Raw genomic sequence first — 57,727 nt, forward strand, 5'->3', positions numbered from 1 at the left:
AAACGAGAGCCAATACAAATTTTTCACGGTTATATTCGTGTTCGGCACACCAAAATACTACAGATTAGGGCCTTTTCAAGTCAGTAATGATTTCACTGTTGACCAGTGTTGTTTATTCATCACAAGCTTCTCACAAAAGCCGTCTGTCTTTGATCTCGGTAAGTTGAGGAAATAGCTTATTCCAGTATTATTTTTAAAGTGTGAACAGCTGTTTCCAAGCTTACCTTATAAAAGTTGGCTGACGAAAGAGCCAGTCCTCTGTTTTACATCCATATGTAAGATGTAAGCCAGGAGGGGCGCGTCCATTTAGTACGTACGCATGGAGGTAGGAGGGTGGTAGCCCAAATGCATAATGATAATGTACGTACGCACAGGAAATGAAGGGTGGGTGAAACATCGATAATAATTTGTCTAATACGTAACCTGGTCGACTCGTTCTGTCGGCGTTTGAATTTTAGAGGACACTAGACAAACTGTTTAAAGTTACGCAGCTTATTTCTTTGATGCAGCCAGACATTGACCGTCGGTGGACTATCTGTTTTATTAAACACGTTAATATTATTAATCCTTTATGATTTCTGCGTGGAATAAATATAGGCCGTTCTATAGAAATGGGGGTGTGGGGGTGCGTCAAGCGTACGTAAGCAGGTGTGTGTGTGTGTGTGTGTGTAAAAAATGTACGCATGTGTACAGGGAGGGGGATGGGTCAAGCTTTGCCAGAAAGGCCTTTCTATAGAAATGGGGGGGGGGGATCGTCAAGCGTTCTTACGCAGGTGGGGTGTGTGTAAAAAGTACGCAAGCGTATAGGGAGGGGGAGGGGTCAAGCTTTGCCAGACTTTTGCGTACGTACTAAATGGATGGCCCCTAGAGAAAATATTGTTTTGTCATGATGCACAAAGCAAACAGAGGACGGTGATTATTTTAAGTCAGTGATGATTTATATTATACGATGGACTAGAATGAACAGAATACAGTGATCTTGTGTGGAACAAATTTAGAAGAAAATTACATTAATGTGTAATTTATAATTCTGTTGAATAGTATACATAAACAATACTAATAGCGTAATGATGATGACGATAATGATGATGATACTACTACTACTAATAATAATAACAATAATAATAAGAATATTCTCTGCAAGGTATTTGTTCATAAACAAATGTTAAAAGGCGGAATTGTATGCAACGGCAGCTATTGACAGGTATGTATGTAAGTACGTATGTATGTGTGTGTGTGTTCTTTATTTGAACAGGACATTTTTACATGACCTGCGATGGCGCAGTGGTGGGCGTCTTGTGACCGAAAGGGACGCGTGTTTAACTCTTACGATTTCTTTTCGTATTTTGCCAGCAGATCGATCTTCATATCTACACCTCAAATTATAAACACTGAAAATAGCAAATCTTGAATGGACTTTTGTCATTTTCGACAATGAGGTGTTTTGTATATTTAAAATATTATATAGTATCTCATCAGAAAATGTTAGCTTGTGCAATACATTCCTACTGAGGAAAAAAAATCTCTTTATTATTGTCTCAAAGAACAAGGTCCGGAAACAAGGCTCCAAAAATATTCCATCTCCTTAGTTCATTCCTCATTTGTCGCTCATCATTTTTACAAATTCTGAAAAGAAGGAAAATTTGACGCATTTAGTATTCAGCAACTGGAAGACTATTCAAACTGATGCATCTCTCTCTCTCTGTCTCTCTCTCTCTCTCTCTCTCTCATTTTCTCGTGGTCTCATTCCATATCAAATATAAATTAGTTTTTCAGAAACTAAAGCTGAAACATTACATGTTGATAAGAACATAAGGGATTAATCAAGGTTCCTATGTGATCATAATACCAAAATTATCTTTCACGTTTCTCAAATATGGACCATTCTCACCTCATTTTGGAATTTTGCGCATACAGAACAAAATCTCAATCCTTACTGCTAAAGACTCTGATTAAACATTAACACGAAACTGTTTGTTAAAAGCAAGCACTACTACATCGATTTCGGATTTAGGAAGAAAGACTATGAGTGTTAAAAATAACGTTTGTGACTGTATCATTGAATGTAACCTGCGTGACTTTGAGTCAATGAATGTAACCTGCGTGACTTTGAGTCACTGAATGTAACCTGCGTGACTTTGAGTCAATGAATGTAACCTGAACACATTTTCAGTCTTTGTTATTCGATAACTGAACAAACACGAAAATTGTACATGAAGTTTCAAAACAGTCAAGGAAATATCTGAGTCTAAACTTTTGAAAATCTAGCGTATTTACTAGGTGCTTGGCATGCCAGAGGCACATGAAAAGTGTATGAACGGTATGAAAGGATCATCGAATGGTTCGTTGCATAACAAGGTTTGTACAGTATTCACTGTATTAATAATATACCACAGCTACATGAAATAATATTTTCTCAAAATACAAAGTTTAACCACATTAAACCTCGAGTTGTGTTTGCTTTTTAATTCATCTATTCCTTTATCTAATAAAGACCAATGTTTGTAACGATTCCCGACCTGATCAAAAGTAAAAAGAACCATGATGTAATTAGTGGAACTCATTTGCAACTTTGAGGTCAATCCTACGGATCATACCTTGAACGTATGTTGATAGTATCCACTCGGACCACTTTATCTATATAAGAAACAAGTACTGACTGAGAACTTACGTAAGATCTAACTATTTTTTTCATATGATCATTTCGGTTAATTCTACAGTCAATCAAAACGCTGAAATAGTTAAAAGTAGTCCGAATAGATTAAGGTTTCTTTTCTGGCGAAGATATTTCCGGCGAACAAAATGCATAAATCTTTTCTGTAAATTATAGCGCCAACATACAGCCCAGATTTTTAGAGTCGCAGAAATAGCCGAGGTAGTTCCGAATGTGGTGGGACTATCACTAATCTCATTCAACCAGAATCTCGCGTGGCACTATGGGGTATCTTCCATGCGAGAAAATGGAAAAAAAGGGTTAATTTGGTCAATGTTACCGATAGAAGGCACATAGGTCCAAATTGACCAAAGTGAAGCAAACAAAGACATTTCTTGCGTTCTTAAAATTATCAAAAATATATTCTTCATTCCTTAAAGCCGAACTTCATTGTTAGCTGGTAGTGTGAAGTCAGGTTTTGAGATTCTCTTAAGGATCTGGATTAACATCTTCATCACTCGATAATGTTACATTTGTTTTGCTAATGCGAGTGTAGCGCAATTGCATTCTTGTACATGACCGTCCGAGACAAATACGGGCCTGCGGGCGGTTATCGTCCATGATGGAGGGGGTGGGACTTTGCGCAAGAAATAATCCATGGGCGCCTACAGCTTACCGAACTTTAGGCGCTCGGTGGCATCCGCGACAATTTATTTGATTTTTACCTCATGCAAACCAACTGCTTGTTATGGTTAAACCCCGCGATTTCGTATTTGTTTGCGGATTGGTCGGAAGTTTTCCATTTCCGTCTAACTCGGCCGCGGTTGTTGTTTTTATTACATATAACCACTTTTGGACTTCCACTCCTTTCAGGAAATATATCTGCCCTTTGTTCTGTGATTCAAACCTATATTGACATATTTAGGCCTATTTTAATTTTCTTCTTCTGCTCCTTCTCTTTATTCATGCATTTCTTTCTCTACCTCTACACCAGGATGTACATATCTATCTTAAAATGTGTCAACTGTAGACCCTCTAGTACACATATACGGTCAATTAGGTGATATAAAGATATGCCTAAACACGAACTCCAAACAGCAAAAAGTAGACTTCAAGTATTACCTTTCTGATAATTACCTTTCTACATGAAAAAGGGAAACTGTTAGTGGGTCAACTTAAATTACCCATTGCAATGTGTCACCCATACAATATTGTATATCTATAATACTCTACGACAGACTGTACTCATTTAACAAAATATTAAAACTCTTGATTAAATATAGTAATTTTAACTCACATCGCAATCGTGGTTGTAAATAATCGATAAATCGTACGTTAATTAGTTGTGATTGTAAGCCAAAATTAAGTGACAATCGAAAATTGAATGCAACGTATGCTACCGAACTTTCTTGGCAAGGTCAAACAAAATTTCTCGTTTGAATGTAGAAATAAACAAAATTAAGGACGAAAATCTCTACAAGTAAACTCACAATCATTAAAATATGTCGTTCAAAGATGTTGCTCTTTTACGTCTGTCAGATAAAACCGCTCTGGGATGTTACAACATTTGGCCTACTCTCCCCAAAACAAAATAAAATATCAATCTGTGTATGAAATGTGTTAACGAAAAAACGGTAAACAAACAAAACAAATCTCTTCATTTTCGTTTAAATACATATTTTTTTTGACAAAATACACATGATGCATGCTGTGGAAACGCTAAATTTGTTTACGTCGCTCTCCCAAAATTATTGCACAATTTATGAACTTTTTTAATCGATTTAGTAACGCAGCTGTTAATCGTATTGGCACAGAATGGAGAAGATCAATACAAATCGACGGTTTTGCCTTTAAAATGATATAAAATAAAAAGTAGGTACACAGAAATATTTCACGACTGAAACGAAGCGTTTTGCGTTGTTACGAGTGTAAATGGATACACTTCACTCGTGAAATAATTCGGAATATCCGCGAAAAAAAGTAGATATGTTACATATCTTCAGTGACCATCGAGGAAACTTAGTAATTGTGCTGAGACGACTTTGTGCCGCCGAAAGAATTTCTGAATAAACAATGTAAACGAAATAAAATTATTTATACGGTACCAATAGTTACGCCAGTTGCTACAGATATAGCTTAGACAACAATTCTGATTGGCGTACTTCTGATAGTCGAGGTGCCGCGATTCCAACCACACCCAGAACAACGGTTACTGCCGCGGTAAGTTGAAAAAGCTCATCCTCAACAGCTCTTACGTGTTTATATTTCGCGAGTAAGACGGTCTTTTTGACGATTTCATCGCATAGCTGTTGTTTTGCTCCGATTTTTCTTGCATCGGTAGCTTTGACAGTTCATCATAGTTGTTCTATTAATAACGATATCACGAAGTATAATTTCTCTAAAGAGAGACCTTGTGCCGATGCATCGTGGCCGGGTGCAACAGGCAAAGCACTTCCAACCAAGTATTTTTGTTGTTGTTGTTGTAGGGTTTAACGCCATTTTTCAGCACAAGATAGGCTATACATGGCGGCCAGTATTAAAGGTGGAGGAAGAACCACCGACCCTCGAGAAGCTACTGGCAAGCTTTCTCACATACCCATATCGGCTGAATCCGAGACTCGAACCTACACAGTCAGAGGTGAGATGGCAGTGATCCGTAACGGAGAGCGCTTTAGACCACTCGGCCACTCGGGGCCCCTATTTTTTGTTAATGGTACTACTGCCAAAATATTTTCCTCGGGAATATTTATATCCCCGCAATCATTTGCATGCTTTGGTTCACAATTGACGATCTTGACTATGGTGCAGTTTGAGAGTTGTCCTATGTAACTGAAGACCTTTTCCGCTACTAAGCGTCCAGAGGAGCCGAAGATCTCCAACTTTTTCGAGACTTGGAAAATCCACCACCAAGCACCTTTTTCATAGTAATCCCAGATGCAGTTCCGACAGCCTCTAATAGTTACTTCTCCAATCGCAGGAGCCGTAGCCGCCAACAGCGTTGTAATCGACGCAAGAAATGGAGCTATAACTCCATCCTTTTGCATTTGTGTCATATCTGACTTAGAAATATTAATGTTACCAATGTGTTTTTTCTTAGGACGCATTACGCTGATTAAGTTGTTTCTAGGTTAGTCACAACCCGGTCAGGTTTGTCAGAGAAACGTTCAATGTGACACGTCACTCATTTCTTATGGCGCTCTTTATTAACGCACTGTGACCAATCACGGACCAAAGCCTATAGAAGAACATCGATACCGCATGTTACAAGCACGATCTCGCGTGCAAAGCATCCAACAATATCCGGTAAACATGCTGACGTATATTTCATCCGCGACTGGAAAAGGATTAATCCTACACTCGAAGAAAGAATCGCCAGATGGATCATGAAATGAGGCATGAAGGCTAAGATTGTATTTAGAGGAAAAGTCTCGAACTAACAAACATAACTTTCGAGCGGTCCATGTCCACGATATAATACAGTCTCCGCGGTTGTTTGAAGTTTGAAGCAGCTATTGGAAAGTTAGCGTGGAAAAAGTTACCAGTGGTGAAGAGGGGAAGACAAAACAAGAGTTTCCGACAGATTTACCTACCGACACCAATGATGCTTTCCCGTGGATATTTAGTTGTGAGGATGCCTAACAAAGATCAATAGGCGGATATCTTGTTTCTCCAATATGACCAGGTACGTGCACGGACGCGGTCATTGTCACACATACATAAACACGCTAACCGTCGTAGACTTTGCCAGTCGATACAAGAAAGCCGAGCCGCTGATATCCAAACAATAAACTACTGTGACACATTCAAACGTATCTATGCATATGGACCGCTAACAAGGCCGCGGTTTCTGGATCCAGGTAAAGATCTTTTCTAAGCCGTTGATATGCTGTTGGTGATGCACCATGGGCAGGTTCATCGTGGACGTGTTGACGTAAATTGCGATCAAGACATTGTGGAGCAATTGAACCGCACATTTAAGGAACGATTATTTGGGCACAAGTTAGCGTAGGAATTGTTGATAAATCGCGAAACGATTTACGATCGATTTGTGAATGGATGAATCGTCTTCGCTAGCATGTAGCCGCGTCCAACAATGAAATTACATGTATAATCGGGTTGAGTGTGCGTTTGTGATTTGGCTTTTTAACGTAACTTGAACAAATTTTCAGTTATATCGCTACGATGTCTGCAGTGTGGCAGTTTATAGTGATATTTAGCACTGGGACACCATGCCGCAGACATTTAGCATGATGTCCCACCCAGTCACATTATCCTGACACCAGGCCGACCAGTTCTAACACTAACCTCTTAACATAATCGAGTTGAGACCAGCTTCCGGATGTGAAACTATCCGTCCAAAGCCATCCGATTTAGACTTGGTCGGAGACAATCTGGATCGGTATCGTTATGACCTGGAGGAACTGGAGGGCGGAGACTTTGCGCTACTGACCTGTTTTGGTCCGCTGATGCATTCACGTGACTCGTTTATGCGCAGATTTAATACCCTACCTAATGATAAATAAGCCTTGCAAATTGGGAGAAAAGGACAGATTAAACCAAACATTCGACTAGCAACGAATTGAACGAAGGTAAAGAAAGACTAAAGGAATGTTATCAAACAAAACGATTACTATATATACAACTAATTCAAACAAAAACACATTATTGAAGTTAAAAAGGAAGAATGATCAGCAGGACGCAACAAATAAATATAAATGTGAGTAACATCATGACTAGATCTAACATAACGATTTAACAACTTATATGTCGCTGATTTAAGCGACAGCATGAACTTATAAAAAGATTAATTTTTACGAACTCACAAAATAAACTGATTGCTGTAATAGAGAACATGAAAGTCATATTCCAAAGAATACGTTGCTTAAGAAGTTATAAATAATGTCTGTGTGGTACATGCAAGTACTGACAAATTTGTCCAATGGTGAAACGATTAAAAAATTCGATGTAAAATATAAGACTTCGGATAAGCTAAAAAATGTATATATGTGTATAATATTTTGTTCACATAAGTGTCTATTGACAACTATAGTTAAATATATTAATTCATTTTAAATCTGTGTGAATTTGTATGTAAGTGACACTAAAAACAAAATTATAATATAACCTGTTCAAAAATTGAGGACACATAGCAGACCGATCTGGACCAAAATGCTATGTTCGATGAATAATAATAATAATCAGTTCTAATAATATTATAGATGTACTTTATTTTATTGCTGGTTTTTATTTATTAATCGAATACGTAGAAAATTATTCTATGTCGTTTTTCTCCAATAATTTCGTAACCTTTCCGTTTTAAAATGATTTTCGCTTAACAAAGTGTCTCTTTTCTGGTTTTCGCTCATTAAAGAGTTCTCTGAAAGCATTGCGTATGTCTTATCGCAAGGGCATTATGAGAAGACAACTGTTACTTTCAAAATATATTTGCATTCACTGTCATATTTTTTTAATATACTTCAATGTCATCAATGTCTTCCTGCCAGTAGCCTTCAGTGAATAATACAGACTATTCAAACAGAAAACTGTATCCGCTTGCTATGTAAAATAATGGTTTATAGTTCTTTTGGAGGATCATGTTTAATAAGTTCCAACAATTGATTGATTTATTTTATTTGCAAACAACTAGAGTTTAGGACCCTAGTAAATACAGCTTAAACACTATTGGTTGTCCTCTCCTTAATCAATTATTTGTTTTTAAAATATTTGCTCGCTTAAAACCGAGCTCACTTCAAAACAAGAAACTTTGCGTTTTTTCTTTATCTTCTATTTTCTTCTGTTTTTCACGAATATCACATTTTACAGTTTCACATTATTTGCTTAACTAAATTTACTATATCCGAATTAGTAGATATATAGTAAAAAGATAGCTATTGGTTTTGTCACTTTCTATTGACATGTCAGAGTGTATAGAACTTGCTCAAACGTGTACCCTATATTGGTAAGTGTGGGAAATTAATAACAACCTATAGTGGTGGTCGAGGCCACATATCCATGTTTCTGCTTACCTTCATAATCTATTTCTCCGTCTCCGTTCATGTCCGCTTCCCACACCATCTCATCCACCTCCTCATCAGTTAGTTTTTCTCCTAATTGTGTCATCACGTGGCGGAGTTCGGCTGCACTGATTTTGCCACTGCCATCTCTGTCAAATACTTTAAACGCTTCTCGGATTTCTTCCTCAGAATCTGCGTTATTCATTTTCTTCTCCATCATGGTGAGGAATTCTAGGAAATCTATTTCACCGTTACCTGTTAAGGGTTTGAGAGTAAGAAAACAGTTAATTATTTAATCAACTAAACAGCTAGTGTAGGTTTCTAATATATGTCGCCCTTATAACTGTTAGAGCTATTTGGTTTTAACATTATACAATGCTAATCAAGCCACAATCATTACAATAAGTACACAAAAATTGACTTTACCCTTAGCTGCTCTTTGTCCTTCAGAAAGGAGATTATAATAGCAAATGACATTAAAGTAGCGATTTCCAACGATTTTTGTCTGATTAATGATCAGTCATATTGCAATGTATGAAATGGGCAAAACATTAAGCAATCTAAACTTTCATCTTCATCACCAATGTCGTTAACAGCACCGTCGCGATCATCATTATCATTAGTATACGTCCAATGTATACAGCTAGCGCCTTGCTTGCTGTACCCAACATGTTCATAATTTTTATGCTTTAGGTCGAAAATTGTAACTTGGAAATTGTTTCTTTGCTTTCAATATAGCATTTATTTATTTCCATTATTTAGAACATGACATCATCCTTTTGGTTCCACTGGTCAACAAGGACAACAATGAGAAATACTATGACCTTCGCAGTGGAAATCACATTGCGAATTTCAAAGAGTACAATGCTGTAAAATGTAAATACAGCAAACAAATAGTTCGAAAAATAAGTTATTACATCCAAAACCTTAAATGAAATTGTGTCAGCTTTTAGGCTTAATTAAAATTCAGTTTCAAATTTTAAACGTATGCTTGAAGCCAAGCAAAGAAGCCAAAGGGTACTAACCTACTAACAATTAAAACCAAACTGTACATATATACTATTGTCGAAACCAAGACTAACCGTCTTTGTCCACTGCACTGATCATGTCGTGCAATGCTTCTTCGGTCAAACTCTGTCCTAAGGAGGCCATTACAGTTCCGAGTTCCTTGGTAGTAATCATTCCATCACCATCTCTGTCAAACAGGTTAAAAGCCTCTTTAAACTCTGCAAGAATGTCGAATTGCATGTCAAAAATACAAGGAGTTTGGGCACTTATATTTTTTTATGTAACCCTAATTATACTAACCCTCATTTTTTAAATAGACCCATCCATAACTTTCGATCAGCTACTAATAACATGTTATCCTATTTAGTTCCAAAGCAAGTTCATTATTTTCCGTGTGTGACTCGTTGTGGAAGAACACGTGTTGTTTACTGTTAACTATTGTAGCGACACAAATTTTCATCACTGTTATCGCAAACTTATTAGTGTATGGAGTACTTTTAAAGACTGTGGAAAGTTAAGCTAATAAATATATGGTTTTATATATTCTGAAATTGCTTTGTTAATAAGTGGAGAAGTGATGTGATTTTGATTTTTAACGTAGCTTTAACAATTTTTCAGTCATATCGCTACGATGTCTGCAATGTGGCAGTTTATAGTGATGTCTAGCACTGGGGCATCATGCCGCAGACATGTAGTATGATGTCCCACCCAGTCACATTATCCTGACACCAGGCCGACCAGTCCTAACACTAACCTCTTAATGCTGAGCGCGAAGCGAGGCAGCTGTTAGTACCATTTTTTAAGTCTCTGGTATGACTCGGCCGGGGATCGAACCCACGACCTCCCGCATCCGAGGCTGACGCTCTAACCACTAGGCCACCGGAACGGTAAAGTGGAGAAGTATATATTAAAGTGAAATCCATTTATAGACAAGCGTCAATGAATTACTGCTTTCCAGTCACATCAGTGGATCGCAGTATATCACTAACCGATCAGATAGTGAGGATTCTTTTTGTACATTGCAAGGTAGCGGTTGTGTGTCCAGGCCTCAGGAAAGATACTTCTAATTTCTGGTAGGTCTCATTTTAAAGCATGGATAATTCATCAAGTTGTTATTATTTAACCATTATTCCATTGATTTCTTCCATTCTGGTTAAACTTTAAAAATGTATATCTAGCTTTAATGTTTAACCAAATCAGTAGTATGTACCATGGATTGTTTTATGATAGATGTTTGTATTTTGTGTGGTTGTTAATGCCATGCGTGTAATAAATTCGAGATGACACTTCATATATTCCCGAGCAAGAATATGTACATGTAAAATGTCTGCTGCTTTCACGGCTAGCATAACATTTTTATCAGTGAGTGTTACAGACCTGCAAGGTTCAGCTTTTAAGCGAAGGGACATTTTCCATAGGTAAAACAGAAGAATATATCTATTGTTTGCATGCATGAAACTCGTGCTACAAAGACCGATGAAATGCACTGAGCTGCTGAATGGGGGGATACAATACAAATGTTTATTTAGCCATTATACTAGCAATAGGGCTGGGGTCTCAATATTCTTTAGAAATACTTTTGAATTTGTTATCCGTAGAGAGAGATGTGACATTCAATGGAGATTTAACATGTTAGATATTAAAATTACTGGAAATTGAATAACCCTCGTAACTTTTTATTGCTGTACTGATCATAATCATATCTTTTTTAGAAATCTAAAGGAAGAAATGTTAGTATTTGAGAACTTATCAGTTATGTGAGAAGACTGGACTATTGTTCAAGACCTAGATCTAGATACTTATAACATTTTACATTACAAACACCAACAGTCTAGAGCAGCAATCCAAGACCTCAATAATGAACTGGAATTAATCCATTCCTGGAGAAATCCCAATCAAGGCTTAAAGATATATCTCTGAAGGAAAAAGGCTAATTTTGAAACACACTTGATTAGATTACTTTATTGTAACTGATGATATCTATATAAATATAGCTGATGCACATATCTTACCAGGGTATAGGACTAATCATTCAGTTATTGTTTTGAGTCGGGCTTTTAAAAAAGTGTAAAAGCGGAAAAGGATATTGGAAATTTAATGTTCAACTATCGAGGGATAATAATGATACTGACTCGGTCAAAACGTATCTAGCTGTCTGACATTATAAATGAATAGTATGTATGGAAAAATAAAGAGGACTCTTTTTATGTCCTTCTTTTCTAAGATAATCAAATGTTCTTTGAAATTCTGAAAATACAAATAAGATCAGATATTACTCTATTAGGAAAACAAAAGAGAAACAGGACAAAATAAAGAAAATTGAATAGGAAATAGAAATTAATGGGGGACTGTCGGATAACATAAATGGGGAAACTCTGGAAAATTTAGAAGAAAAAATAAATAAAGCAGAACCAGAGGACTCTATGAAAAATATATAGAAGGTATTGTATTAAGATCCAAAGCTCGATGGTATGAACTGGGAGAAAAAGCACGGAATACTTTTTAAGTCCTGAAGAAAAAATGTATGTCAATAAGAAAACAAAGGAAATCATTTTAAATGATGGGATAAATCTATCGGACCATATATATATATATATATATATATATATATATATATATATATATATATATATATATATATATATGTGTGTGTGTGTGTGTATATATATGTATATATATGTGTGTATATATATATATATATATATATATATATATATATATATATATATATATATATATATATATATATATATATATATATATATATATATATATACATACGAGAAGCCTCCAAAATAGGTCAATATGGAATCACACAAAAGTAGAATTGCTCAGCTTAATGTTACCGATATTCAAGAAACTCAAAATAGATTTTTTAAATCGCAATATTAAAACCAGTCTAGAGGAAAGAAAATCATGCGAGGGTCTACTTACAATTATTGAATACAGAATATCTCTAAAACAGATGGAAATTAGGTAATGTACTGACTCAGATAGATTTACTGCAGAGTTCTATAAATTCTTTTGGAAGACACTGGGGTGGGGTGGTTCTATGCAGATCAATAAATTAAGGAGATACTATTGGAATATTTTCAGATTTTCAGACCCAAGGAGTCATCATCTGTCCAGCAAAGGAAGACAAGACAGAAGACATAAAAATTGTAGACCTAAATCACACCTAAATATTAACTATAAGAAAGCTTCAGAAGCTATTTGAGCTAGGATTCAAAACATTATTCTATCAATGATCAGTGATACTCAGAAAGGATTTATAAAACGTAATATACATTGACTAAATTAACTGGAAATTTGTGGAAAAATCTCTGCAAACTATAAATGATGAAAATATGGCATCATTTTTTAGACTAGAAAGAAGATATCGTCAAAGGACACTCTTGCTCCTTATTTGTTTATTATAGGTGTGGAGATTTTAGTTATAAGTTTAAAGCAAAATGTGGATGTACGGGGACTCACCATTGACGTCACTGAATATAAATTGGGTCAGTATGTCGATGACGCAATTAATGTTCTCGATTGATATCAACGTACTCTTAAAGCAACAAAAGAATATTTCGCAAGGTTTTTAATATTAACTGGACTTAAGTAGGGCATAACAAAAACAAAGGCTATTTGGATTAGAAACAATAAATTTTCCTATGAAAGAATATGTCCCGATATGGAACTAAACTGATCTTGTTCTAACTTGACACTCCTTGGCATCGATGTTCCTCTAGGCATACAACAATAGGTGGAAATCAATTATAGAAAGAAACTAACAAAGGCAAAAATAATTATGGCAAGTTGTATTCAAAGACATCTTTCATTAGTAGGTTAAATAATCATTGTAAAACTCTTTTCTGCCCATATCCATACATTTTTTTCAGCACTTCCAAATCCATCAGCACAAACTGAAGCAGAACTTAATCATACCGTATTTAAGTTTGTATTGGGTTGAAAAGTAGAGAGAGACAATGTGTGTGTGATTTGGATTTTTAACGTAACTTTAAAAAAAATTCAGTCATATCACTACGATATCTGCAGTGTGACAGTTTATGGAAATGTCTAGCACTGGGGCATCATGCCGCAGACATGTAGCATGATGTCGCACCCAGTCACATTATCCTGACACCAGGCCGACCAGTCCTAACAATCACCTCTTAATGCTGAGCGCGAAGCGAGGCAGCTGTTAGTACCATTTTTGTAAGTCTTTGATATGACTCGGCCGGGGATCAAACCTACGACCTCCCGCATCCGAGGTGGACGCTTTAACCACTAGGCCACCGGAGCGGTATGAAAAGTAGAGAGAATTAAACATGATATAATCGTATCCCCAGAGACTGAGGGAGGGCTAAACATCAACATCCATTCATTAGGTATATTAAGATAAGATGGGTTAAAATATTACTGGAAAACGAGGATGAAACGTGCAGGAAACTAGTTACTACAACTATATTCAGCAGTCTTTAGGATATTTGAAATTGAAGGACTAGAAAATTAGAAGAAATTGGCGAGCTCATAAAAAAACAGTTTTTTTTTAAAAGATGTATTGGAAAGAGGATTCGCGAAATCCAAATGAGTATTCATCTATCAGGATTTTTTAAAAAAAATTGTTCCACCTAGAAAAACCCATCAACACAAATTCTGGAAAGATGCATCCATTGAAGTTCTTAACAATTAGCTGATGATAACGGCAATTTAATACCTTTTAAAATGATAAAAAGAAAAACTGGATATGAAGACTTTTTAAAATACTTGTCATTAATATCCTAAATTCCAAAACCATGGATAGATGCAATCAAAAACCATCTGACTCACACGTCTGATAAGCAGGAGAATTAAATAGTCAATTTGCAAAAACAAAACTCACGGAAGTTTGTTTACAAATATTTTTTAAAGGAACAAAGAGGCACCACACTGCTAAGCAAGAAACGTGGATACAATTATTAAATCAAATATAAGTAGTGAGGAGTAGTCAAAGATTTATAGCTGGGCGAAACGTTGAACTAAGGATACAAAGTTGATCTCTTATAATTGGAAGTTAAGTCGTATAATAATTGTCAATAATAATTTTCAAAAAAGAATTAACATTTTAGACGAAGCCTAATGCGCTTTCTGAAAGATTGAGAACGAAATTATTGCACATCTGTTCTATGAATGCAATATTAGTTCAATGTTTTGGTACCGTTTTACTAAACGTTTTGCACTTTGTTGTCCAAATATTCTAAATTTGTCCAAAAATAAATATTTTTAGGAAGTAAACAATTAGATATTTTGTGTAATCTCTTGCTTTTTTGTGGCTAAATGTTATATTTACACTTGCAGATTCAACACGCAAAATTCTTCCATTTATGCTTTTAAACAAATTGAAAAATATACTGCTAAGTTAAATAAAAGAAAGGTCCAATTTCTTTAAAAAATGAGCCTCAATCATGAACATTAACGTATGCAATGTGGTAAACAGGAACCAATACTGTAATATCGCGAGGTCTATGTCACATATACACTGTACACTTGTGTCAGTCTATCAAATTTGTGTGTCAAAAGAGATTGCATGCTATATGCATGTGTGCATGGGTGTGTATGTGTGTGCCTATTTTTCTTTTTGTGTACATTATATTTATTGTACCAAGATTATTTGATAACCAGAAATGTTAATTTTTTTAGACAACCCTGGGATGGTTTTCCCAGATCCAGTGGTTAACTTACTACGGAGATAATAAAAATGAAAGAGTACTGAAAATTCTAAAAAGTAAAAAAAAAATTGGCTTAAATAAGTAGTATGCAAGTCGCTGCGACTTGTATTTCATGTATATATTCATAGCTACACTTTAATCATGCCTGTTTAGCATGGAAATAACCATTAAGATTTCATGTATATACTCACAGCTACACTTTAATCATGCCTGTTTGGCATAGAAATAACCATTAAGATTTCATGTATATACTCATAGCTATACTTTAATCATGCCTGTTTGGCATAGAAATAACCATTAAGATTTCATGTATATACTCATAGCTACACTTTAATCATGCCTGTTTTACATGGAAATAGCCATTAAGATTTCATGCATACAGCTATATAGCTACACTTTAATCATGCCTGTTTGGCATGGAAATAACCATTAAGATTTCATGCATATACTCATAGCTACACTTTAATCATGCCTGTTTGGCATAGAAATAACCATTAAGATTTCATGTATATACTCATAGCTACACTTTAATCATGCCTGTTTGGCATAGAAATAACCATTAAGATTTCATACATATACTCATAGCTACACTTTCATCATGCCTGTTTGGCATATAAATAACCATTAAGATTTCATGTATATACTCATAGCTACACTTTAATCATGCCTGTTTTACATGGAAATAGCCATTAAGATTTCATGTATACAGCTATATAGCTACACTTTAATCATGCCTGTTTGGCATGGAAATAACCATTAAGATTTCATGCATATACCCATAGCTACACTTTAATCATGCCTGTTTGGCATAGAAATAACCATTAAGATTTCATGTATATACTCATAGCTACACTTTAATCATGCCTGTTTGGCATAGAAATAACCATTAAGATTTCATACATATACTCATAGCTACACTTTCATCATGCCTGTTTGGCATATAAATAACCATTAAGATTTCATGTATATACTCATAGCTACACTTTAATCATGCCTGTTTGGCATAGAAATAACCATTAAGATTTCATGTATATACTCATAGCTACACTTTAATCATGCCTGTTTAGCTACACTTTAATCATGCCTGTTTGGCATAGAAATAACCATTAAGATTTCATGTATATACTCATAGCTACACTTTAATCATGCCTGTTTGACATAGAAATAACTATTAAGATTTCATGTATATACTCATAGCTACACTTTAATCATGCCTGTTTGGCATAGAAATAACCATTAAGATTTCATGTATATACTCATAGCTATACTTTAATCATGCCTGTTTGGCATGGAAATGACCATTAAGACTTCATGTATATACTCATAGCTACACTTTAATCATGCCTGTTTGGCATGGAAATGACCATTAAGATTTCATGTATATACTCATAGCTACACTTTAATCATGCCTGTTTGGCATGGAAATAACCATTAAGATTTCATGTACATACTCATAGCTACACTTTAATCATGCCTGTTTGGCATGGAAATGACCATTAAGATTTCATGTATATACTCATAGCTACACTTTCATCATGCCTGTTTGGCATGGAAATGACCATTAAGATTTCATGTATATACTCATAGCTACACTTTAATCATGCCTGTTTGGCATGGAAATGACCATTAAGATTTCATGTATATACTCATAGCTACACTTTAATCATGCCTGTTTGGCATAGAAATAACCATTAAGATTTCATGTATATACTCATAGCTACACTTTAATCATGCCTGTTTGGCATAGAAATAACCATTAAGATTTCATGTATATACTCATAGCTACACTTTAATCATGCCTGTTTTACATGGAAATAGCCATTAAGATTTCATGCATACAGCTATATAGCTACACTTTAATCATGCCTGTTTGGCATGGAAATAACCATTAAGATTTCATGCATATACTCATAGCTACACTTTAATCATGCCTGTTTGGCATAGAAATAACCATTAAGATTTCATGTATATACTCATAGCTACACTTTAATCATGCCTGTTTGGCATAAAAATGACCATTAAGATTTCATGTATATACTCATAGCTACACTTTCATCATGCCTGTTTGGCATATAAATAACCATTAAGATTTCATGTATATACTCATAGCTATACTTTAATCATGCCTGTTTGGCATAGAAATAACCATTAAGATTTCATGTATATACTCATAGCTACACTTTAATCATGCCTGTTTTACATGGAAATAGCCATTAAGATTTCATGCATACAGCTATATAGCTACACTTTAATCATGCCTGTTTGGCATGGAAATAACCATTAAGATTTCATGCATATACTCATAACTACACTTTAATCATGCCTGTTTGGCATAGAAATAACCATTAAGATTTCATGTATATACTCATAGCTACACTTTAATCATGCCTGTTTGGCATAGAAATAACCATTAAGATTTCATACATATACTCATAGCTACACTTTCATCATGCCTGTTTGGCATATAAATAACCATTAAGATTTCATGTATATACTCATAGCTACACTTTAATCATGCTGTTTGGCATAGAAATAACCATTAAGATTTCATGTATATACTCATAGCTACACTTTAATCATGCCTGTTTGGCATAGAAATAACCATTAAGATTTCATGTATATACTCATAGCTACACTTTAATCATGCCTGTTTGACATAGAAATAACTATTAAGATTTCATGTATATACTCATAGCTACACTTTAATCATGCCTGTTTGGCATAGAAATAACCATTAAGATTTCATGTATATACTCATAGCTACACTTTAATCATGCCTGTTTAGCTACACTTTAATCATGTCTGTTTGGCATAGAAATAACCATTAAGATTTCATGTATATACTCATAGCTACACTTAATCATGCCTGTTTGGCATAGAAATGACCATTAAGATTTCATGTATATACTCATAGCTACACTTTAATCATGCCTATTTGGCATGGAAATGACCATTAAGATTTCATGTATATACTCATAGCTACACTTTCATCATGCCTGTTTGGCATGGAAATAACCATTAAGATTTCATGTATATACTCATAGCTACACTTTAATCATGCCTGTTTTGCATAGAAATAACCATTAAGATTTCATACATATACTCATAGCTACACTTTCATCATGCCTGTTTAGCTACACTTTAATCATGCCTGTTTGGCATAGAAATAACCATTAAGATTTCATGTATATACTCATAGCTACACTTTAATCATGCCTGTTTGGCATAGAAATAACCATTAAGATTTCATACATATACTCATAGCTACACTTTCATCATGCCTGTTTAGCATGGAAATAACCATTAAGATTTCATGTATATACTCATAGCTACACTTTAATCATGCCTGTTTGGCATAGAAATAACCATTAAGATTTCATACATATACTCATAGCTACACTTTCAACATGCCTGTTTAGCATGGAAATAACCATTAAGATTTCATGTATATACTCATGGCTACACCTTAATCATGCCTGTTTGGCATGGAAATAACCATTAAGATTTCATGCATATGCTCATAGCTACACTTTAATCATACCTGTTATGCATGGAAATAACCATTAAGATTTCATGCATATACTCATAGCTACACTTTAATCATGCCTGTCTAGCATGGAAATGACCATTAAGATTTCATGTATATACTCATAGCTACACTTTAATCATGCCTGTTTGGCATGGAAATGACCATTAAGATTTCATGTATATACTCATAGCTACACTTTCATCATGCCTGTTTGGCATGGAAATAACCATTAAGATTTCATGTATATACTCATAGCTACACTTTCATCATGCCTGTTTGGCATGGAAATGACCATTAAGATTTCATGTATATACTCATAGCTACACTTTCATCATGCCTGTTTGGCATGGAAATAACCATTAAGATTTCATGTATATACTCATAGCTACACTTTAATCATGCCTGTTTGGCATAGAAATAACCATTAAGATTTCATGCATATACTCATAGCTACACTTTCATCATGCCTGTTTAGCATGGAAATGACCATTAAGATTTCATGTATATACTCATAGTTACACTTTAATCATGCCTGTTTGGCATGGTAATAACCATTAAGATTTCATGTATATACTCATAGCTACACTTTAATCATGCCTGTTTGGCATAGAAATAACCATTAAGATTTCATGTATATACTCATAGCTACACTTTAATCATGCCTGTTTTACATGGAAATAACCATTTTGATTTCGTGCATATACTCATAGCTACACTTTAAGCATGCCGGTTTTGCATGGAAAAAACCCATTTTGATTTCATGTATATACTCATAGCTACACTTTTATCATGCCTGATTTGCATGGAAATAACCATTTTGATTTCATGTAATAATACGTCGAGACCGTCCGACACGCACAAAAGAGTTATCCCCCCATGGAACAAAAATAGCAGCAGAAGACCAACAAAAACTACCAAAAAAAAAAAATGGAAAACACTTTTCCCAGACTCCAAAATCTACTGCATGAAGGAAATTCATGATATATTACGATTAAAAGTATATATAGGTTCTATGCGTAGCATCTAAACAGTATTATCGCCAGAACGGAAATAAAAATACTACTATGGTGTTATCGTCTCACTGAGACGCATATATATATATATATATATATATATATATATATATATATATATATATATATATATATATATATATATATATATATATATATATATTATTATTATTCATTAATCAAAACCGGTTGCCAAGTTCAAGTCCGCAACTATTTCCGTCAAAGTACGCCACGCATTAGTTTGAATGGAAATCACGAAAACATCATGTGATACTAGGAATACGTTTGTTCTGTAGAGATATCATGCACGTAGTTGTTGATTGGCTGAACAATTGGAGAAGCTCATACATGATTGTTAAGTTATTTCAAAACATAATGATTTAAATGTTCGAGAATATTGTATGTGATTCATGTTTTTTTTTTATTTGGTGCTCTCATGAATGGTGCCTATTTAAGAAAATTAAAGCACCACGTTTGTATTCTTCGTCTTATAGACACCTTTGTGTGTGTGTGTGTGTGTGTGTGTGTGTGTGAGAGAGAGAGAGAGAGAGAGAGAGAGAGAGAGAGAGAGAGATTAGGATTTTAACGTAGCTTTAACAATTTTTCAGTCATATCGCTACGATGTCTGCAGTGTGACAGTTTATAGTGATGTCTAGCACTGGAGCATCATGCCGCAGACAATTAGCATGATGTCCCACCCAGTCACATTATCCTGACACCAGACCGACCAGTCCTAACACTAACCTCTCAATGCTGAGCGTCAAGCGAGGCAGCTGTAAGTACCATTTTTAAAAGTCTTTGATATGACTCGGCCAGGGTTCGAACCCTCGACCTCCCGCTTCCGATGCGGACGCTCTAACCACTAGACCACCGGAGCGTCAGAGAGAGAGAGACAGAGAGACAGAAAGTCGTGATTTATTCATTATTTGTTCGTTGGACTAGCAGAGTAGACAACAGACAGTACATTGTAAATTATGTCAAATTATTAAATTACTTCAATATTTAAACAGTTCGGTCAGGTTATATGAAGCATTCAATGATTCTTGTGATATTCCACTTTCCTGAAATTTACACAGAAATAAATGCTTTTGGATTTAGTGATGTGATTCTTCAGCGGCGCTAGCATGTTAGCAAATTAGCACATTATAATCTTCGTTCCTAATACCTTTGGATAGCTTCCGGATTACTGTGAAATATGAAAGTATGTGCATGATATTCTTGGAATTTATACACTGTCAATTATATTTAATTCTTTCACTTTGTTTGATTTTATGTTTCGGAAATAAATTTATATTTTGGAAAATTGAATGCCTGTTGGGCATTTGCATTAATTTGTAGTGCTTCATGGTTTTTCTCCATGATTATATATATATATATATATATATATATATATATATATATATATATATATATATATATATATATATATATATATATATATATATATATATATATATATATATCTGTATTCTGTACTATACTATACCAAGTTAATGGTGTATATGACCAGTGACATATATTTTGTAAACAACATAAACACGTTTTGATTATTGTAAGAAGGAAACTTACCTACATCCTGGATTTATTTTTGTGTCCTTTACTGACACACGTGATACCTTGCTGGATCCAGTCCAGTGCACTGGAAAGGACTGTTATTTGTCATATGATTTGTATTCTTTATATATATATATATATATATATATATATATATATATATATATATATATATATATATATATATATATATATATATATATATGTGTGTGTGTGTGTGTGTGTGTGTGTGTGTGTGTGTGTTACAGAAACTGTCTTAAAACGCACAAAATAGCTGGTGAATCACTGTCATCGTATATTTAAGTTTTATCTTTTCACATGAATATTAGAAAGAATTCGTTTACTTAGTAAACAGTTAAGCCAGAGTGTGGGATATGTAAAGTTGTTGTTTTCGATGCAAACATGCAGACGGAACATCAAATGTAATACTAAATGGAAATATAAGTCATAATGGACACCATAATTGCTGTTTAGACTGTACATTCCCGAGGATCCCTCGTCTCTATTTGAATGTTTTCGTGCCTCATGATTAGTTCGGATAATTGAGTGTGTGTGTACGAATAGGAGGTATACGGTTAACATTTAGATGTACACTTGACATGGTAACCTTAGGATTTAGCACAAAACTAACTCGGATCACAGTCATGTCCAGAATTATCATCGGTGAGAGAACGTAAACTGAGCGGGCATAATTTTCGCCAGCATTAGCTTGCAATGCCCTCGACAATTAAGTCTTCAAATATCTGGTAGAGGGTGAGAATTTATATCCAAAGGTCGCGGGTTCTATAGAAATCACGGTACTAATTCAGTTCCCATAACCACCACGATATTAAAATTAAATAACTTAAAAATTTTGAGTGCTTTTGATCAAATCTATATTTATCAGTATAGATGAAACCTGGATGTCAGCTTCTGTGTAGAGGAAAGGATATGACCCGCTGCATTTTCTGGACCTGCATGTGTTTGAAGCATGTGCTTTCAATTCCGCACCAAAGAGTCAGGTGCTAATTTTAGTAATAAGCGTTCCAAACTCAAGACTGTTTAAGGACTGAAGTTCCATCGATAACAATGTCTCTTTTTTTCCACTTACAACTAAGACAAGCTCTCAAAATATTCTTTTTCCTAAAACATAACTTACATTATTAACCAATCCTGGTCAGCAAATCTATATATACTCTATTTTATGTTCACCCATTTCCAGGATGGTTCCCATTTTTCCATACCATTAGTACCGTGTGTTCTATATCCACCCTTGATTTTCTTGACAGCCCTAGGAATAGTAGTAGTTCAATGTATAAGTAAGTTCTGCTTGTCAAAGATTACAGTAGTGAATATTAAATTATATTGCAAGTTCATGTTCACCTAAAACCCAATGGTGTATTTCAGGGAACATTTAAATATTTGAGCTTTATTTAAGAAAATCAGAAAAATATTAAAATACATCTAACGAGAATCGTCTTTTTTAATATAACCATTTATCGCTCTTTCATTTAATGCTAAATATATTACCAGCCGTGTTCTATTACGTTGTTGTTCTAGGGTTTAACGCCATTTTCAACACAAGATAGGCTATACATGGCGGTCAGTATAACTGGTGGAGGAAGAACCCTGGAAAACCCAGGGAAGAACCACCGACCCACGAGAAGCTACTGACAGGCTTTCCCACATACCCACGCTAGCCGAGCCTTGGACTCGAACCCACGCAGACAGAGGTGAGATGGCAGTGATCCGGAACGGTGAGCGCTTTAGACCACTCGGCCACTCGGGGCCCCGTGTTCTATTACGTAATTACGTGTTATATTACGTAGTTAATGAATAAAAGGTTAAGGTGACCATCTATATGTACATGTATTATTACAGAAAAAGATATTTAAATGACAAAAAAATACCTAAAATTCCTCCCAGAAGACATATATTTTGAAACTAAAGTAAGGTAGACAAAGTCAATTAAAATGAAACAATATGAACTTTCAAAACATTCACTGAATGAAATTAGTGGGATGAAAAGTCAGGAGAGGTCATCACCATTAAGCATGGTGAAAGAGACTTAAGTGATCATATCTGAAGCATTATGTTTCAAAACACAATTTGGAAATATCATATTGCTTACTAAAATTACTCAATAAATAGTAAATTGCATAAATTTTATATATGTATTGCTTAGATATAAACCAAAGTGCAAAACACTCCACATAACATAGTCAAGTCTACACACTGTCCCCCTCCTCACTTTTTCGCAACAGATGATGTATCTGAAAATAGGTGTTTACTATTCCACTGAAAGTCAGTCTGTGGTTTACAAAATGTATTAATTTTACTTGTTATATGCAAATAGAACCATACGATTGCATTTATTGTAAAGTTAATTGCACTTGCCTGTATGGAGTCACTGTATTGATGTGGCTGACTATAGGACTGACGGTACTAATTCAGTTCCCATAGTAAACCTATGCAAACACCATGATATTACAAATTCAATAACTTAACATTTTGAGTGCTCATGATCAAACCTATATTTATCAGTATAGATGAAACCTGGATGCCAGCTTCTGTGTAGAGGAAGGATATGAGCCGCTGCATTTTCTGGACCTGCATGTGTTTGAAACATGTGCTTTCAACTCCGCACCAAAGAGTCAGGTGCTAATTTTAGTAATAAGCGTTCCAGACTCAAGACTGTTAAAGGACTGATATTCCATCAATAAAACAATGTCTCTAGTTTTTTTTTTAATTACAACTAGTATAAGCTCTCAAAAGATTCTTTTTCCCACAACATAACTTACATTATTAACCAATCCTGGTCAGCCAAACCCATATATACTCTATTTTAGGTTCACCCATTTTCAGGTTGGTCCTTATTTTTCCGTGTCATTAGTACCGTGTGTCCTATACCTGTCCTAGCTTTCCCAGGCCGGTTGACTCTTTGTGCCCTTGCAAAAGGCACATAACTCCCATTTCCAAGTCATTGATATAACCAATAATGTGCTCAAAGCGCCGTGAAAACAATCAACCAACCAACAACTTATCACGAATGAGAAATTGTCTAACCAATGTCATTCATAATTTTGAGGTATTGTTCCATATATCAGAATTAAAACACTGGTTTGAAAATAAAACATTATTCCTTGTTAGGTCTTTATTTGTTAGTCTCGTTAATCCGAAATATGTGTGTCCAAACATCCAGTTTAACACCAAAGTTACATTTACCTAATATATGGACATTCTCGAGTTTTATTAAATATGATCTCATGCAGATATGAAGTTAAATGTGGTCAAAATACTAGGTTTACTTAGTGGTTAATAATTTCGCCGTCGTAGGCAACAGGGTCTTTTAGACTATACTGTTTAATTCCGATGGGTACTGACAGATTCATTATAAAACCTTCCGAAGATACAATATTTTATTTGATTCCTTTATATTTACCATTTCCACCAAGCGAAATCCACATTTCATTAGTAATTTGCTCCATTTTTAAGCAAATGCAAAAGTATGTCGTTAAATCGATAGTTTTCAGTATTTGAATAGCTTCACGGTTCACTTACTTCAATGCATATGGTATATCTGAGCTAAAGTTTAATTTTTTTAGTCATAATTAGTTTTCTTTACATCATCCATTTGTTTAGGAGCTGCTAATTTTCCTTTTCATATTATTACACGTTTATCTACGATGACTCTGTTTTGCGAGTGGAACGTGTGTTACTCTCCCTACTAACTCTTCATTCTTAAACATACATAAATTACTGTGGAGCTTCTAATTTTTGTACCGCACTGAAATAGGGACTTTTTACCTTTTATCTGTTCTTCAGTTAGCTTCGTGTCGCCCATATTTGTTTTCCTGAAAAATAGCAATTTACAGTAAAGATATGTGCAATTTAATTAAGCATAACATCTTGAAATGATGAAATGATACTATTTCACGTCAGGTGTTTCACTATTGAGCGAATCAAGCATCTTCTGTTTGAACGTGGCATTGACAGTCTATGTTTTGCCGATTTTCCAAGGAACCCAAGTCAACAGTCGTGGGGCCTCGTGTGGCCGAGTGGTTTAAAACGCTCACCGTTACGTTGCGGATCCTTGTCATCTCACCTCTGCCTGCGTGGGTTCGAGTCTCGGGTTCGGCCAATGTGGGTTGGTAAGAAAGCTTGCCAGTGGCTTCTCGTGGGTCGTTGGTTCTTTCAGGGATTTTACCGGGTTCTTCCTCCACCATTTATACAGGCCGCCATGTATAGCCTATCTTGTACTGATAAATGGAGTTAAACGAAATAACAACAAAAACAACAACAGTCGTTTTCAATTGATAAGTTATTAAACACACAAGCACTACAGAAAATCATATATAATCACCTACTGACCACATATCACGAAACTCTAATAAATTCAACTTGCCTGCTTTTTCTTGTTTTACATGTGCGTGATTCCCGAGTAAGCCTTGCAAAACCGAATATTAGGACCTCACGGAATGCGATACAGAACGCGACCTAAACACCCAATACAGAGAATTATTTACATATCAAGTTACTAAACACGTACATTTAAGCATATCAAAATAATTCCCTATGCTAAGAATGAGGACAGGTCAGTTTTACGAAATTAATCCATGCTGTTTTAAAGCCTCGTAAATGTTGTATATTATGACGTCTGTTCCAAGAAATTTAGAAATAACCAATAGAATGTAAGAAAGCTGTAATCGAGACGTAAATGCAAATAGCACATTCACTAGGTTTGTTTACAATGTCTTTTGTCCTTAACAAAACCTATGAATAGTGAAGTGTATTTTTTTAATTAAAAAATGTAAATTGTCCCAAAGTTAAACAGCCATGATCACAAGTCGAATTAAAAATTAGTAATGTAAATATGTTAGGAATTAGACCATTCATATTCAAAATGACAGCTATGTTTGAAAAGAGTGACGGGTAGCGATACTAATAATACTAATAATAAAAATACAAATACAAATAATAACAATAATAATAATAATAATAATAATAATAATAAGGTACAGTTACAAACCTATAAAGTATATAAAATCCTTCTTAGCCTTGTCGTTTTCTTCCTCAAATGTTTCTAATACAGGCGTGGGCAACTTCATCTAGGGCGCGGACAGGATAACTGATTTTTAAAGCCACGCCCACTGATATAATTTAATAGATAAAGCCAGGTGATCCGGCCCGCGGGTTATAATTTACCCACCCCTGGTCCAACGTCTTATCATATCAAAAGCATCTTTATTTCAGCACTTGTCATAATAAATACTTAGTTTAGTAAACATCCATCTATTTCATAGATCGTTTGTTCCATTCATTGTATTTTGCTTGGCTAGTACACTGGTACTCAAGGCTAAGAAAGGATTAATTTAACAGTTGATCGGAAATCAATTAATTCGTGAACAAGATTCAGTCCATAACAATTGCTGGATTAGTTTTAGTTCAGATGTTAATGAGAGGAGCCATTCTGCCGCTGTTTTTAAATATAAAGAAAGATTGTTCAAAAGATATGCTGACCTTATCAGTAACATAATTTATTGCCTTACACTAGCATTGGAATCCAATGTCCCCTTGGAATTTTCTGGGCGATGGGGTAGAGGCAAAGCTAAATAAATAAATTATATATATATATATCTACATCATACATACATACACACATACACACACACACACACATATATATATATATATATATATATATATATATATATATATATATATATATATATATATATATATATATATATGCGCGAATAAGAATCCTCTCAAGTGCACTAGATCCAGCATGGGTTCACGTGTGTCAAGGATTGATTAAGATAAATGCAATAAACTGACAACGAACAGTGCAAAACTAGTACCTAACTAGCTTGAGCGCTTCGACTCTTTAATGAGTCTTTTTCAAAAGCAAATACAAAACATAAACAAGAAAAACGAATAAAACAGATAACACGGTTATGTTTGCGAAACTTTACATGGCTGTTAGGGAGGATTAACTTTAGTGCGTCCGACGATTCCACAATGGGCCAGTGACAGTGACTCCCGATGATTTTATCTACTTTTGTATCTGCTTTTGAAAAAGACTCATTAAAGAGTCGAAAGCGCCCAATCTAGTTAGATACTAGTTACGCACTGTTCGTTGTCAGTTTATTGCATATATATATATATATATCTCAAAGGATATTTGTCTTTACCAAATACAATGCACCATGGACGCCCATTCTGATGTCATCAGAGCCCACCTTTATACCACGGACTGCTTGATCTGTAAACTGTAAATTAACCCTTGCATTGAAATTTAAACAATTAAATACGGTTGTGTGTATGTAACTTGATATTGTGCTGAGTCTTAGCTGCAGGATACCTATGAAAACACGGTCTGTCTGTCTGGATTAAAAAGTACAGCTATTAAGCACGAATTGAGAAATTGTTCTTCGCGGCACCCAGCAATTTTAATTAAGTTGAAAGTTCCGATTCTTTTGGTCCAGGGCTATCGTACGTGGGTAGGGGGGATCTGAGTTCAGACATACTGTGTTATGTTACAGGGTACGACTCGTGCAACCAGGCAGATCTGACATTCCATCATATCTTTATCAACATGACGGGGAAATTTTGACCTTTTATTAGCATAGCTATAGGTCCTGATTTATCAGAGAAATATGTAGATCTGATTAGAATCGAGATCTCCTTATTAAAAGATCTGACAGGCACTGATAAAGGGTCATGTTCTGCTGACCTTAAAAGTCCAAAATATATTTGTTTTTCGTAACATATCAGATAAAACGTTGCATTTCGTGGCAGAAGACTGACCATTATAAAGATATGAACCGAATGAAATTTCGACTTTTGTAAACGCAAAAGTTGTTAAACGACTGGTGAATAAAAAGGTTAATACAACATAGCCTCGTACCGATGTCCTTCAGATTTCCGATGTGTGTGTGTGTATATATATATATATATATATATATATATATATATATATATATATATATATATATACACGCACACACACATATGGATGTTAACTAAGCATGTTTCGTGATGATGGAGATGACTAATCCTTCGGCAGCACAAGGGGTGAAAAGACGAATATGGCGGCCAGACCAGGTGAAAATGGCGGCAGACAAAGTTATCTGACCTAAAACAAAATAGCAAAATTAAGTGCCTGGGATCAAGTTGAATGGCGTTGGATATCTGTTGAATCTTGGGTAATTGTTATATTTTTGTTTTTCCACTGCAATTGTTGGATCGCTTAGTGTAAAATTTTAGAGATTCAGAGGATATTTTTGCCATTGCAATTGTAGGATCGCTAAGTGCAAAAGAGGATTTTTGGTTTGTTAATTTGTAATCAAGCAACCCCCAAGTGAACCGCAAGTGCTTTAGAAATAACACCGTTTTGTGTTCAGATGGCTTAAGCAACTTGCACCTGGGTTAGTTTTATTTATAGAAGTTTGTATTTACCCATTCAACGATATTTCGTTGTTTTTTTTTCATTGCATCGCCGGCTCCCTCCATACCCCAATAACAGGATCTGTCGCAAACTCTGACAATATGTCTCCCGCGTTTTTCGACTCTAACTCATGAAGTCGTTTTCACTGGTCGATCGAAAGTTTGTACGCTTTAACCACTTCGACCACTGTCTCAGGTAAGAATAGATGATAAAATAATTTATATGAGCATACGCGCTTACTGAACAGACAGACAAACAGACATTAAATATATACACGTATTTTTATAGTATAATTTATTTATCAAGTATTTATGTTTAATGTAACAGGTATATTGCTCCAGAGAGTGTACAATAATCAATTTCTACCTTGTAAATCTCAGCGAGTTAGTTCATTCAACCACGTGACCTCATGTGGGAAATCATGCGTGTTATTATTGGTGGCTATGTATTTTTAGCGCAGTCACCCACGAGACCAGGTCAATGTCTACATTTTTAGTATAATTGAGATTCCAGTAATTTGCTGTTGCTGAAAAAATGCGTTACTTTACAGTAATACAATAAAACCTTGTATATCTTCTCACTTAATTATCTTTAATTAAGTCGTTGTAATAATAATAATGAGTAATTCTGCGCTTACCATGGAATCTCATACAGCTAAATTAGCTCGACAACGACTAGATGCAATTAAGAAGCATCTTCCAGTCCGCGATTCTGTAAAACAACAGCTGCAAAAACGTCAGGAAACTCATGTGTAAGTTACAGAGGGTATATAGCAGTTATTTGAACTACTTGTCGAACCAATCACCAACATTTTTACAGCGACTAAAGCAACACAAAAAACTCTTGAGATATTACCATCTGATATTGCTTGCCTTCTTTAATCACCTTCACCACCAGCCCAGCCACCACCCGAAGTTAAACCGGCACCACCAAAGGGTAGAACTAATATAATATATCAATTTACTGAGGAAGGCATTATCGCTATTAGGAATACAGATCAAATACTTGAAATTGATGCGTTTGGATATAAACGTAAAGAATTAAACGTAAAATCCCAATATGGTAGCTCTAAAAGACGCCGATTGGGTTAATGGTGTATTTCGCGATGCTCTTAATATTTTGCAAATCACATGTAATGATGAGAAAAGAAAATTGAAAATCTTTAGCCGATCTGTAGAGGAATATATTGCAAATGAAGAAAAAAATGTTGGAATCGAAAGTCAACTTGAAAAACTAGTAGTAGTAGTAGTAGTAGTTGTTGTTGTTGTAGGGTTTAACGCCATTTTTCAGCACACGATAGGCTATACATGGCGGCCAGTATAATTGGTGGAGGAAGAACCCTGGAAAACCCCGGGAAGAACCACCGACCCACGAGAAGCTACTGGTAGACTTTCTCACGTACCAACGTTAGCCGAGGTTGAGACTCGAACTCGCGCAGACAGAGGTGAGATGGCAGTGATTCGTAACGGTGAGCGCTTTAGACCACTCGGCCACTCGGGGCCCCATTGAAAAAGTAGGAAAAGAAAGGAGAAAATTAGGAATACAAACTAGATCTGAAGCAGAGGGGGAGAAGAAACATCCGCGTGAAAGGCGCCCCCCCCCCCGGCAGAGCTCTCTAGAACCACAACCAGAACCACCTGAAGGAGCATCAGGAAGTGGCTTTGCCACTCGCGATCGACATCATAAGAAATAAGGCGGTAATGTGTTCGCTGACTCGCCAGTGATTCAGGATAATCTTTGTCCCAATAACATCCTTGCTGATGTTGATCGACTAGAAATTTTGATTTGAGGAAGACGAGTCGGTAAAAAAAATCAAAGGAAATCATCAATGAAGAAGCTGCTATTTGTCAGCGATTATTTAACTGTGTGGTCATGGACAGTGGCGTCTATCGGGAGCTGCTTGATGAAATTACCGACGATTACTACAGTAAGTGATCAGTTAGATTGGCGATAAGAAAACAACATGATTATACACAATTTAAAACGTGGACCTGAAAGCGTCAGAGTGAAAAATTCACGATTACCTATTTATAAAACGATATAGGGAGAGGGAGTCGTCGATGTTATTCGTGGTGCGTTTAGATTTATTGTCCCAATTGCTATGCCGATTGCAAAACAGTTAGGTTTGAAATCCGTCGAAGTTGTTCGTGATACCGTTATTAGCATTATCGGTGATGTTGATTGTAAAACATTCTCGGCAATCAGAGACAGATTCGCACGATTAGTACGACGAAAAACATAGCCAGTAAAACTGCTTAGCACCGAAGTGAGGCCACCAAGTGTTAGCAAAATAATAAATCATTGATCGGTTGAAAGAATAAAGCTGGAGTGCCATCGCCGACACAACAAGTATCCGTCGAGAGAGAAAAAATATAATAAGTTTAATAGGGGAAGTGGTCTGGTTCGAAGGTCGTTTTAGACAAGAACGAATATAAATAAAAATGTTCAAGTGTGTCCAGCATTTGACATGCACGCACCAGTCCTCAAAGATTGGTGCGTAATTATCAGTTTTATTCTTATAATGCACATGTACCTGACGCATGTGGACGAATTGAACTACAAGTGCAAGATACAAGCAGACATTTCCTGCCCGCCGAGATATTCATTGAAATCGAAGGTCAACTTTTCAAGGCAGATAATACAGTATACAGAAATATAGATCGAGCTGGTTTGTTAACAATTTTGTTATGGCTTTGTTTAACAGTGCCACATATATCACTGACGAAAAAAAACATTGAATTAGGTCTCGAAAACATTCACGTTACCACGACAATACTCGGCCTCGCATGATATTCCGATGATTATTCAAGGTACTCTGGTTCATCAATTATGTTTGCCCAAGATACCACTGATCACTCCGATGGCAATAACGTAAGAATGAATGCCTCTAAAACTGAAGTTGCATCGATGAATGAAGATTTCAACTTAGGATTTTCAGCACGTAGATCAATGTTAAATGATGAAGAAGAATTTTCTTGTGTAATTCAGCTGTCACATATCTCTAGATTCTGCAGACATGTTAGAAAAGTTATCTTTGGTGCCAAACACACAATAGTACTAGTTCGAAAAGCCTCCGACAACTACGCAATCTGGTAACAATAAATCGACGCTGGTAAAGTGGAAATGACTAAACTTTCATGGTGGATGCCAACGATAACGCCATCATTCGTTGCAGAACAACGGCTAATATCTTTCATGGACATCTGCGACAAGTAAACGCTGTCATGGTTGAATATGACCACAGACAGTGTCCAGAGTAACGTTGTTGGTTTTCTTACATGGCAGATAGCATCACAGCAGGGAGTGTCGGCGCCACGACATATATTTATAGTGTTTAGGAAAACGCCAGAGTAGACTCACAAGAGCGAAACCAATGGTGTTTGATACTCACGGAGTTAGAGAAGTTTCTCTGAGAATAAATGGACATCATGAACTATCCAAAAACGTGTTGAATTTTGAAAAACAAATCGTGTTGCACACGCGTACCATCGGTTGATGTCATGGGGGGTGGTGGTGATCAGAATGTTGATTCTGGTTTGTAGATATCAGAATGATTTCTTAACGCTGTATCCGATCTATCATTTCTCGCTGGAACACCTTGATTTGTTTAGACAATCTTTCGCAGACATACAATTTCTAGCTTTTTCGCACGATTTTCAGATGGTGGTTACAGTTCAATTGCTGTTATATTGTCAGACAAAACAATGCTGCTTAAAAATGTTGTTGGGCGAATGAGAGTGATTGATGAACCAGTTAAAAACATGTAAATGAAATGTTTTCCGAACATGTCAATGTTGTCCGAACATGTAAGTATTTCCGAACATGTAATTGGATCGCAAGCGATCTATAATTAGATCATTTATGATGTTATAATGTCATATCATCACGACAGTGTTACTCTAACACCTAGTAAGATTAAAAAACTACAATCCGCATCGAAGAATAATTATGGGGGAAAAACATCTTTGAAATCAGTGGTGTTGCAAGGCCCACATAAATTATCCTTGATTGAACGTCAGCTCATGCACTACAATAACGCCAAGAAATCAAGAACTGGCATTCGACTTAATTTTTCTGCGAATGCGATCAGCGACACAATAAAAACTTTAGGTATATTTCTGTTTCTAGCGGGGTTACCAGCGTTAATTTCATCAGCGGCTCCATGTTGGGACCGGTATCATTAATCTCGATGGACGTTCTGGTCCAGGTACTCAATGGGTTTCATACAAGGTTGATCCACGTGCATTTGTTTATTTTGATTCGTATGGATTGACGCCACCAAAAGAATATATACGATAAAGTGGGTTAGCCGGTGACATACCAGTCTGGTATTGAACATTACCAACACAGACTACAACCAGACTACAACATATAAACGAATATGCAGTCCAGAAGTACTTCTCGTACTTAATGCCTTGTCAAGGTCTTCAGTGCCGCCTCATAAAATTGTGCATGAGTATACCAACCATCGTTTTAAACAGGTTAATAGTCTATAATGGTAGATATTTACGGAAGATCTGTTAGCGGCAAGGCCCAGGGCGACATTGGTTTATCCAAATATGCAACACGAGATGAACTTGCTGAACCTTTGCGTCTCGCCGATGTTGACACAAATGCAGTTGTTGTTTTTCAGGATCAGCAAGAACTTTTAAAGACGAGCAATGTCCCGTTAACAGATATCATTGTGCGAATTTCTGGAGGAGACCGAAGATAACTTACTGGTGTTTACTAACACCGGTAAAATTAAAAACTCGGAGGAATCAATTTTAGCAATCATGTGAGGGATTACTGCGCGTATTGGAATAATTGGAGATATAATGTATCGCGATCTCAACGTGAGCAGAAATACAATTATCAATGCGAGAGAACCAAAATCAGGCGATGACGTGGCAAAAGAATACAAGGACAACAACAACAACGCCACGATCAGAACAAAGATCAGCAAATATATTGCTAAAGACGGCGATGCAATGACTGGTGATCTCAACATGAGCGGAAATAGCATTGCTCATTTGAGAGAAACTGAATCAAAAGATATCGCTGCAACTAATAAATACGTGGACAACAACAACATCTCGATGCTGACCTCGTTAATGACAATCAACGATGGAATGACCACGTTCAGATCTGAATATGCTAATCACGTAACAACGTGTGCAAATTTTCGTAGAAACATAAATAGAATCATGGATAATTGTTTTGAAATCCAACGGTTATCAACATCAATCTTTCTGAAATTCACACACAGCTTCTTGATCTAGTCAACATTAAAACAACAATCGAAATTATTAACAATGAGCTCGATAAAATCAAAATGATTACCGATGGTGTAGTTTACACAACTCATCAACATGGTATCACAGGAGCGTCTGAATCATCAGCATGGTCACAACAAAACAACTCTGTCAGATATACTGCTGTCGTTACAGGATTGTATAGGCTCTCCGTGATTGGCCCCGATACATCTGGGATACATGCATCAAATTCATTTGGTCCTTTTATCAATCGATTTTCCGGAACCGACTAAGTCGTGTTAGAAGAAAAAAGCAAGAAAACATTGACACTGGTTCCGGAAGAGAAAGCCCGAAGCTCACCGATATAACACTACAGTCTGGAATTCGTCGCGAAGACACATCAATTAGTAATTTAGAAGATACCATAATGAATCACACACAATCATTTCGATATAATCAAGCACGCGTGTGGAAGGCATTGCTGCAAGAAATCATCGACTAGCATATGACAAAACAAGAACAATATCGCAGACGAATCATCGTCATCGACAATGTTGTATATGCGGTTTCCTCGTTGGTCGTTGGAATAACGAAGTTAATCGTTTCATTGTCAGCCACGCACGTGATACCGCCTGTGATTGGAATCGGTGTCTCTATTGTTGTTGTTGATGATGGTATCCTCAATATTACCGCGAAAAAATATCTACATGTACCAGTAAAAATTGCTCGAGCACACATAAATAACTTACGCTGAGACATATGCGTGCATACATATATCATCGATATTATAAGCGGGGTTAAACGATAGTGCAACATCAGACAATGAATTTGATGCAATTAGGGATATTTATTATAGGTATCACAAGAACACCACCACACTTTTGCCGATGCTACCAACGCCACATTTAGAATCCGCCGTATAGATAATAATGACCGCAGAAATAACCACACGCCTAGAGCAGATCATCGCTAACACAACGCCGCCGACGACCACAATGATATCAGCAACACAGCCGAATTCGACATTGGTTTGCCAACTCCGATACAAGCTCCTAATTGTCAGTCCCTTAAAATCGCACTGGCACAATTACGACTTTATTATAGTTGGCCAAATATCAGAAAAATCATTTGGTGGATTAAACATTAATAATTCGCTGGTCAGGTTTGATATGATCATGCTGGGATGGTAACGACTTCCCAGCAGGATTATATCAAATCGAACAAATAAATGATGAAGTAAAAGTAGAATTAAATCTATAAAAGATCGCTATCAAGGTACACGAGGCAACTACTAATAGCCGCCATTGAAAAATCAACACCTATTTACGCCGTCGACATAAATAAGTCGTCGATGAGAACCATGCTGGGATGGCAGCTGAAAGTGTCAATTTATGTTGGACCACCACCACCACTCTATCTGATTATCAGAAAAACAAACATTAATGAAAAGTCCACAGTTTGATAATTAAAGAACAAATTTTTAATTGTATGTTAAAGTAGTGAGTACCGGAAAACAGAAAAAGGCCAGTTGGTAAAGAATACGTGGTATGGTTCCATGATGATATATATTTCAGGGGATGTTAAGACGTCCTGGAGTGATACACATATTAAATACCCTACATCTGTGTTAGTCGATTTATTAGTGGAGGAATATAGATCTGAACAAAGAAATCTAAGGGATCTGATGGAGAAATATATACTTTAGTACCTGTTATGTATATTTAATTAAATTGTTTATCTGTTGTTTTTTTTTCTTCATTGCATGCTATTGCATTGTAACATTGTTTACTGGATTGGACATTGTCCAGAATTAAAACATTGTCCCTAGTTGTTAACATTCAAAATCAGTGTCAGTTTTGGTAAATATTTTTTTTATATCTATCTCAGAGTAAGAATCATTATTTGAGTAAACAAGCTTCTATTTTTTCAGAAGGATGAGCTTTTGACTCCCATCTGGGAATCTGTTTTGCTTCTTAGTTAGCCTTATTACTGATGTTTTCAGAAGAATTCTATCAGTCGTGCTTTAACATCTGACACGTTAAATTGTATTATGTTGTGACCAGTTTGGGCTGAATTTTATTTTCTTCAAATTATTGAATTCTAGTGATTATTTTCTCTGTAAATAGAACATTGCTTTGATAATTCTTGGACAAAGACATTCGCTGAAATTTATATGGTATTCAAAACTAGAATAATATTTTCTGTGATTCAACAAAAGACTGTTGACACATCTGCACTTCGTAAGTTATTGCAGACGTCATCGCCTTCCATCTTAGATTTTCCTTGGGATTTGAACTGAAATTCACTTAGAATTTTTCATTGATAGGACTTGTGTTTTATAATTCTTGGATTATTTTTTGGATTTAATTCGTAAAACCGTAAGTTAATTTGTCTTTTTTCTCAATTTGTATTCAAGGGAGATAAATTATTTGTTAAATTTTACAAAGATTGTTGTCTTCACTTTCTTCTGTCACTTATTTTAAGAACATAGACTCGTAACAGTAACCAAATGATGATCTTAAACATAAAATCGTTATATGAGTTCAGCATCTGAATCAGATGAAATCTGACGCAAAACTCATTCAAACACCCATAATTGACACAGAAATTCAAAGAGTGATGTGATGGGTGTAAACGGCGTAAAATACAAAAGTCATTTCTTAATTATTTTAAGATCACTTACGACCAGCTGCCTACGTTCAAACTACCCGGGTCGGATTACGCTAAAATTGATGAAGTTCTCAATGCCGTTATTGAAGGATATTTTCCGAAGATATATTATAAATGGAAATTTTTTTATTAAAAAGTCCCGAAAGTATTCTCAATTATAACAGCGATCCAGCAGGTGGTGGTCGTCATTTTTCGCCGCGTATGGTAAAAATCACATCGATCATTTCTGTAAATCTGGTTTGTGACGCAGTCGACGGTAGCTATACTACGTCTGGGCGAGCATTACAAGGGCAGGCCCATCAAGGATATGTTCTTGTCAGCTTTTCTCTAGATGTCCCGCAAGGTCATTTGATTGAGTCGGTGCCCAATAATGATGTTTATTTACGATGTCATAATCCACCGCTGTCACGAATACGTTTTCGTTAGCAACCAAAACGGTAATTGATAGGACATACGCAGTGAAGAATTGACCGTTAGTTTGTATGAGCGTAACAGACACTGAACAGTTTCGGACAACATATGACCAAAAACAAACGCAGCAACAAAAATAACATTCTTTTGTTGTTACTTTTTTGTTGTTGTTTGGGCTATTCTACCCTGGGGAATGAATATAATTCTGCGGGCATCTTAGTGGATCCCAGTACAAGTGTTTTGGGCTGTCTCGCATGTGCACTTACAGCCGTTCGAGTTTCATGTTGTCGAGACAAATCTGATCGGATTTTCTCAATGGCGCTTGCCAATGGAACAAATTTAGCTATATCGTGTTGTTCGCCGATTCAGCAGGTGTCATACGAGCTGTAGCCGCAGATTAGTTGTTACGACAAAAATATGGCAAATTTATTTTCCACGTCCCAGAACGATTGAACATGGGCGGTTTGATGTCAGCACACCCAACGCAGTTCATCAGGTAGATCTCTTTTCTTTTACAACATGAGGTACTTAAACGTGCACATATGCACTGACTGTCGTAGTTGTTGCTAATGTTGTTGTTGTGGGGTTTAACGCCATTTTTCAGCATACGATAGGCTATTCATGGCGGCCAGTATTAATGGTGGAGGAAGAACCCAAGAAAACCCCGGAAAGAACCACCGACCCACGAGAAGCTACTGGCAAGCTTTCTCACATATCCACATTAGCCGAATCCGAGACTCGAACCCACGCAGACAGAGGTGAGATGGCAGTGATCCGTAAAGAGAGAACTTTAGACCACTCGGCCACCCTGGGCCCCCGTATATGTTGCAAGTAAATACAAAGAGGTTGAACCGATATAGTTTAAAACAGCAACTGAAGTTTCAGCTCCGTTTGAACGAATTTACTCGCGAGGGCCCAGGCCACATGGTGGCCTGCCATGGTCACAATTGCTTCAGGTTGATCCTGACAAAGAATTTATCGACGCAGTAACGACGCTTGCGTAACAACATAAGGTTAAAATCTGACATGGACACAGGGATACATTGCGATTAGGTATACGTGAAATGATTTATTAAACCCCTTGCACATCGACTCTTTGGGCATCAATATGCCCAATAATTACTGAGCGGAACGCTGAGCGTTCAGGACAGATCTCGTGAATGGGTTGCGAGACTACCTAATGTGGTGGCCTTGTTAAACAAGGATGTCACTAGTGGAATTAACATGAAACAAAAGATCTACTACGCAGCCACCAATCTATTGCATTAGATTCAATAGCTCCTCAACGTGGATTTGTCCGTGAAAAATTACAGATAATTCCTGACATCACCCAGCTACCACCATATTGGATACGTACCAACAAAAAAAAAAAAACGCTAAAAAGAGTCACACGCTCTAAGGAACGAAGCTCCTCTACGTGTGTTACATTCAAGACCTGTCAGGGAGATATTTTCGCGCGTGTGGCTGAGACTATTATTGATTCTGTCCACGGTATATTGTTTCACGTCATTAGGAAGATATGGTCACAGCGTTATTATATTACAGTGATCATTTAGTCGTTCTTCATCGTCATGTCAAATTCAACATCCAGATCAAATTACTGTTGTTGTTTTGTCATCTCGCGTTTAACCAGCTAAGTTTTCTTCACTATGTTGATAATTCCAGGTAACGCTGTTTTTGTTTGTGATGCTGTTGGCAGCTTCAGCACGTAGACAACCCTGTGTAACTGCGATATGTTTGTTACTCTAGACACATCCAGATAAACTAAATTTGACCATTCAGTGCGATCATCGACAATCTAGATATTGGTATCTGGTACCGTTAATGCCTGAGACGAATGAATTGTTATTGCATATCCCAGAATCCAGCATGATATCATTAAGAACGAGTTTATGGTGCGTCTCCGTTCCTGGAATATCAACAAGGATATTTTGTCTGCGTATATGTGTTCGTCGATAACATAATGAAACTGGTTGATCAGGAAATGTTTCCTTGTGAAGGTCAAATAAATTATGCTGAAGTGAATCATGGACGTTCCTGGATACAACTATTAGATCATTATGGCGCCATAAATTTGAGAAATCTGACATTGGAGTCTCTGACATTACGGTATACAGTATTACACACAGAACTGTGTCGGATTGTAATCTGATTAACGATTTCAGTTGTCGTAGTTGTTCATCATGTGATTGATAGTCGTACAAAACCTCTTCATTTTGGCTAACATAGTTGATCACCCATGCGTGTGGTGATGCTCCTGTAATGAGCGGAAGCTGTCCATGATTGCCACACGTGATAATTACAGTAGATTTTGTTAATAACAAATCAAGAAATGTCTAATGTTTCTTTGGATACTGTACAAATCTCATTTCAGATAATTATTCTCTGGATATATTTCTGACCCATTCGTTCGTAGGTCCAAGCAACACCTCGCCATCTGAAGAAATTATGATACGTGCATGAGCTGACACCACGTTGTCTCATCTCTCTTGCAAGCAGGTGTATTGACGTCAACACAATCAGGTGAGATTTTATAAATAATTCTATCGCACGTATTGTTTTACCAGAACTACCTAGACCATTCAGAGAGACTTTGCTATGTCTGTTGATTGGATTCTTTGCTGACGGTAATGATGATGGCTCTGATAAATTGACATTAAAGTAGTAAATATCTGGTGTTTTAACGCCAACGGACTCTGAATATTTACATATTTTCTCACATTTATTTGCCATAAACCCCAGTTGACTCCGCTGGTGTCTTCTTCGATAAATGGCTCAAGAATTCCCATTTTACAAAGAAAATATAAAAAGAACCCGATGGCGACTCTAACAGTGTCATTGAGAAATCTATTAATCATACATAATGGTTTATTGATGATAATTCTGCTGGATCCATAATTAATCTTGTAGAACACGTGATGAACATTGAGTAAGTTTACCAATAATTTTCCTGCAAATTTCTTTGCCATTTTGCGGCAACCAATCTTCTTGTTTGTTTGTTTGAAATTATCGCAGAGGTTACCGCTAACAATGATAAAATCTTAGTGTCTAACATATATCATAATAACACTAACATAGCCCAGCCACTCTGATTTTGTGTGCAGAAGTCGTTGAGATTGACATTGGTATCTGGTTTATTCAAGTGTCTACCAAACCAAATTATTATAATGGGATGAATACTCGCTGAAAACTCAAATGATTCAATCTCGGCAAATCCAGTAAGATCGATATTATGTAGTGGCCCATTTATTGCAACTCGTGTCATTTCGTGTGTTGGCTGCCCGAATCGTTTAAAATAACGATGACACTCGCTAAGTCCAAGAAAAGCCGCTGGGTAAGCAGCGATATTATCGACAGAAATCATATTGGAGGAATTATATTTTGTGTCCCAATGACCGCCATGACCAAACTTGACACAAAAGTGTGATACATCATCGAGAAATTCTTTGAAGCTGGTCGTCATGATTTTGTTTTGTTGGGTTATTTGAGCCACAACTGACGAAGTAGTAAAACAGTTAACGAGTAAATCATGGTTGTTATCGTCATATTTTACCGCAATCTGTTTGATAGCACGTTGGAGAGATTCCTTCCGATTTAGAATTCCAGATGGCAAAAGAAACTGATCAAATGATTCGTCGACCAAGCTATTTATGCAAGCGTCTTTGATGCCACCACTGTAAAATAACCAGCATAAGGTCGTTTGTACTTATGTTATTAATTTCCTCAAGCATATCTCCGGTATAAAATCTTATTGTTCTTTCTTGTGGAAATTTTGTTACTGCTTCTGTCCACGCATAACAATTATGATCAGTTAATGTTAATGTGGCACCACGCGTTGCATATTTGTTTGAGTTACATAAAACTTCATTTGTTACTGTTTTCACAATTATCGGAAACATTAGTAATTTTCCAGCTCAGCTATGTCACCTATGCAAGCTTCAGTCGCACTGATATGTTTTTCCCAATTATTTTCTTTGTTTAAAATTCTTGATTCTGTTAATTTGTTTTCACGTTTTGAGTTTACAAAATGCTCAGTGATACACTTAGTCAACAATTTAGCGAGCCTGTTTTGATCGGAGCAAGAGCAGCCATGTCTGGTTCATTCAGGTAATAAATTGCATAAATAGCATGGCAGAAGATAAGAGTTGTTTTAGTAGGTGTTGTTAATTCGGATAAATTGCGTTGTATTTTTGCCAAAGATGATTATTGATGCTTATCTTGATTGTTTTACCTGATCCAGTTTATCACGCATGATCCACTGTGATCCATCTGGTGTTTGTTGATCAGCTATAAGTTTTATCCTGAAAAAATACTTCTTGCCGAATCTATAAATATACCATCGCCATTCATTTTAAACGTCGACCAAAAATGAACATCACCATCGTTGTAAAACTCATTCTTTGCTTGCTTGATAAAGTCATGCAACGGTAACTCAGCTGGTATTTGTTTTCTATCATCATTCAGTCGGTCAAAAATCAGATCTTGATGTTGATGGCTCAATCGCAGACAACCTTATAAATTCATCTTGTGTTGCTTCCAGTGATCAGATGTATTTTTTTAATGAGATTTGAATCTGTTTTCGATTTTGATAATATGATATTTTTCCCAGTAAGATCTTGATAATGTTGCTGTAGTGATCTACCTTCATCTCACCGACCCATATGAGAATATATTGATATAATTATTTAAGTACCTTCCTTTAATTGAACTTTCACCCAATTAGACCTTTACTTTTATTAAAATAATAAGTAAATCATACAACAAATGTCGTTGGTTGATTGTAGGATCAGCTGTACAATGTGGTAAAAACTGTCGTGCTGATTATTGAAAGATTCACATACATTGTGCCAGAAAAGGAAGCATTGGACCATTGCCTTGTCTAAAATGTAGTGTTGGAGTTAAAGGTAGGATACACTTATGTGTCACTGGCGAACAAAAATGGCGTTCGTTAAAAAGATATTTTGAGATAACAAATGCTGACGATGATGTTAAAACAAAAAAAAAAATCAAGATTATATTGCCCGCTATATCAAAAATGACAAAACAGAGAAATAAAAAAATGAAACCACCAATGATGACAACAATATAATATCTGAAACAAAAAATTGAGAACACCTATGATGACAGCAACAATGCAATATCTGAAACAAAAATTTAGACCATGGATGATGTATTTAGAAAACGCTCGATCTATGTTAATTACGAAAGCAATCGTGCCGGTGTTATTCAAAATTGCGAAAATAAAATAAAAACAACTGGAAATATTAGTAATATTGGATATTACAGAATTGGTATTTATTTTAATGGTAAAAGGAAAAACCGTTGCTCCCACCAGTTTAATTATGAGTGTTTCAATGTAGTACATTGTAGACAGACTGTTTTTTTTTTTTTTTTTTTGATCACATTAATTCAAACAAGCAAGATAATGGATTGGAGAACCTACAAGCAATCACACAGAGCGAAAACTTAAAACGGGAAAACAGGTAAAAGTAAAATAAACACCTAGGCCAGTTATATCAACTAATGTAATTACAGGCGAAATAAAAGATTCTCCATCAATATATGCTGCTGGTACAATTTTAACATCAATCTAATTTCAGTACAATTTGCAGCAACCCCCCCCCCAATTAACTCTTCCTCATCAAATAATTTCAATAAAAAAAGATAAAATTCGAGTACATTAATCAATAACGCACAATTAAATTAACCCCTCGCAAGTTTTCGGACACAATTTGGTAAACCAGGACCACAAAATAAACCATGTCGACTTTATCAAAAAATATCAACGAAGCCTCAAAATTGACCAACAACAGCAAGTAACAGTTTTTCTTACTTCAATTGGTCAACGAAATGGAGCCATATATATTTTGTTACGATATTTTCACCCCTTTGCTATGTCAGGATTTATTCACATTGCAACTAAAAATCAAATAAAAATATTCTGATTTTATAGCACATAAAAAACATCACGATGTCTCACTTATAATTTATGTTAGCATTCGTTGATCTTTCCAACGGGTACATGTAAAATTTTATTAAGTACAATAAATTACCGGAATCTCAATTATACTCACAGTTTAGACACTGCCCTGGTCACGTATTTGCTCTAAAAATACATATTCGCTAATAATAAATCGCAGGGTTTCCCAAATGAGGTCATTTGGTTGAATGTACTATTAATAACTGGCTGGTATTTACAAAGTAAAAATTGATTATTGTACACTCTGTAGAGAAATCTACCTGTTACATTAAACATAAAGCTTGATAAATAAATTATGCTATTTAAATGTGTGTGTATGTTTAATATCTATATGTCTGTTACGTAAGCGTGTATGCTCATGCAAATTATTTTATCGTATATTCTTAACTGAGATAGTGGCCGAAGTCGTTAAAGCGTACAGGCAAACTATCGATCGACCAGTGAAAAACGACTTCATGAACTCGAGTCCAAAAAAACGCGGTTGACATATTGTCAGCGTCTTCAACATATTATAGTGCGTGGAACCTGCGATGCAATGAAAAAGACTAAATATTGTTAAATGGGTAATTGTAAACTATAAAATTAAAACTAACCCATGTGCAACTTGCTTGGGCCCTTCCGAACCAAAACAAGGTGTTAATTCTAAAGCGATCCAACAATTGGAATCGAAAAAGAAAAATATAACAATTACTCTATATTCAACAGATATCCAACGTCATTCAACATGGTCGCATCCTCTTCCTTTTGCTATTTTTGTTAGGCCAGATAAATTTGTCGGCCACTATTTTTCTGGCGTCATTTTCATCTGGTCTGGCCGCCATATTCCTCTGTTCACCCTCTGCTGCTTATTGATTAGCAAGTTCATTGACCAATCAGCATGAAGCAAACACTCAGTCACGTGAAATAAGCATTCCTTTCTAATCTTATTTTAATTAGGTGTAAATCTAACCACCGTTATTTTCCGTCTCAAGATGGAATAAGCGTCATAATACACACCAGCTTCAGTAAAGCATTACTTTAGCACATATTTAAAAAAAATAGAAATAATCAACAGCCAGAAACCTTCTCCTTAAAGGAGAAGTTCAATTGGCACTTTTTATTTATCACAATGAAACCAATGAATGATTTCACAATCCCATTTTAAAAGTACCGTCTATACTCGCTTATAAAGTCGAGTCCAGCTGTCAAAAACAGAGACCCTGTTCTGCCTTCGCATACCATGTTGTTTTACTGATTACTTCTAACAATCTGCGGAAACCCAAATGTGACAGCTCATCGTGCGACGGCAGATTTGGATATGTGCAATTGGATTTGGACTCGACCTATAAGATAGTATATAAAATAGAAAAACACTTTTCATGTCGAACAGGATTATTGTATGCCTGTTATTATTTTTAAAAGAAATGAAATACAATCACCAATGATAAATGATCACCTGCCTTTAATTCATCCAAGAGAGATAAAACATATAGAAACAATCATTACACAGAAACCATGGACCACCACAAAGAATATTTTCTTAACTTTACCAAACAACTCACTAATCTGCCACTTCGTTACGTGACAGTCTGTGTGAAACAACGGTTCATTAAAGCACAACACATTATCTCTTAAGAGAAGAGCAATGTAATGTAATGATTATGGCAGAATTAGATGAGTCAGCACAAAATCTCAAAATTGGGGACGTAGCCGCCGACATAATAACGTAATTAATAATGAGTAGCTGTGTATGCGAGACGGACCTGCGTTCACTTGAAAGGTGTGGTTTAAATAACCCGTCATATAGATATAATGAACTCGAGTAACTTGTTTTGATGTTAGCGTTGATTACTTTCATATTAATCGACCTCCCGTTGTGTTGAATCTGCATGTCTAGAGTTTCATAAAACGCATTATTTTCCATCGCCCACGTAAAAAACTTAAAATGGGATTTTAATTTGACGACACTGACAGATAAAACAGTTAATAAACTAATCATAACCTCTTATCTACAACACAGCGCTAGGCTGAATAATCTTGTTAGACGTTATATCATATTGCTTCTTTCCATAACAAGGAAGATAAATTATGTAACGATTAATCCCGTCGCATTATGTCAGAGGCGTAGTTTTTCTCGAAAGACTCTTCCAATTACACAACAGTACAGAGAGTTGACATAATATAATTCTCTCTCTCTCTCTCTCTCTCTCTCTCTCTCCTGTTTAAAAAAAAAACAAACAACAAAGTACCTATTTCGAATCTCCATACTAAATAATGTTAAAATGCCAGCTCATTTACAGTGCCCTTAGAATTCTTTATACAAGTCTCATGGATCGGAGAATTGATAAAGAATAATGAATTTTATAGAAACTATTACACTAGAAATGACATTTGAATATGTGGGCCAATACAGTCATTTACTTATAAACATTTATCTTATCAGGTAGCTTGAGCTAAACTGAACACGTCCTTCCGAAATGACTTTATCTGTGAGGAAATCAAATAAATACGTGTAGATGGCTCCAGTATCAAGAGCCAGGATATGTAAATTATTGTAGGGTTTCCTAACAAAACCAGAAGTACTATTGCAATTCCTCTGATACGTCATTGGTTAAAGAAAGCAAATCTGTCTCCCTCTCCTGTCAGTTGTATGAAATAATAATGATAGATTGGTGCGAAAGATAGCAAAGATAGCCTCTATATTTTTTTTAGATGAACGTCGTGTTTAATGAATCTTTCTCGAAACATTTTCTATAAGAAGTGACTGGGCTTTATAATGAAGTTACCGTGAAACCTGAGAAAACTTTACTTGAATAGAGATATGTGCATCGATTTATACCTCTGACTGGTCGGTTTAGTCAAAAGGGTGTATTAGAAAACGGAGACATGTGTATCGATTTACGTCTCTGACTGGTAGTTTTAGTAAAAACGCTGCAGTAGAAAAATTGTGTTTGAATGATAAACAAATGTTAATATCAAATGAAAAGTTTCACAACTGTTTCCCTCTTTTGAACTGTCACACTTCTCAAAGCATTATTTAAAATTCGAAATCTGAAGATATTACCAGGCCATTATTTCTCATAGAAACGAAAGTGAAAGCGCGTTTAGAAACAAGAAAGTGTGAAAAGCATTTAGTTTTTGTTTTTGCTTTCGGCGTTTGTCACTACCGGCCACAGGCAGCCATGGCTTCAAGTGTTTTCCGTTGGATTTGACTAGCATTAAGTACGGTAAAGTACGTTCGATGGTTAATGACGAAGATTGCTTGCATTGGTAGGATTTATGTCCTGAAAGCTCGCTGCATTCTTTCTAGCTGGATCAAATAAGACAATTTTCTAAATCTGTTACCATTATTCTTCTTTCACTTCTCTTTGAATATATCGTCTGTTAAATCATTTTAAACAGACTGTCGCCATGGGTAAATGTGTAAAGTTGCCACGGTCTACTGCTTCAAAAGTTCGGGTACCAATGGAGTGAACTAGACACTGCAAGTGGAAATCAGGGGTTAAGAACGGGTCAACATACATACAAAAATATAAACAATGGTTACTTCTTGTTTTTCTGAGACCATGTTGGTGAATGTAACCAAGTCATCCGTGTTTAAAGAGAAATAAGGGCAAAAATGTAATATGTACTAAGTCGATATGGGTCATTTAATGTATTACATCTGTTAAATCTGACCACAAAGGACCAAAGGACCATCTGGGACAAGCGAAATGGGTCTTTGATTTCTCATTTGTTTTCTACATAGTAAAGTCATAATGTTATCGTTGTTGAGAGAGAGAGAGAGAGAGAGCGTTTGCGTTTACTAGTGTGACTGACACCCCAATGCCGCAATTATGCCAAAATCTTATATGCCAAATCATCTGAATATTAATGAACCTTGAATGATATTAGTCCTTAAACTCGTTGGGTTTCTTTAAAACCAGAAAATATCGACGTTATATCACAGCATGAGCCATGTAATTTCTCCAGAGCCAAGAAACCCACCCACCTTTGAAATGTGTACGAATTAATCCGATGTTGATCGTTGACATGCGTGGGTCATCCGAATTCGTTTTAAAGCTGAAACGAAAGATTTGATGACGTTGCCTTTGCAAATAAAGGATGCAAACACAATTCTATGTCGGATACTTTAGGTAATCCTTATGCGATACGCTATTCTCATTTTGCATTCTGTATGATGCAGTAATCGGCCTAGTATTTACGAATATTTCCTCTTTAAAGACATATTTTATGTACATTTTGATTTTACAAATCCGTATCGTATGCTTACCAATTAATATGGAAATCTGCAACAGCTGGGTTTGTTTTCAGCCCATGTTTGCCTTTCAAAATATTCCAGCGCCCTAGCTGACCACGAATATTCATTCGTCTTATTTTTTCTAATGCACGCTTTTATTTCTCAGATGCATTTAAACAAAGCGGACCCACCTCTCTTCATTCCCTCTCGAATCGATTTGTCTGCCACGAGCGACTTCGTTGACTGAATTAAAGGGAGATTCCTCTTAATTCTAAACTGAATATTTGATCATCGTTTAAACCTAAGAGCTTGATTATTTCAAAGAACGGTTTATATCAGATTTTTTTTTAAAGCAAATCACTTCCTTCATTCCTAACATTATTTAAATTAAAAATGTTGTGAAATGTATGAAAAACGGCGGCATTGGGACTATATATATCTCGAGGATCTCAAATGGAGAATGATGTACTATTGAATATATATAACTAGTTGAATAATGTCCAGTTTGTGCGAGCCTCCATGTCATCCATCATATACCGCGCGCAATCACATCAGATAAGAAGGGATTTTCAAAACTAGCAATAATGGGAATACCGTACATTTTGTGCGACTGAGGTCACCGTCTAAGGTTGCGTACTAGTTATAGAGGTACTTTTGAAAGAGGGACAGGTATAAAGTTAAGATGTGTGCATTTACAACATGCATATTATACACAATATTGGCAAACCTCAATGCTACTTTCATGACTGAAATTTCATTATTTGTGGTATTAAGGAAACATGTCAGTGCCAAAAGTAGACAGCTGATGGGAATGGCTGCTCACATATGCCCGAGAAATGAACGCTAATTAGTTTAAAGTATACTAAGTTCTTAAAATTGGGAAATTTATTTTGCCATATTATACAATACTAATTTTTGAAAGTGCATTAAATGAATTATAAAATATTTTTATTTACATTGGAAGCCTAGTTTGTAGTATTTTCAAAGGTGAACGTGTGAATAAAGGTAATACTGGATACTCTAAAACCCAAATTTCTTTCATCAGACCAAGCTGTATACTCTATAACTCAAATTACAATCACCACTCGTACACCAAAAGGAATGAAAAAAGTTATTTGAACAAAATCTAATACATAAAAAATATACAAGGTATTATTTTTAAAAAGCCATGATAACTAGCGAGGAAATGCTGGGAAAAAAACTATTTTTCTTTACAAATCAAGCACTTTGAAAAGTACGAAAATGAAGAGCAGAATCTAATCAGGTGAGCGAGAATTTGCTGATAGCAATCATATATATATACATACATATATATATATATATATATATATATATATATATATATATATATATATATATATATATATATATATATATATATATATATATATATATATATATATATATATATTTAGTAAACAAGTTACATCTATGACGGCTACAATAGAATTTCTCAAGCGTCATTGGAGTTACGACCCGGGTGCATTCCAGTTGGTCTCAGTATCTTCACGACCCTCTGATTAAACGCTGGCCTGCGTCATGCGTATCTGATAGAACACAACTTTGAAAATTGTAATAATTGCTTAGTGGATAATGAGGATTATTACAGCATACCGATCTTTTAAATCCGGATTTTCACTATCAACGTTTAACAGCAACTTAATTTTCATTTAATTTTACAATAAGGACTGGGCATAGTACAAGTGCGTGCGATATAAATTTACTAAACCGTTTGTGGATGTTTCTTATTCCTTGGTCTGTATCACGTTCCATTCCACAAATTCATCTGGGGCTAATTTCTAAAGCAAAAATGAATTCCGACATTTGAACATGTATTATTTAAAGTAGAATCCAGGAATTCTCATGTTGGCACGAATAAGTTTTGATAAGCGTTCAAATTGTACCACATGCTACTGATATCTCGCTCAGTATGATTACCACAGGGTTCGAATGCGAAACTATACGCAAAGAGCAATTTTCCTCAGTATGATTACCACAGGGTTCGAATGCGAAACTATACGCAAAGAGCAATTTTCCTCAGTATGATTACCACAGGGTTCGAATGCGAAACTATACGCAAAGAGTAATATTCCGAATATAAAATGCAAGAATGTTTGCCAAATATTTGAGATGAAATTAAAATAGTTTAACAGGTCAAATTCTGATCAAATGTTTCATGGATAATGTTAACGTGTTTACTTAAATTTCCATATGAGTGTAGTTGAAGGAAATTTAGTTTGTCGGTACACGGACAGGACAATTTTTTCCCCTCGAAATTTCACCTAATTACATTATGGGGCTTTTTTCGTCGTAAAAAAAAGTAACATAAACACCATGCAGACGACATACACAAGGAAGTGAAATTTTGTGAGAACTGTAGAGTAAGCCTATCAGTTTCCTTACGCACTGGATGGACTTATTAAGAAATTTCACGTCAGAAATGATACAAATATTGGCACAAAGATAGCCACCCCTGCCAGTAATGAAGATGCGATTAGAAAACCTATTATACACGTTTCAACCCTTAGAATATTTGTTCTTTATTTTGCGCAGTTAGATTGTCAGTATCCTTAAATTATATTGTTTTAAGAATCCTTTCATGTGTAAATACATATTTTCGAATCTAAGAGATTTCAGAATAAGTATAACATTAAATGTTACCCTCATTCTCACAGTTTGAGTAATTGAGCAAATAACCCCGAGTATTTAGGAAAAAGAAAACTGTCCTTGTTTTCGGTTGAGTCAAAGTTTGATAATTCTCATTGTATTACTAGTGTCTATTCTCCTTTCTTGATTTCCAAGCCAATAATTTCTCAATACCATGATTCATTGAATTTGGATTTTAAAAAGTTATGCATTTATACATACAGTGTGTGAAACAGACATTAGAAGTTAAAATAGTTAAATGCAATCACTTACCTTTAGTTTGTAATGGAGGCAAAAATAATAAATCGCCTTGAGAGTGAGTTTCAATTCGTACCGTCCAAGCCACAATATTCTCACTGAGGGATGATATTTTCCAGGTAAGAAGGCCAAATTAGCTGAACCAAATCTTATTGTAGACGAGGAATGATTTATACCCTCTTAATTTCAGGTAGCTTCTAATTCAAGAGGTACAGCTCTTTTGTAAACTGCAATTTTTCCTTGTGTCTAATGGTTGAGCAGCTTCGGGCAAAACATAGACTGGACATGTTCAATGACACCCTATAGTTAATTTGTATCACGAAGCAAGGCTTATGAAAACTTATGACTTTAAATAGGTAAGCAAATATCAATCTTACACCAACACTTAGATATGAGCACGTCAATAAACACGATCTCTTTCTCTCTCTCTCTGAAAAATATATATTTATTCTATTCTATCCAGTGTCGTACTAAGGGTAAATGGCGCCCAGTTGTGCGGTTTGGGGAGCGTTTTTCCATCGGGACAAATAGCGGAGTCCTGGCCGCCAACGATTTTCCTGCAATTAAATGTAATTTGGCGATTTTACCTGGCATCTAAATCTTATCATTGATAGCTACCTACCTACCTATCAGTGATTGCACAGATAGGTTAATACATTTACATGTGCTTAAATGCATACATATATGAATAGCATATATGCTTTCTTTTAAAAGTAGATACAGAACAGTTGTATGTATCAATTGTGCATCAAAACTGACCTACAAGCTGAAGAAACCATCTGAGATAACATAAGGGTCATCACCATAGGGTCATATTGACTAGATAAATATACCTCTCAGACAATGGCATGGGAATAAACATTACCTCTAACAGTCAGCAAGCAGGCATGAGCAATTTCTTCCAAGGTGCGGGGCGGGTAAGGGATTTAAAGCCACACATAATGATGTATATTAACGGATGAAACCAGGTCAGGGGCTGTATCGGCCCGCGGTCATTTTTTTTTGTCCACCCCTGCAGTAGTGACATTACTAAGGAAAGTCCTGAAACCATATTAGCTGGACAAAGAGACACGTGAATCAATAACAGTTTAGGAATCTGTTATATGAAAAGGGTCACAATTACGGATGCCAATTAAGAACTTTTCAACGCAAAAATAAACATAAATAAACATCAAATTAACTGACAAAAAAACGGTTGAGTTCTATAACAAGCAGTTCATTGCTAAAAAATAATACCCGTTAATTTGTATTTAAAAGCAGTTTATTGTTGTCTAATAGCGTTAAAGTCTATTAAAAGCAGTTATTTGCTATAAAAATAACGTTAACATCTATTAAAAAAACATTAATTGCTACGAAAAAAGCGGTTAATATGCATTGATGTGTAAATCTCCAAACAGCGGTTCACCGCTATCTAAAAGTGGTAATTGTCAGCTTGCGAATACTCGTAACGCGTGTCACGGGAAGGGTTTTGTAGGCGGCCAAATAGCAAAGAAAATTTTATTGATATGAATTTTAGCGTCTGTTCTTAGCTAATTCCAGTCATCAATAGACAGTATGCAATTAGTTAGCAATACAAGTTTCAAAGAAAGTGAACAAATTCTACTTATAGTAGTAGTAGGAGACAACTCCTAAAATCGTGAATCAACTGACAACACTTACGAGCAAAAAGTGGTGATCAAAGATTAGTCTTGCATTGTTGGCTCACAGGTCATCATTTGTTAAACACAGGTGTAGATACGAAGCTCATTCAATCGCACTGCCACATTTGAAAAGTTCAATTATTTTGTTTTACATCTGGTTCAAAAATAACCTATCACCACATATATATTTTCTCCAAGCACAGAACATACGTGAGATTTTTTAGCAAGTCGAAGTTTAGACCTAGTATTAAAACGAGCTTGGAAGCGATTTGGGTCTGTAAAAGCAACATGTTGTGAGATAGATTTGAAAAGAATTAGATTTTATCGGCATCAGAAAAGTGAAAACGAGAGCCATGTTTAACATTATATAATATGGGTCACGGGGAATATGGGTCAGACATAGTTTAGGCATGTACGTACAAGGCGAGTTGAATGCCACAGACGAAATTCGGCAAGACTTGCCAGGCAATTTTCATGCAATGTGGCCTAATGTATTTTTTGTTAGCATGATAGAGACAGCAAGCTGGAACTTTCAGATTTTTTTTATTTATAAAACTGAGTGATCTGGATGCATTACTTGTCTGGAAAGAAGACTACAGGAACAAAAAAAAAAAAAAAAAAAAAAACGAACAGAAAGAGCACGACACAGTGTTTTATGTTGGTATTGTCTGTAATGATGCGTCATCGATCGGTTATGGTCTTTATAGTAGAAAATGGTTGGAGTTTGACGGATAGATAAAAAATATCTGTTTTGATCAGCACAAACACTGTATGCAAGATCCATGGCTTCAGTATAATTAAGTTTTGTCGTTTTAAAACTTAAACACAAAAATATCACATCCTTAGAGTTAACCTTGGCTGCACGCCATATTCTGACGAAGTTTAACAGTGCAGAAAATCTGACTCTTGCCTCTCAACATATGCCACAATTAAAGTCACCGAACCATTTGAAATAAAACAAATGACGTTTGGTATTTTCCATCTTCGCTAACCATGTTTCCGATAACCCTATTTACACCTTGGCGGAACGAACGTCTATATCGGAGCTTTGTCCTAGCGACATCTATTGGATTTCATGTTTTGCCTCCCTTAGTATGTAATGCCTACTAATCAATAGCGTGGTGCAATGTACATAGGCCAAAAAAACGGCGGTGGCCATTGACCTAAACAGGATACTTTGTAAGTTTAACTTCGAAAGTATGACTATGTACTAGAGGGAAGCCTTTACAGATCTATGTGAGTGAAAGGTATTCGTGCAAACACGAACCGGAACTGGAAAAGTGCTTATTTATAAGTTCATTAAAATTGTGTGCTCCCTTTGTCTCGATCATGTAGGAACGGTGTTCAAATTTGAACAACATAATTTTGATTGGATGCGGTGGAAAATAGTAAATTTGGAACAATCCGAACAAGCTAATATACCTCATAAAACACGCTATACGCAAAAAAAGGATTTTTTAAATATAAAAATTAAAAAAAACAACAAAGTTTTAAGATCTTCAAATGACCCCCATATGACGCTGGTCTAGCATTTTTGAGTTCTGATTCGGTATATTCTCTTATATGCACGAACACACACACACACACACACACACGATGATACTTTTGCTGAATTCAGCTCCTTAGGAATCAGAATAAACCTTTGGAGAGACTGAATAAATTGACTTTTGTTCTTGTGGTAACACACAGTTTAGTTAATAAACTGACTTACTGTTTTAGTAGTATGCTAAACATTCACCGATTAAGATTAATTATATAGATTTTTTTAAAGTTTACCCTACCTAATGTTAAACGAAGAAGAATGTGTGATGCTTCACCATGCAACCAGGGTGACGCTGCAACCTGCGAACAGGACCATGCTGTACACTGCGACATAACCGACGCCGAGACAAACTTGCCGACCTACTATTCAAAGCGATGTCGTTCGTGTGTCCATCTATGGTTCTCATTCATGCACCCATGCACCCATAAACTATAAACACAACACAGATCGCAAATCAAAGAAGAATACACGTTTCTTTGATTTTGACTGGCTACTATGATTTTAAAAGTCGATTTCAGACACTCAAAGTGAAATGACCTAAACATCTTGAAGGGCATACTCCCAAACTCTTTAGTTGATTTGTCTCCTTGAGACATTTAATTGTTTGCTGTTTTCACACTAGAATAACAGATTTTACTTTCTCTCTGTCAGTCTTTGGTTTGGTACAGACTCTATACAAACTGTTATGTATATTTGATGTAATTATATCTGATTTAATACATATTTATTTCAGTTTAATTGTTTGTCAGTTTTAATTTTTTTAAAAGTTTTGATTACATGATATTGTAATGTAAATTTATTCACTAGAGGTGATACTTTTTTAGAAAATAGTTTGACCTTGACTGTTAGTTTATAAACACCAGGTGTTGATCTAAATACTGATCTTGTTTCAGAATTTTTAGCAACCTTCGTAAACAAGTTATATTTTATTTTAAAATGATTGGTTGTTTCCATGGTCATGATAGGACTTTGTCTTTAAGATACAAACAATTTTTTAGAGTAAAAATGATTGGTTTTTGTCAGGGTCACTCTGGGAAAATGTGATATGTAACAAGTACTTGCTTCTATAAACTGCCAGAAGATGATCACGTGACCCTTGTTTACATTTTAGAAAGCCCATATAACCCATGTTTTGGATAATTAATCTCAGTATAAGATGGGCTGTTAAACTGTTGGTTGTATGTTGTGCTGTTTGGAGTTATTTCAGATTACTTGGTTTGGAGTTATTTCCAATGACTTGGATTCAAAAGGATTAATTTTGTTATTTTTCAGGAAAATACATGTGGTCATGTAATACTGTGGAACAAGGACAGTCTTTTATACAATTTATTCAGTTATCAGAAACCGGAGTGATAATTCTTGTTTCTTCAAGCAACTGTAGACTTCATCACTACAGATTGCAGCATACGTCATCGTCTTCCATCTTAGATTCTTCGTCGGGATTCGAACGTGAAATCAGTAGAACATTATGTTAATAGGACTACTAAAATTTTATTCTTGGATTATTCTTGGATTAATTTTGGATTTGATTCTATTAAACCATAAGTTCATATTTTTCTCTCATTTTTATATAATTTTTTCCAGGGAAATAAATTATTGTATTTTGTCAACGCTTGTTGTTTTCACTCTTTCTTGTGTTACTGTTTATTCGAGCCTAAACAAGTGACGTAAGAAAACTGACGAACCTTTACACACACACACACACACACACACCAATCTTTGGTTTGAAACACACAAAAATCTATCCTTTAATGTGTACCAAAGTGAACTGCCATGTTAATCATCATTCCCTTACAATGACGGCATCACGTTCCAAATCTGATGCATCATTTCTTTACATAGGACTAGTGTCACTCTGCACTTTGCAGTCAGACAAGACAAATTCTTTTCTTTAGAAATACAAAGACTCCATGTACGATGCGTCGTTTCAAACTTGAACTCAAAGGTATCACAACTTTACAGTAAAACTTTAGCTTCACGTCAGATTCTGACTTCGTTTGAAAGTGTAGCATATTTAACTCTAGCCTGCCTTCAGAGGCTGTTGTAGCTGTTGTTATTGCTGTTGTTGCTTTGGATTTAACACCAGTTTTCTGTGCATGATAAGTTATGCATGCCAGCCAGTTTAACTGGTCGTTGAAGTACAGAGAAACCTCGGTAACAATCATCGACCCCACGTAATCTATTGGCAAGCTTGCTCACTTACCTACATTGGTCGAGCTCGAGACTTGAACCCACGCAGACAGAGGTGAGATTGTATGCTCACATACCTACATTGGCAAAGCTCGAGACTCGAACCCATGCAGACAGAGGTGAGATTGTATGCTCACATACCTACATTGGCAAAGCTCGAGACTCGAACCCACGCAGACAGAGGTGAGATTGTATGCTCACATACCTACACTGGCAAAGCTCGAGACTCGAACCCACGCAGACAGAGGTGAGATTGTATGCTCACATACCTACATTGGCAAAGCTCGAGACTCGAACCCATGCAGACAGAGGTGAGATTGTATGCTCACATACCTACATTGGCAAAGCTCGAGACTCGAACCCATGCAGACAGAGGTGAGATTGTATGCTCACATACCTACATTGGCAAAGCTCGAGACTCGAACCCACGCAGACAGAGGTGAGATTGTATGCTCACATACCTACACTGGCAAAGCTCGAGACTCGAACCCACGCAGACAGAGGTGAGATTGTATGCTCACATACCTACATTGGCAAAGCTCGAGACTCGAACCCATGCAGACAGAGGTGAGATTGTATGCTCACATACCTACATTGGCAAAGCTCGAGACTCGAACCCACGCAGACAGAGGTGAGATTGTATGCTCACATACCTACACTGGCAAAGCTCGAGACTCGAACCCACGCAGACAGAGGTGAGATTGTATGCTCACATACCTACACTGGTAAAGCTCGAGACTCGAACCCACGCAGACAGAGGACAGATTGTAGTGATCAATAGGTAAGATTTCATTCATCGTACAATCAACAAAAAACATTTGCATAATGAATCTAACCTGGGGCAAAGTCTGTCAGTGTCCTGTATCTAGGACAGAAACAACCTAACTTTGTCATAAACTGCTGAAGAACCAGATCTGCATCACTTGGCACTAGATATTGTTTAGCAGCAGGGAGGGCGAACAGAGTCTAATTGGTTCACCTGTATTTTCGCAAAATACGACTTCCTGGGGCGTCGCAAAAATCGTTAAAAAATGCGATACTCAACGTAAGACAACTCCGTCGATGACAAATTGGCTTACCTGTTATCGCTGATAGGTTTTTTTTTCTTCGATGCAACTTAAGAAAATACGCGATAGTGTCGGTGACGCGTTGAGAGCGTCGCCCTCCCTGCTGCTATGAATTAAAAATTTTATCAAGACCAACTCGATACCGTGTTCGAGGATCATGTAGGTTTATGGTTATAAACCCATACGGGGTTATTTTAGCACGAGTAAAGAAATTTCTAAACTTATTTATGTCCATATCACCACTACACCAGGTTTGATGAATATTTCGTAACGTGTGAGTATCAACTCCGTTAAAGACAGTAAGAATATTACAGTCATCCCTGATCACTTTAGGGATCTGTGTATATCGCTGGTTTACATAAATGACATCTGTGTTTTTGTGTCTACCTCTAGAAAATATCCTGGCAGGATTTGATTGTTGATCCAACATTACGTCATCGTAAACAACTAAATTGTTAATTGACCCGTCAATGGAATCAATACTTGGTGCTTCATTAATGTCAGTTTTAAATTCAACAACATCATCTCCACTTAACGATTTTGCGCTTTCATTATAATCTTTTATTACATCATAACAACGCTGATCGTCTACAGATGGAGCTACCAAATATAATTTATCCCACCTCATCCACTTCATTATTAAATTAAGTAACAACTGCGTCTTGCCACTTCCAGATGGACCTATAATAATCATGCGAACAGAATTTGGTAGCGCTGCGTGATGCTTAACTGGTTCTCGTTTCCTTGTTGCAGAAAAGTCAGTGATTTCCATTAGAAAATATATAAAAAGAATATGGATTTATATTGTGTTAAATGCAGGGCGCGCACATCGATAAGTGATCTAACAACCATTACAACAAAAAATAATAGTTCTGCGGTTACGGGCAAGTGTGAGCGATGCGGTACAAAGAAATTTAAATTTATTTCCACTGGCAAGTCAGGTGAAAAACCAAAACCAAAGTCAAAACCAAAGTCA

General features: G+C 35.9%; 1 protein-coding gene across 1 annotated transcript; it reads right to left on the bottom strand.

The window, feature by feature from the left end:
* Positions 1–1,010: 1,010 nt before the first annotated feature.
* On the bottom strand, positions 1,011–50,677 carry LOC149805331 (calmodulin-alpha-like). Its single transcript, XM_089936168.1, has 5 exons — positions 50,327–50,677; positions 25,251–25,297; positions 9,750–9,893; positions 8,680–8,922; positions 1,011–1,626 (listed from the first exon to the last, which is right to left on the bottom strand). Exons 2-5 carry the CDS (start codon positions 25,285–25,287, stop codon positions 1,598–1,600), a joined length of 453 nt encoding a protein of 150 aa, XP_089792294.1. The 5' UTR covers positions 25,288–25,297; positions 50,327–50,677; the 3' UTR covers positions 1,011–1,597.
* Positions 50,678–57,727: the final 7,050 nt, after the last annotated feature.

The sequence above is a fragment of the Sinohyriopsis cumingii genome, chromosome 2, assembly GCF_028554795.1.
Source record: "Sinohyriopsis cumingii isolate HCF-2022 chromosome 2, ASM2855479v2, whole genome shotgun sequence".
NCBI lineage: Eukaryota > Metazoa > Mollusca > Bivalvia > Unionida > Unionidae > Sinohyriopsis > Sinohyriopsis cumingii.

What these genes read in the sequence shown, in the direction of transcription:
- LOC149805331 (XM_089936168.1), bottom strand. Translation starts at nt 25,287, where the DNA reads ATGGGCGACACGAAGCTAACTGAAGAACAGATAAAAG. An exon ending in AACTGAAGAACAGATAAAAG is followed by an intron (nt 9,894 to 25,250) that starts GTAAAAAGTCCC and finishes ACATTCTTGCAG; the next exon opens with AGTTTAAAGAGGCTTTTAAC. An exon ending in CGGAGAAATAGATTATGAAG is followed by an intron (nt 1,627 to 8,679) that starts GTAAGCAGAAAC and finishes CCTTCTTTTCAG; the next exon opens with AATTTGTAAAAATGATGAGC.